Here is a 69,978-nt window from a genome sequence, read left to right on the forward strand (position 1 = left end):
TTATTAACAGCAGGCACATTGCAGTGATGGCGTTGTCCTCCATTGTTGAGGAAACAGTGCCCCCCTGTGGCTCAAACTGGAGACGCCAAGGAATGCAGCTCATCCAATCATTCTCAACGGTGATTTTTGAGATGAGCTTGATAGGAGATAAAGAGCTGATACAACATGGAATGTGCCTAAAACAGACTTCAAGAAAATGCTGCCTCTTATCTCCCCAAAAAATTCATTTTGGCAATGTAGATCCCAAAGAAATACACAAGAGGAAAATGATGAAACACGTATGCAAGCGTGCGTAATCATGTTGCTATGTAGTACAAATATTCCCTGTCTATAAAATTCTTTAAAAATTCCCGTCAAGTGTGAAATTTGAGATGTCAGGATGAAAATTAAATGGGGGGGAAAGAAAAAAAAAAGACATCGCTGCAGATTACTTTTAAAAAATATTTAATTTTTCTTTGCATTGGGAGAAGTACTGAATCAGTGCGTCCTATGGCTTGTGTACACACTTCCTGTAGAGACTAAATCATGAACAAGCCCTTGAGGACCCACCCATGTTTACCAAGAAGGAATGTTTGAGGCAGCTGTTGGAGAACACGCAACCTGCAGTGAGGAATGCTTCTGACTGCCTGGTACGTGGCACAAGTCGTTCTCGACCTCGCAATGCCTTTTATGTCAAACGTAACAACATGGCGTCACCTCTGAGCTGAGCTGCTTCAACTTTTAAAAAGGAAGTTTTTGTAGGGAGAGGAGAACATTTTGGGTGAATTCAAGGTGGCTCTGCCCCTCAGTCATCCATAGTTCTGGAAGACGACTTGAATGCAGCTACTGGAAGCAAAACTCAGTTTGAATGCTCGGTATTGTTTGCGACGGAGGCAGAATCAACACTGTTGCCAATATTCTCCACATATGGACACAGTCTGTTAAGCTAACATCACAAAAAGAATACACAGATTTGTCCCCGATTTTTTTAGTTTCACTTCATCCGCTAGTTTGTTTTTGAGTCATCCGCGCGCACAAAAGAACAAATTTGGCATCATGTGAGATAATATCATTATTCCCATGGAGCTGGTGCATGCGACTGGAATCCAAAGCTGTCAACATTGCGCCGCAGCAGCGGTCCGGGTTTAGGGATTGTTTACAGAACCACTTTTGCTTCTTGCGCGTGGAGAGAAAATAGCTCCTCCTTATATTTGGTATAATCTCTGCACGCTGCTGAGGCGATGCCCAGGTTTCTTGGCGCTCCAGTCGCTGGCTTCAAGCCAGCGCAGGATGAAGCCAACAACAGTGCAGACGGCGTACAGTACACGTGTGGGACTGAGACACACTTATCAGTGATGCATATGCTTGCTATACAGTCTCAGGTCTTATCTTTCGAGTCTATCGAGAGGCTGTAATCCGGTACAATCATTGTCAAGCCCTGCAAGGTTCTCGTCGAGCATTTGGCTGGTGGGCTGAGAGATCATAAGGGAGGCTTTTGGGGTGAAATGATGCGGGGGGGGGCTCTTCTTTCAAATAAAGCCCGAGGGCACCCACGGCGTCCAGCACGCGCACACACACAATCAAAAACATTCTCACGCGCATTATTTATGAAGGAAAATATATTAACATTTGCATTAGAAAACAGTGCGAGGGCCTCAGTGTAGTAAAATAGTTCTTCTGTGGGATACAAATGCGGAGATGGATCGATGTGGGCTGTCATTTCCTTACACCGGTATGCAAAGCTACCTCACTTGCCTTCAACTAAATATTCTTCTGTGAAAAATATTCCCACTGCTTTGTGGGATTAGAGGCACTGAATTCTGACTGCGTTTATGTGAGGCATATGGAAGCCAACTCCGCAGGGTTACGAGATGCCGTTAGGCTGGGTTAAGGGTAGTGTTGTCCCGATACCGGTATCAGGAGAGGCCCCGGTACTGCATTAAAATAGCGGCATCGGCAAGTACTAACAAGTAACATGCCGACAGCATTATTTCCGACGCTTGTGCACGACATTCACTGATGTGTGACGTGCTCACTGCATGCCGAGCCAAGATATCCTATTGGCCCTTGAATGCTCTGAACCAATGGCAGGGCAGCCTTTTCATGTTGGGGAAAAAAAGAACTGGGAATCGGTATCGGGGGCCAAAAAAACGGCATCGGAACAACACTAGTTAAGGGCCAAATGAGGTGCACCGGACCCCTCGGGTACATCAAGCCAACAGTCCAGCTGTCTGGCTCTTGGAAACCTCTCTGATCCACCAGGAGCTACACTCAGCCTGCTTCAGGCTTGCCTACACATGCTCATTGTTATCAAGTTTAAAAGGAGTAAAAATTATGAAATTCTTTCTACCTAAAGCATAAAATCCACCAGCTATTGTAAATCATGTGGAGCCCCCCAGTGCTGGGGCGTATCTTCTTTAAAGCAGTTGCTTGGCAGGATAGCTGAAAGAGTATTTGGTTCCGGAAGGGAGGGCCCGGCCCGGCCAGGCATCCAGACAGCCTTAACAATCCAAACTATCCCCACCTGAGCTTCCCACAGAGGGTCTAACATGAGGAAAAGGAAACAGAAAATAATCTCAACAGTTTCACAGCATGTTGTCACTCTTGTCTAAGAGCAGAATCGCGCCTCAGCTCAGTCCACGGGGCCCTGGAAAATGAGCTTGGAGCAGCCCTGAGCGAGGCCGAGCTGGGTGGCACAGAAGGGGCACGCGGCATGGAAGGCGTGGGTGCCGTGGGGCAGAGGGATTTCCGACCAGTACTTGACAGACTTCTCCGAGCACACGTGTCCGCACGGCACAAAGGCGTGAGTGGGTGCACCCGTGTCCACATAGAAGGCGGCCTCGCAGCCCAGCCAGAGCGGAACGTAGGGGCCGACCACCCGGCACATGGGACACTCCCGCTGGGTGTTGGGCCCCTGCTCCGAGCGATGGCCCCAGTTGTGGTAGCCGTGCACGTGGCCGCACGCCAGGTACACCCAAGGCTGCTTGTCCTCCAGGCAGGAGAGGGCGCGGCTGCGTTGCATGCTGGGAAAGGCCAGGGTGTTGAGACCCACGGGGCACTGGGGCCGCGCCGCGTTGATCTCCTGCCGGAGGGCCTCTAGGTGCTTTTGGGTGGGGGTGTGAAAGAGACCCTCCGCCGTGCGCCACAGCAAAGTTGCACCGCACAAGTCCACCAGCGAGCCGTCCAGGAGGACGTTACTTTCATTCTCCACCTGAAGACGAAAAAGCTATTAGCAACTATATCCTCGTTTTACTGCACTTTCTCACACAGGTGCTCATCAGTTTTGTTTGTTCTTAGGGTCGTTCCGTGTGATGTGTGATTCCCCAAAAGTGCAACTTAACTGATCATTCAATGAAAATCATTTTCTTTGGTTTCCTTAATTAAAACATTTCGTTAATTCTTCAGCATTATTATTTTTTTTTTTAAATGTTATTTTGAAAAGAAGTACAGTAACAGCTAGGGAAGAAAAAAACACTAATCAGAATAAAGAATAAACCTAGAAAAAATTAGAGCTCCTTTGAATCCACTTTAAACAGGCAGTTAACTATTAAATATCAGGAACAAAGCACTAAGAATAATAATATCGTTGCTGTCCTGTGAAAAACACTTGTGTCCATTTTCTTTCTTTCTTTAAAAAATTTTTTTTACATTTATGGAATGAAACTGAAGGCAGACATCCCAAAAACATAAAAACCAATAGTGTTTTTCACAGGACAGCGACAATATATTAAAGCGCTAAAATCACCTTTAAAAAAAACAAAAAGGATAAATAAAAACAGCAATTTTATTTTATTTCATTCATTCATTCATTTTCTGAACCATCTTGAAAACAAAATATAGAATATTTGGCACACAACATACATGTAACATGTTGAGTTTAAATAAATAAATGTTAACATAAACAAATGTTGTTTTAATTATTTTTAGAAAGTTAGTGTCACCATCACTGGTGAGCTATTTTTAAAACAGACCATGTGCTACTGTGTGGTGTTTGGGCAACATGGGTATTTATTATTATTTATTTTTTTAAGAACAGAGCAAAATGGCCCTTTTCCTTTTTTGGAGGAGGAGGCTCCTCCTCCACGTCTCTTCCTGTTCTCAGCTAACCAAGAAGGAGAAAAAAATAGTTAATTGGAGGCAATTAACTTGAAAGAGGTAGCTTTATTAGCAACCCTGCAAGCATGAGACTTGAGCTGACGTGGTTGTTGTGATTTTTGGCATCACATTATTGATCTTGGAAATAGATTATTACATTTTTTTCCACATACCCCTTGTAATGTGCCAAATACTGTATTGGAGCACAGCCATTTATTATTATTTTTTAAACATATGGTATATTGGTGATTTTGTGCGACATTGATTAAATGACAATTGCCAACTACGTGCGTGTGTTTAGCAAGCACTGACCAGTTTGCCTGGAGTCTGTGCGGAGCGCGTCTCTCTCAGGGTGTATACATCCCCACACACAGAAATCTCCCGCCATACGCCGGGCTTGGATTCCTCCGTAAACCCGCCCTTGGGATGCATCACCAGCACACCATTGGTTGTCAGACCATCCATGTGACCATCAGGATTCTTCCACTTTGCAGCTTTTTCCTGGTAGAAACAGAAGCCCAAATCAAGATGTTAACTGACGTATTGGCCATGTATGTACAAAGAACTTGTAAACTGGTAAGCATACACTACAAGAAAAGATGCGGCGCTATTAAAAAAAAAGATAAACAGTAACTAGTAATCACCCCAAGGAAGATATTCTTGGACGAGTCAAACCCGGCTGCGTAGATACGAGCGGTGTAGGGAGGATTCCGCTCACATACGACTCGGCAGGCGAAACGTGAGATGGTGCTCTGTGTGATGGGAGTCTCTTCGCCCTCCTGGCCTCCTGCTATAGTGTCTGTCACCACAAAGTCAATGGGACTCTCAGTGGAACGGCCAATCTATTTGTGAGTGCGGGGGGGGAAACATTGTTCAGAAATGGAACAAATCACTAATCTAATACAATATCTTCATGTCATTTCTTTTGCTGCTTTGTGGTGAGCATAAAAAGGCATAAATACATTTTGTTTGATAGTTTTCCTGCAATAGTACAATTGTATAGCAAGCAGCCTGTTTTCCATGTTTCTCTCCAATAACACACCTGATTCATGACCAGGATCGTGATCAGGCTTCTGCAAAGCTTTCTGATTAGCTGATCATTAGATTCGGCTGTGCTTCAGGAGGGAAACATGGAAAACAGGCTGGATAGGGGCTCTCGAGGACCGAGTTTGAGCACCCCTGATTTAGACTCTCCCTTGCGGCAGAAGCGGGTGGGAATTTTTTAATGAAATATTTTGGCAAAACTGACTATCTAGGGTGAATGAACTGTGTTAAAAATGAGTTTTTTTCCAATTTGCAAAACAATGTGTCGAAATTCATAGTTACTATTATTCCCTTTGCTGTAAACTCAAGATTCATGATCAATTAAATTGCTTTTTTTAATATATACAAAGCAAAAACATAAATTAAAAAAAAAAAAGCAGAGAAACATACTATATACGTTTTCTACAAAAAAAATGGTTAGGTTAATGGGTTAGGGAGGGGTAATGGGAAAAACAATCCCAGAAAAAAAGGAAAATCCAAAATCGGAAAAAAATATTGAGAGAAAAAAAATCAGATTAAGCAAATCTGCGGGTGCTGAACTGTGAATATGCCGGGTCAACTGTAGTTTTAAGGTGTAACATCACCATTCACCACTAGATGGCAGACATGTCCTAGTCTTATACTGCCCTATACAACACGTGTAGGTCTAATGTTTTGTGAATCTGAAATAATATAGTACAGAAGTCAGAACAAACATAGTACCTCAATAATATAAAAATTTTCAGTGAGTTTATACATGCATTGAAAAATGTATTCTGAAAAATGAAATATATTAATCAAGAGCACATATTTTGCATGCATGCACATATTTTGTCTATTCAAAATGGTATTTTTGTCAAACATCTGGTTAGTAAGTGTGTGGCCCTATGTGGCCCCCATTCGCACTCTTGAAAACTTCTGGCACCCTCCAGTATGTAAGTTGCCCACCCCAAACATTCCAGACAAGAGCATTCTACCTGAAACATGTCGGTGTCCTTATCATAGCTGTACTCCACCACCACTGTCTGGTTGCGGGACAACGTGTATGAGATGCTGTGCTGACCTTTGGAGTTGACAGCCTAAAACGGAAATCAAACATAAATGGTAAAAATAAGCAACGTTTAATAATGGTAACGCAAACGCATGCTAAAACCAGGGAGGGGGGATTTTTCATTGTAAAGTACGGGTTAAACCATGCATGCTTGTGTACAAGAAGTTTCCAAAGAACAACTTCTCAAGCAAAAGCTTTTTGCAACCATTGCATTGTCTCAGAAGTATAGTTACAGATTTAAGAGAACAATAGCACCAACAATATATTGTGTCTCAACATCCAGTTAGTGTAGAAGTATATCGAAGAGAAATGTGTGCAAGGGAACCCTCCTATGGCAGTGACCATAAACTGCCCACTGGCCTCAGTTAGCTCCAACTCGCTGACCCACCGGACTGTCTCAATGCAAAAGTTAGATCCGCTCTGCTCCCACAGACGCTTTACCACATGCCTCTTTAATCTGCAAATTCCACTCCCCCAAAACAAACCCACCCTTACCGACCTCCTCCCTTTGTCACGTGCGAAAGAAACGGAGGGAGAAAGTGGGTCAACGGCGTTGCTGCTTTCGGGTTAGGGTCAGCTGTCATCACTTGTGGGTTTCCCTCACAAACAAACGGTGCTCCACCTGTTCAACAGCAAGAATGCGAGCAAAAAGGAAAAACGCTACGGTTGAACCCCCATTTATCGGAGCAGTTATGTTCCAGATTCACCTGCGACAGGTGAAAAGGCGCAATTGAGACCATGTAAAATAAATATATTTTGTCAATGGTCTTACCCTTACCCCTCTCGAATTACTGGAACACATTTAAGCATATTGAAACACCTCTCAACAGTGTGACTGTCACTGTGGGGCGAATGACAAAAAAAAGGCTGACCTTTCAGCGTCAAGGAAGGCTTCCCTCAAATTAAGTTTCGCACGCTCCTCTTTTTCTTCAAGCTATTTTTGACCCGTGTGTGCACAGCTGGGAGCCGAGGGTCAGTCAACTGTTACAACTTCCTCCTCTGTTTGCCCTCCTGATCCTGAACTTGGTAGTTAACAGCATGTGTGGCAGGGCGGCAAAAGAGAATGGAGTAGACAATGCATGTAACCGACAGTTCCTGCAACCAGCAAGTTGGAATCATCATTATGCAAGATCAACACTCGTGACGCTTGAAGCTTACTGGGTATGTAAAAAGATCAACTCCACATTTTCAAAAGGGTACCAGTAGTAGCAGAGGAAAAGTGTGATGATAATCAATGAACCAGAAATTTAACTAACGATAAGAAGAGGTGTGTTGTTTCAAAATGAGCAATATAATCGATTAAACATTGCAAAACTTAACTTATTTCATCAATACCTATAAAACCACTATGTGACAATAGCAATCTGCAAACACTTTGCTATTAGGGGTGTGAATTGCCTAGTATGGTACGGGTGGCTGGGTGGGGGTCGGGGGGATGTCTGGGGGTTTGGGGGCCAAACAGAATCTGCTTCTCCCTCTGGTCGCTGAATCGGTGGAGGCTGGTGTTTGTGGATCTCACTCTGCTTCATCTATCCTTCCTTCAGTCTTTCCTTTGGTCTTTTGAGGTATCTCTAATTTGTTGGAATTTAGATGTTTCTGGAGTTGGTGAAAGATGGTTTGTAACTCTGTGGGTAGTAGCTGGTGTCTGGTCGATGCTGGATTTCACTTTGCGTCATCTTTCTTTTCTTGGATCCTTCCTCTGGTCCCCTGACAACTTCACGACTCTAGCGGGATTCTGAAGTATTCGGTTAAGGTGAAGGGTATGTGACTTAACAGGTTTCAGGTAAATTAATGAGCACAATCTCACACGCACACACACACACAAAATAAAAAATAAATTAAAAAAAGAAAGCGCAATGATGATGGCATGTTGAATCGGTGAGATTACCGAATGAACATACTGAGATCTCTAAAAAAATTAATAAGCCAAACAGACGTTAATGAAAGTGATGCAGCCCTTCAAATCAGTTGAGAAACCAACGTTGAAAGAAATTAGTCAGACTTGATATTCAATACTAATTTCGCCCCCCACCCCCCCAAAAAAGTTTTCCAAAACAGCCATTCCAGCCTTGTGCAAGAGTGAAAGAAATCATTCAAGACATAAGAAATCTCAAGTTACTCTGCCACTACATATATGTGGTTGTACAGTATGTTGTTACAAGCGCAATTTGACAATTGTACAACAGATTATGAGTCCGTTTTATTCATATATATCTTCTATTTAAGACATTTTGTTTGTTGTTATATATTCTATTGTGCTGTAGTATCACTATGTGAGTGGCATTAAAAACAACAACACTATCATTTATTGTGATAGTTTGTAAGAAAAGATATCATCCTAAAACATTTGTTATCAGGACAGGCCCGCATGCATCTAAATTTGATAGACCGCTACAGTTTCACAGAAGACTTGCAGTAAAACATCGACAGGCATCAAGAGTCGAATTCCACATGGTGAGAGTAACATGAGCCCAGGGTCCTTCGGCCAGAGAGCTGAACTACCAGCAAACGTGTGGAGGATTGGCCCTCAGGGGGTGCAAATGAAAGCAACCCCTCTGGCGTTTTAAGCAGTATTGCTCGGAGACCAAAGGGAGGAATGCAGGAAGGAAGGCCGACGTGTTCTACTGGACCAGGCAGTTTGTGGAAGCGTCTTAGGTGCAAAAGAAAAAGTAAACTGCAAGGCCTTACAAAGAAGTGTTGTTCTACCAGAAACATCAATGAGATATGTAAACAATACGGGTATGCTGCACATTCAACGCTGAAGTAATTGAGAAAACAAGGTGCCTGCACTTCGGACTACTTAAGCAGACATGGTTGTCTAAATCAAAACACAGGCAGGTGATTGCGCTTTTCGACTTGTTAAATGTGTACCTTGCTGTCTTGGGGTGTGTTGAGGATGTGCACGGCACTCGGCTTAACGCCATTGGCTTTGGTCCTCTTGTATAGCGCAAATCTGCTTTTCCGTCTACCGCGATCCCCATTGGGCAGGGAGCCATTGTACCTGTCATAGAGAGGGGGTGGGGTAAAGGGAAGGACAGTAAATACATGCCCACACAAATTGAAATAAAAAAAAGTTTTGGGGAGCAGCATCAGGATGTCAGGTGGGAATTACAGGCATAATTCTTATAATCATAACAAGCAAACCAAGAGAATTAGAAACATTCATGTGTTTCAAAAGGAGCTTTGGAAATCTAGCACAACCTATTAGCACACTAAGCATTACCTTGGATGCTGTCGCTTATTACATAATGCGCACTGTGATTTGGGTTGGTGTGCACAGTGCAAAGTGCAGCCGTTTTTCCTTTTTTGTCCCGCCCGCATACCAGCAGCTTTTGGGATGCACGTCAGGTTTGTTGTTTGAGGCATTTCCAGTCATTCTCGTGACCTTGTCTGTCCCCTTCCTGTAGGACTGGACCCCTCCTGTGCCCACGACCACACATCCACCATTTACCAGCTGATTCCTGCTTTTCAACTCTTATCCAACACACAGACCTCCTGTCAGATAATCACACATAACTACAAGGAACTGGACATACATTACAAGCCACATATCTCAACAACCTCAAATAGGTAATGAATTCAGATCATAATTAATAATGGCCCACATGGATGGTCAGGCACTGAAACACAAAGTCCAAGTCAGGCCACAGCACAAAGCGGGCCTGTTGGACAAGGCACCCACTGAGAGCAAGTGTGGCACTGGGTGGTACAATAGATGACTCTCCAAACAACTGAATTATTTAATGCATTTCGCCTGTTAGCATTTCCAGGCTCAAGATACAGTAAGCGGTCTCACATCACAGTTTGCGAGTCAAAAAAAGTTTTTTTTTTGCACCTCATCAAAATACATTGAAATAAAAAAATCTGTCATTCCCAGTTTCACTAAGTTTTTCTGATTATTGAACTGCTGAGGCAGTCCCCAAAAAGCTTCACTGAGCTGGATGCATGAGTGTAATGTGGCACGGCGACAATGTGCTCCTGTCACCGTCACGCTAGTAATGAGAGGTAAAGGCAAGCACCAGCTTGTTCGAAACACGCTTTGGCTGGCTAACTATTGCGCCTAAAGCCCATTGCAGTGTCGCTCCTAAGACAGAAATTACCATCTCCATGGAGGTGAACAAGCTATACTTCAAGTTCTGACAAGCATTGTTCTCACGAAGGGATGAGGAAGAAAGACGGCGAAGCCGTGTTAACTGCTAAGCTAACCTAAGATGGACTTGTCATCGTTTCACACCAAAAGTAAAGTAAGTGTTTGGATGATCAAGTACCGGCACACTTCACAAATGTCAGGCTGGGACCGTGTTAAAGTGGAGCATATCCAACTTTGAAGCAAACTTGCAAGAAAATTTAATTAGTGTCTGGAGAAAATGTTTTAATCTAGAGAGCTAAAAAAACAAACAGGAAACAAGAAATAAATTATGTTACGGCGTGTGTCAGCCAAGATGGCCTATGATCCTAAAAGTATGTATCGGACACCGGTAGTATAAAATATTTATAATATCAATTGTTATTTGATTGTTATTGTTCGATACCACTTTTTTTTCTTTTTTAAAGACTGATGCCAGGAAGAGTACTTATTTTATATTAGCCCTTTCCTTCTGGCTGGGGGTGTACTACTGGAAATGAACCTTTTAGCTATAATTGGGTGCATTTATTTACATTTTATTATTGAAATGTTCACTAATGTACCCATGTCACAGGGCTTGTTTCAGCTGACTACTGGATCACATGTGGCCCGATGACATCACGTACGCACATGGACAAACAAGTCGGTGTTGCAATTCACCAAAATGTGGATGGACGAACAAATGCATTCAGTTTTGTGATGCTTCCACCGTGGAACCAGTGTTGTAGTGTCCAGAGTATACCCACCTCTTTTTCAGTCAGCATCAAGTATACCCACCACTTTTTCAGTTAGCATTGAGTAATCATTGTCACACTCACTCTAACATCGGGCTCAATTTGTACAAATGGCGAGTTCTGAAATTTAGGCCACTTTAATTTGCACATTTATTGATCCCTCCGTTGAAATTAAAATTATGTCGGTATGCCATTATGCTCATTTTGGTTCATCGACTGGACGCACAAATGGCCTGAAACTTTAATCCGTGTGTGGCTTTTATCCGATGGATGGCTTGCACATGCCGCATGCAGGTCTGATAGAAAAGGTCTTCAACTAAAAAAAATACAAAATAAAATCCACTGGCGGAAATGTGCTTCCGACAGTGAGGGGGAAAAAAACACTTTTTTTTCCCCCACTGGCGGATTCTGACGGTGTTAACAAAAACATTTTTTTAATTAATGGCGGGAATGGGCTTCCATACAAGTCAATTTGGGCCAATTCATAAATAAAAAAGTAACATAAGTGGCATAAAATCCTTAATCCTTTACCAGTTATTACAAATTAGGACGAATTATATTCGTGTCACAAATCTCCATTCAATGACATGCGCTCTATTTTGATGTATAGTTAGAATTTTGTTGACATACCTACATCGTCTAACTTGTTACGATCTCAGGTTATAGACAGTGTGATACTGGTTTGGCTGCTGTATGCATGTCTGATATTGCTCGCTGTGGTCCAAGGAATGTTCAGGGAGTTTGTGTGAATGCTCAGACACATGGAAAATTACAGGGAAGTTACACTGAATTTAAATCATGCAAATTCAGTATAATGTATTTTTCAAATGAGTAATTAACTTTACTAGCAACAACAAAAAATCAACTGCAATGAAAAAGATAATTGACTATGCAATCAATGTGATTTGTCTCTCGCTTTCCAAGGTTAGCTAAGTGTTAATTTGAGGTTACGGGTTAATTCGGGATCACAAGATTGTAATTTTAGTAGTCACCTGTTATCCTTTTCTATTCAGAGAGCATAATACTTAGTACTACTATTTCAGTGTAATTTTACAGTTACTATAAGTGAAATATTTCACCATTTTAATACTGACAACGTCACCACCACCTTTCTCACGTTAACCTGTGTTTTAATGTAAAGTTTTCTTTTTTTTAGCCTCTGCCAGGCAGACAAAGGATTTACCTTCCAATACTTAGCAGTGGGGATTAGAGAAGATATTGCTATATTGCCCAGCACCCATGCTGTTACACAAGGCAGGCACATGAAACTCCTATGGGTACGTTTACACAACAACAACTTAGTAAAAGCACAATTGCTGGAAGAAAAGTTCAACGCAAGGATTAGAATGTCGTCAAAATGATCAGTGTTTGCACCGACCATTAAAAACTCCAGGGGGGGGCACTTAAAAATCCTCCTCAATCTAAGCTTTCTAAATGAATACCTTTCATTGTAGTACACGATGAGAGACATGAAGAATAGAGATATTGCATAAAACATGTTTGACTTGATTCTGCTTCAAGGAAATCGTAATTTGCAGTTATAAAAAAAATTGACAAACGAGACCAATTATAGCCTCTTAACAATAAAAGTATTCCTAAAGCAGTTTTTAATAATACAAAAAAAATATTTTAAACAACCACAATTATTACTCAAACTTACAACTAGAATGAGATATGTGGTAGTTAGAACCTAAACTACAGAAATAAATCCCTGGCATAACATTACTCTACAGAAGCCAACCTAGGGGCAAAAAGAGCAAACGAGTAACATCAACCGACTCAAGCTGCATGACCTGAAGAATCCGATAGATACAGTATGATCTTGTACAAGAGATGCAGTATTAAGTCCGAATATGCTCCCAACGTTGTTGACATCTCAACAAGTGTTAGCGTGTGCCAGAGATGTCCCCAAGTTGATTTGTACATTTCCTTGACCGAGTAGCTCTTAAAGGGCGAAACGAACTAAGTTCAATCAATAGGCCCAGTCTCTACGCCACAATGGACAGAGGAAGCTGAGTAGAAGCAAAAGCTAGGCCCTGATCAATCCATCCTTTCATTTCCAGGATGCCCACGCAGCCCCCCGACCCCCCTTCGCACGCCCTCGCCGACCAGCACCGGTTGAGTCCGTGCAGTCAAGCGATGAGGCCGAGCAATCCTAGTCATGGCACTCATGGCAACAAACTGCCAAGGGAATCGCTTCTCTTTGTTCCATGTTGTCAGCTTGCTTGTCTGCCCCTCCTTTTCTTATCAATGAGACGGAAGGAGGTGTCACATGAGGTGATTATACACCCATCAAATGTGTCTGTGTCTCAGTACAGATGAAATAGGATCAACTTCAAACATGCCACATGTTCCTCCAGGGGCAGTACTTTTTGTCTCGCACAAGAAGCAGTCTGACGGAGGGGGAGCGAGGGACAAAACCACTCTGTCACAAATTCATATCAGTCCTTTCAAAAACAGATATACAAGCCCAAAGCACAAAGAATATGACACATTATTGGTCAAACCATTCAGTTTTGGTACAACATTTTCTAGCCCTTAGCACCTTACAAAAATAACTTGCTTATTTAATTTAACCACTGGACAAATAGGCAGGTTATCTTCTTCTTATATATATATATATATATATATATATATATATATATATATATATATATATATATATATATATATATATATATATATATATATATATATATATAAATATATAAAAAGGGCATAAATTGTACTAACTGTTTTGGATCAGAGGCCCATGCCATGTCAGATTTGAGTCCTAACAGATCAAAATAGCTCTAACTTTTTTTTGTGGCATACCATAGGTTTTTCCCTCCCCAACGGGTTGGCCTTATTTGCGAAGGACGAAATATGCCACGGTCAAGAACCGAGACCTGAGCTCTGAGTCGACAGTCTTGAATAGGTTGGGCACAGGATAGTGAGGCAATGTTCGATGTTAAGGTGGCTTTAGGGAGGCATAATAGTCAATTAAATCATGCTAAGTATTCTTTTGACAATGTGTAATTGAGTTTTGATGCAACTGGGGGATAATGGAGTGCACTGTTGATTCAGCCTCAACTAGTTTGCTGTTTAAATATGTATCAGTCATGTGAAATTGAGCTGCATCAATGCAGTCCCCTTCTATTTCTAATGTTTGATCTTTTGAAATGTTACACCTCAAATGACTGCCGCTTGGCCTCCCACTCTACTCTATGCCACTCATCAGGACTTGGTAGAGGACCAAGTGTGAACTATAACCAAACATGAATATCTCCAACGTTCCATGGTGTTATTCAGTGCTGTTGACTTGAGAAGGCTTTGACATTTAACACAAGCCGTTTATTACAGTATTAAAAGCTTTTTAACAGACTTAGTTACTTACTATTTGACCTCATATAATTTGATTGTACAATTACAATGTTGCATAAAATGTTTAAGACGTGGAACAAAAGAACAAGTAACAATATCACAGATAGTGAAGTTCAAACAATGGAGTAGATACCACGGACTTCCGTAAGTCACACACCAACGCTGTTTCCGGTTACCGTTGCGACATATAGGTCGCGTTCCAATACTCGCACTTCCTTTGCGCGTTCCCGTTGATGGGTGCGAGTGTGTACGGTACCCTACACACTCGCACCCATCAACGAGAACGTGCAATGGAGGGGCACTGGCTTTTTATGTTGCAACAGTAACCGAAAACAGCGTTAGTGTGTGACTTATGGAAGTCAGAAGTCCTGCCTCCTCCGTGGCATATACACCATACTATGTGACAAAGGAAAGTGTAAAAAACTGAGCATTATTATGTTTGTTAAAAACAAAATTTCTATACAGCTCATGAGTCATGTATCTGATTTCAATGGTGTGTACACTAGTGACGCACCGAATATTCGGCCAGCGGAAAAACACTGTGAATGTCCAGATTTTATGTGCGCCGCACCTTGTCCCGCCGCACGCATCCGTGCCCGCCTGTGCGAACTGTGGGCACATTTCAATTTATATTGTGCTTTGTTAAAATGCCAGTGCTAAATAAATATGTTATAATAATATAATTGTAATTAATTATAATAAATGCAATGATAGTAAAAATTGGCATAATTTTTTTCGGCCAAGCATTTTTCATTTTCGGCCCAAAAAATTCATTTTGGTGCATCCCTAGTGTACACCAAATGTTTTGGCCACTGAGAGTACAGGGAATCTTCAAGTCACGGCAGAGTTCCGTTAGCGATGTAACCCGAATTTTGACTTAAGTCGGATTTCCCTGTTTAAGTCGATATTTACATCTAAATACTTTGTACAGTAATTTTAAAAAACATATTTGCGCGACCCAGAGGAGCCGGAACCAATATTCATTCATTCATTGCTGACGGACGGCATAGCTAATTCAAACTTAAACACGGAAATATGACGCGCCTGATGGCGAGTCGACTTGCTGATGGACGTCCACTGCTGGAGGAAACAACAACACAACTTTAAATAACTTAAAAATGCCGTGATTCTTGTGGGAAATTAATGAAAAAGAAGGTGCTACGGACGAGGCACGGGCATTGTTAAGTTGAAACGACGTAGGTCGCGTACGACTTAACTCGAGGACTCCCTGTATACAACATGGTTACAACATACATGGAAACAGAGAGGTTGTGTGTCCATTTAAACACATTTCGTTGCTCTGAACTTCTGTGCATGTGCAATGACCATAAATATCTATTCATGATTCATTCAATTTTCCTCACTGAAATGAATTGAAATGCCATTAATCCTTTTGCAGCACCCCCACCACAAGTGTTTTAAAGCAAAATGTATTGTACGAAACAGATTTTTATGTACAAAAGTGCGCGCTGTAATATCGTGCTATATTGCCAAATCGTTGTTGTTTTTTAAACCCCCCTAGTAATTGTTATTATTGTAGTATTTGTGTGATGGACATGTGCCTTTATGGGGTGTGGCCTAGTGGGTGACATCAGGAGTTGGAGTCACTCCTTGCGACTCTTATTATGTATTTGTGTAATAGACTCTTGATCCATCCAATAAACGGCAGAAAGTGCACCAGGAACTGTAGCTCTCCTTGCCCACATGCAAGGGGCATGTTTAGGTTAAGACTTAAACATTTAATAACAAAACTGATATTGTTTGTTGCTATCCATATTATGTGTTGATTGGAAAAAAAAACAATCACATATTAAATCGTTCAGCCCTAGTTTAAAGACTCAGACAGTGAGTAGGGATTGCACACATACCAGTACATCTCTACTCGTAAAAAATAAAATAAAATAACTATCACTCCGATACTAGACATTGATGTCAGTTTACCAGCCTCGCAAACTTTCCATGCAGGACAAGCAGGAGCTATGTCAACCCTGTGGAGATTGTTTGAGGTAAACACCGGTGACAACACATCTGGAAGTTATGCTCTGCAAAATGGATGAACAACTGACTTCAGTTGTCCCATTTATAACTTATGTGTGCTACTCTCGAGAAGCAATCCTGTATTTATTTCTAGTTACTTTCCTCGGAGTGAACACACAGGGGTAACATGGCATCCGTATATTTATTTGTACAATTTACACTCTTTCATAGGCCTGGTTCTTCTTCATCTCATATCTATGTACTCATTTTAGATAGGCCCGGACAGAGGTATCACATAACTGAAATATCTTTTGTGTGCGTGAATGTGCTGAGGAGCAAGCAGTGTGTTAAAAATGGGGAAGAACTATGGTCATTGGGGGAGGGGGGCATCTGCACTTCCGAATTCCTGAAACCCCATGAATCCAACTTCTGAGGTGGGAAGCGTGGCACTCAATCCACAGGGGTAACCAAAGTTTTGCGGGTCGAATAAATCGTGTCTTTATCTTCCCACACGCATGTAGTATTTTATTCCGCTTCAAAACACCAGAGAACCGTAAAACATCACAAAACGTCAACTCGAAAGAAGGCAACCTTAATGTACACACCTGAAATGTGCACGTGTCCCGTCGGAATTGAAACGTGACTATACGAATCTTTGGCGTCTTAAAAGCAAAATACTGTCACAAGAAAGTAGTGTTTTCTTTACTAAAAAATTGCGTTTTAGGAAAAGTCGTTGAGCTAAGTTAGTTAGCTACGGAATGAACACTCTTGTGAAACTTCCTCTGCGTAAAGAGGTCGCTTTGGCGTTCGCGTAGTAAAATTCTAACACAAGAGTTGTGTATTTTGTTTTTGTTTTAGTGAAACAGAACTTACCCCAAAACGACCAACTCGCCGTATTTAACTGGGTCTTTGGAGGGGGCGCAGTGTTCCTCTTGGCTGGACGAAAACATGAGGCTTGTAGCTTCGCTGTGTGGCGTTCGCTGTACACTAAATGAACCAGATATAGCCGGGGTCTACCTTCGAAAAGCTCGAACACGCACTTAGTTCATCTCATATATCCAAAGGCGGGTGTTCAAAAGCCGGCGAACGTCCGCTTTTTATCAAATAAACGCGGCCTCTAACTTCTTTTCGGTGACATGGCAAAGCGTAACTTTAGTTGGCCGTTGAACGCGCTCTGAAGCGGATACAAAAACAGCTAAGAGATGGAGCGGAATGTACCATTCGCTTGTTCTTCACTTTGCACGGGGGAGTTCAAGATCTTACCGACTTCTTTTAAAGAGATTGTTTTGACCAAAGTCGGTCGAAAATTGCTTTTGGTGTTTTGAAATATGATTGATATTATGAAATGAACATGAATAAAGCAATACATACGCGACTTTGCCAATATAAATTACGCAAATATCCTTCCCACACACCCTTGACATGGACGGTGGTTCGCAGTTTATGTTATGTAAACAAAGAGTACAATCTGGGGATTCTTGAACGGATATAATATCCAAATTGTATTCACATATGCGCAGTTAATTGCTTCCCACGAAATATAGGCGTCCCTTAAATATTCCGTATGTTTTTTTGTTTTGTTTTTTATCTAAAAAGTGTTATACCATTGTGTTTTTATATGCTAATGGTAATAACTTCCATATTTAGCAACCTGTTAATCAATTTTTTGTAGTATCTATGATTGTATTGTATAGTTGCAAGGGCGTTTCAAAGCCTACTAGTTGCAGGGACATTGTTGTGAATTAAATAAATAAATAAACAATGCCATGTTATTGAACACCCCACCCACTACCACCACCCGTGACCTCCAGCCTTGAACCTTTTAATATCCCTCATGACTAGTTTTGTCATGTCGCCTGCCTGATGAATGTGCCACTTAAACTTTTGTCTGTTAGTCTCATCTACACTTTATGGGCCCACCTTGTTTTCACAAGGATCTGCATGGCTGGGGGTGCCATTGCTCCTTCAAACCCCCTTCCCCCAATTATTGCTTCCCTTTTGAACTGGTGTTCAGTTTCAAATGTAGGAGTTTCACGGCTACTCTCTTCTGTGTTCAAACTTTAACCACTTTATATTGTGTGTCCAGGTTAGATCCAGTTGTTCATTAGTGGTGCCAAGAAGGGGGCTTCGGCTCCTTGTCCTCGGATGAATGTGCTTTTATACCTTCTACTGCAGGCCTTGAGGCTGACCACAAAGCTGCGGCTACAATGAGTATTTACAGCTCTTTTGTTTCTTTCATCCACTGGGCATTGTCTGTGCGAGAGCACTCTATAGTCTTTTTCTGTCTGCATACTTGGCCTCCCACATAGGCCTACACACAGACATAGCTTGTGTGCATGTGAGTGTATGTGTGGTGATCAAAGCTCTCGCACATACCACACTGATGGAGAGCAGATGCAGGGAGGGGACTCGCTTTGCTGAATCTGCGCTGGCGTGGTGAGAGTCAAAATCTGAGCTCTGTCAGCCAGGAGGAGGAGCCAAATGTTACCAGGCACTCTCGGTGGCTATAGACCTACCATGACCAGCTACATTGCGTAATTGTGTGTGAGCAATGACGACGTTTGGAAGGCCTCACTTGTCGAAGGTCATGAGTCAGTAAGCAACACCGCAAGCAAAATTCTTCCCGTCGGGATGAGTCAAGTAACACAACAGTGAGAATATGGTCTCACTGTCATTCTGTGTCTGCTTAAAGTGTCATTTTGTGACCACATGTAATGAAAATAAGTCATTTGGAGGGCACCATGGGATGTTCAAATGCATTGTCAGTGAAGACCCAGAGGCACAAGTTCCTTCGAGAGTTTTCCATGAAGGCAAAAGACAGATCTGCAATCAGCTGACTGCAGCATGACAGTGTGGGAGAATGTAAGGAATGTGCTGATCCCATGTTGCGTGCGCCCCTGGCCGCCCACCCAGGCTAGTCAACACAACAGTACTGTTGTTGGAACACTTTTTAATTGCTTGATTCTTTTGAAAAAAAACCTAAAAACTGCAGAAGATAAATAGAAACATTCCAAAGACACCCAATGAGGATCAACGCTACTTCTTTAACTGTGCGTCCTGATGTCCTTTTGTAGTCAAAGATTACACACAATTTACCGCACGTACTATACACCATGACTCACTAATTGTACTTTGTAAGCTTCCCTCGCATCCACCCTTTCATGTTAGCGACTGATGTACTCAACATTAAAACACTTTGTTCTAGCATTTGGGCAGCACGGCGCAGCCTACTAATTGGTTGGCATGTCTGTCTCTCAGTCAAGAGGTCCCACGTATGATTCTCATCTCAGGCCGTCCTCTGTGGAGTTTGTTCCCAAAAATTGATTTGCATGTTTTTTTTCTCTCCAGCTGGGATAGGCAACACCTCATCCATGTCCCAAATGAGTGCAAGTGCTACTGAAAATGGATGGATGTGCTTACATTTTCCAGCAAAACTCACTTTATGAAAATTGACCAACAGAAAACCCACATAATGTACAGTCAGGTATCACACTTATATAATACTGAATACTCATAAAGCTAGGTTTTTAAAACCTTAAATGCATTCAGAAATGTGGTGACCCCTTCTGGCAGGGAAGATGATGTGCAATGACAGAAAGGCACCGCGACGCTTAACATATTTATCAAGCATCCCTTTTATTAACATCACCTGTTACAAAAAGAACAAACTCTTCAGTGTTAATGAATTTAGCCAACAATATAGCAAGTGTTGATTACAGATAGGGGACACTCTCGAGTCCTTAACAGTAGAATTAAAACCTGTACACTTTTGACCTCGTCTTCTCTTTCCACGCTTAAAATAGCCTCCTGCATCGCCATACTACTCTCATGCAGTTACTGATATACATCTCAAACTCCCTCCAAATGTATGTATTCTTAAGCGTCTAATGATACACAACCAGTGAAGAGGAAAACAGATCAATGTGCCATAACTCAGTACAATAAAACAATACATATTTTTTAATTTAAGAAAAAAAGACTGAAGAAAAAAACTGTTAAGTTGACGTGTGCGCGACATGTAAATAACTAATGCAGTATTCAAAGACTGATTGATCAATACAGATTGAGTCGACGATGCTCAATGGAACAAGGTTATGATAAAAATGAAGTTGTGATAAAAATGAAGCTGTGATGCTGTTCCTGTAGAGGAATGTGATGGGAGTGGAGTCGTGGTGAAAGTGGAGTGCTTGGTATCAACAGTAAACCTCAGCCTGTTCCCTTGTTTTGACAGCGGATGTGACATGGTCGTGATGTCTCTGTAGTGCGGTCTGGATGGCTGCATGTCCGTCTTTCTTCTGCGTGCTATAGCTTCAACACATCTCTATCAGCCTCCTGGATAAAAGCCCAAATGTACATCTACAAGTCAGCAACCTAAGATTCTTTTTTTCCCCCCCAAGTGTCATGTTAAACAATAAATACAAATCTATAAAGACAATAAAAGGGGTCTTACTGCATCCTTGGTGAGTTGTCGGCTAACCCTTTGTAGCAGCTGCTGCAAATCCCAGACTGTTTGGTTGAGTCCTGCAGTCATCTTTTCATTTCTGTCAAGCTCTTCCTGATGAACACACAATTGCTGGTTTAGAATTGCAATTGCAATTAGCGAAGAAATTGAGAGTGAAATATCTAGTTGACTGCCACAAAGGTCATGCAATTTGGAATTTTCAGGAAATATAGGCTTCTAATTCAGCGGTCAGACAGAATGCGAGCGACCAAAAAAACAAAAACAAAAAAACGACATGAGCACTTGTTCATCAGTATCCACGGAAAGCAGCAACTTACTCTCTGTGAGGACAAACTGCTGTTCTCTATCAGGCCATCAGCGTTGGCTGTCACTTTGGAGAGCTCCCCTTGGATCAGGTCCAAAGATTGCTGGGCCTGCGTTACAAAATAAGAGGATCCCATGAAAAAGCTAGCAGTTTAACATCTGTCACAATGCAAATTTGTCTTGAGATCATTCTTACCTTATAGAGATCACCTGCCACCTGCTGCCTCTCATTCTCTTCCGCCTCCAGTTTGGATAGGGTCACTGTGAGCTGAGTCTTCAACTTTAAGTCAAAAACACAGTCAGCTTATTGTATCAATGTATTAGTTCCCATGTCATAAACCACAACATTTTGTTTCAAATTGGCTATATTGGTGCAAACATCATTACATTTATTAAACTAAAATGAGGTTCTATTTGTTTTCATGACTGGTGTACTACGAGTTCTTTGTACTTCTAAACAGAATCTTGGCGCGACTGACAGCAACCCATGATGATGGCAGAATGATCAACAAAGCCAATGAGAGAAATGAGAATTGGATGACAGTGTGCAGCTTAAAGATCTATGATAAAATTGTGAAAGGTACATGAGTAATCCATTTATTAGGCACCAGACCAGTAAAAGATGAAACACCTTGACTGCTTTGAAAGGGAAGGGTTAGTTTTGTAAGGGGGTAATTGTGAGTCACCATTCATAGCCCCTCTTTTGACACACATGAACATTTACGTCTCTTCAATAGAAAACTCGATGTTGACCAAATGAACCGCATCATGCAGAGAGGGCAAGATAGTGAGGTTATGAATGACGACCGACTGAAACCATCCTGAGTGCGACAGGAGAAGGTTTGTTTAAAAGGATCTCTAGCAAATAACTCTTACCAAATTCAGCTCCTCATTCTGCCTGATGGCTTCTGTATATGAGCCATCAAGTCTGGTCTGCAATTCAGTCAACAGATCTTTGAGCTGAAATTAAGTTTGAGAGGGTGTGTTTACTGGGACCTAAAAACAGTCCAGAGTCACTGGTGTGATGTGATCTGCCTAAAAAGGCATCTACAACAGATTGTGGTACACTGAGGACGCATTGGATCACATTCAGTGTGAAACTGTCAAATGGGTCTCTAGTCTGGTAGGACTTGCAGTTCAAAAATACTTGGACATGAGGAGTTTGCATGTGGTTTCAAGTGACAGCCATGGAAGAATTAAACACACGCAACCCCATCAACAAGAAACCAAACCATCGCTCATCCTTTAGCAACCAAACGAATGCAGTGGCTCACACTACGCAGCTTTTGCTTACCTCTCGGACCTCTGTCACGTTTGTGGCACTCTCACGCTCTGCCCTTTCCAACTCTGACTCCAAGTGCTCCTTTTCTCTTCTCAACTAAAGATCGAAAAAAACAATTTAACAATGGCACCATCAAGAACAAAGTTAACTTCAAAAGGACTCACATTTTCCAACTCCGCTCCATCACTTAGTCTCTCAATCTCCTGCTCCAGTGTTGTGACTTTCTGGCTCATCTAGGGTAAAAGAGAATTATCAACACGGGTCAACAAAATTGTTGGTAACAGAATCATCTTAAAAAGTAACTAATGAAACCTGGACAAATATAACGGTACGCTTAATTGAATGTATTTTAAAATTTGGCGCAGAACTCATTGACGCATTAACGGCAATCAAAAAGATTTTTCTGCAACTGTCAACAGGTATTTCGGCGAGGTCCTCTTGATCAAATTATTCTAGTCTCGGGTTTGAAAGGTGCCTTCTCTAGATGGTCTGTGTTAGATCCTTCCACTCATGTGCTGATGGCTGGAACTCAAGAAGTTCTTCTTTTTTTTTTTTTAATGGATGGCATTCGGAGTTAACATACTTGTCTCTGGTCCATGTTCAGTGCAGTACACAATGTATCACCAAACAATACCTTTTCATTTTACATTTTACTTTAAAATCTCCCTATGGTCTAAAATATTCTCAATCTTTAGCATTTCTCTATGGTCAATTTTTTTTAAAGACATTTAAAAAAATGTATGACCCTGGCTATGTCTGATTTTCATTGGTTAATTTTCCAAAATATATTTAGAGCAGTACAGGCAATTTCGCCCCTTGTGTGCGGGCAATATTTGAAAGATGGCATCTCCAGCTAACAAAGTAAATGCACACCTCTCTCAGCTCGACCTGCGATAGCTCCACCTTCACCTTCCATCTTGACTCTTCCTGCTCCACACTGCTCTGGAGGCGCTGTAGGATGCCCTCCTGTGGACATAGCAAACACAACAGTTTGAAGCCCGCAGCACAGATGTGAGTAAACAAAATATGAATTTACCGTTTCTGCTAAAACTTTCTTGTACGTCTCACAGTCAACCTGTAGAACCCTTTGGGCATCCTCAGCTTCTTTCAGCTTCTTGGACAGGTCCTGGCAGGGGAAAAGAAACAACAATACTGTAACACCTCTGTATGTTATATTATATCACATGAAGACCATTGTGTTGGACATCTACCTCGGGACACCCTGATAAATGGGTAGATTGTGCAGCTGAACTCTCTGTGACGTTTTTCTCAAAACTGCAGAGCCACTTCTGATGATTCTACAACATGAAAGAAGTGTTTGTCACAATAGCAGGAGGATGAGGAGGTGTTGATAAGAATGGTGTCATTGCATACTTGCTCGTTGGGCAGAGGCACGTTGGGCAAAAGTCTATGCAGAAAATTGCGACACTCAGCCTCAGACAATGCCAGTGTTGCCTGGTTTTCCTACAAGGTCAATAAAGGGAGAGGTATGGAAAAGGACAGAAAAGTAGAAATATTTTGAGTATAGCTTTATCTTGTGGCTCACAATCACATTATGAATCCACTCATTGCACGTACACCATTGCAAGAATTCTAACTCAAACGAATGAAATACACGTATTGCTCCTTTGGATATATGCTTTTCTCAGTCAAAATACTTGGGGGCGGGGTCTCTAGTATTGGATTCATTTCTTTTAAGATCACTAAAGTGACATTGTTGAAAGTAAATACGGTAATGCATGGCATTTCCTCAAACAGTTCCAACTTGTGGTACCCCCCATGCTTATCACAGTCACTAGAATTTCCCGCTGTGATGTTTTATCCAGAATTATGCTGTGGTCAGACCGAACGTTACGAGACACGTGGGGCGACGTGGCGTTTTGTGTTTGGTCTAAACTTTGCATTGAAGTCCTGATTCAATGAGAAAGCCCAGTAAATTCCATCACACCTACACTGTCAGATTCAGAGCGCCCTTTTTCCATTACCCCTGAAAGCATACCAAACACACATTTGAACTCAAGAATAGAAAGACCACTCTTAACAATAAACCAGCATCATGCACTAGTGTCAGGCCTTAAGGAAAGTGTGTAACGACATCTTCATCATACACGCAATGACAGTATGGCGCAGCTGCAAAGGATCACCCTAGTTGCAGGTTGTCTGCTGTACACATGTACTGAGGTGGCAGCTGCAGTGTCGGTTTAGCACATGCCCTTCCTTGCTGTGAGGGGGTGGTGGCAAAAATATGCACATTACTCAAACTCTAAATAGAATAGCTGTCGAGTTGCCCACTCTTGTCTTTTTGTAACAGAGCTACAACCATACTTTCTGGACACATTCTTAGGGCGCACTCGCACTAGGGCCATTACTTCCGAACTGTACTCGGGCGCGGATCGATTGCGCTCACACTACCAGACTTTAGCAGCGAGCGTGCTGGGCATGGTACAATGGGCCTAGTGCGAGTGCGCCCCTAGATACACCAGCACGATTCAAATGAGATCCATGTAAGGGTAACAACAAATCTACCTTCACAAAAGATAATTTCGATTGCCAATAAATAATTAAATGTTTATTATTGTATTCGTCTAGTTGGTTGCAGTGGTGTACAATTGCACTTCTTTCTCACCTCTCTCTTATAGTTTCAATCGCAGCAAGTGTATTGAGTAGCACATAAGAAATACAGAAAAAAGCCAACAAACAAAGGTCAAACCTGCATGCATGCATGCACATAGTGACACTACTCAGTATGGTGTGTTTTACTATACAGCGGTTAACTTTTCACACTTGTATGCCATTATACGATATGTGCATAATGTTAAAAAGCAAGATGCATGAACCATCAGCAGTCCTTGTACAGCAGTTTACTGATTTTTATACAACACTATAACCATATAGGCCCCCTTATATGAGCCCCCGTGCCTATTCATCCCAATTCATTTTGTCAAATGAACTTGTAAATATGTGCAATTCAAGACTGTTGCATTTTCATTCTGCTACAGATTGCATTGATGATTGCATGTCTGCACATGTTGAAACAAAAAAAAAAAGCACCTCCCCTATCGTTGTATCATATTAATCTTATTCTGTTATAATTTTGTTGCACAAGTATTAGGACTTACTTACTGTATGAGAATAAAGTGTGTGGAATCCTTATTACATTGGATTGCTAAGTGACACATTTCACTTCCATTCGTGACTTCAATTTCCTTTTGGATCATTTAAACGTATCAAACCTACCATGACAATATAACTGCATGATAAGCACATAATATGTGGACAGGACAAATGGAACAAGAACATGCTACAAATGAGACGAAGGACAAATAGACAAGCAAGCAAGAGGATGACATCACATTCACACCTGCACACTCATCCGCCTGATCTTTGCACCAAGAGGTAGATGTTAGGTTTTATTGATGTTCAAAAGGATTATCCCCAAGCAAAATATGACACTGATGTAAAAGTAATTCATTTAAGATGAGTAGCACAGCTTCGCAACTCGCCATAGAGCCAATTGGCAACTCGAGGCCAAGCATGTCGTGAGAGGAAAAAGGCAAGCTAAATGAGTATGCAGGTTTGTTATGGTTGGTGGAAAACATCTTACTCGATCAATTATGGCAGAAGAAAAATAGTAATTTTGGGGGGATGCATCAGATTGGATCTAGAGAGTGAATTAAACTGAGATCGGATGTCGAACCTTGATAGCTTTGCTGAGTTTTCCTTGAAGCATGGACTCGGTGGCTGACAGAGCTTCCATTGCAATCCAGTTTTTCTCCCGGAGCTCCTGTTTTGGTCAGTTCCAAAGAGATTCTACGTTCAGTTCAGCCTCAGGGAAAAGCCATTCAGTGAGCTTTAAACACACCGTGGATAGTCAAGGGCATACTGGATGCATTTCTGATTTTAATCATTTCTGCTGTGCTCCCACCTAGAGCATTCAACTACATTTGGGTCACAATACTGTGTAGAATTAATTGAGATGGTTTAGAGAGTACTGCATACCTATATATATATATAATAAATAAATAAATAAAGTACTGTTGTTCAGTATAATATATAATGTCTGAACCCCCCAAACCACAAAAAGTCCATAAATGTGTTTTTTGTTTTTACCCAAACAAAAGCAGCAATCCAAAACATCTCTGAATCAGCTCACAAGAGTAGTCCTGGTCAATAGTGCGCATATAAAGAGTAAGATGGAAGCCCTGTTATGCAATCTTCCCTGATGTGTGCAATCGTACTGGTAAAGACAACCAAAGGATTGCAGTTTGAGGGGGGAGAACAGGAAGCAAGCAAAATGACACTACGGGATGGTAGCCAGCAGTGGGCAACTGATGTGTGCAGTGAGCAACTCCACAGTAGGGGTGGGTGCAGGTAAGAGGGACACATCACACAAATCAGTGTTTATAGTTTTCTTGGCAGGAAAACCTACATTGTTCTTCTTTCTGTGAAGCTCCAGAGATTCTTTGAGCTCACACAGCTCACTCTGCAGTTCTGTAACGTGCTTCTCCTTCTCTGACAACCTGTGAGACATAGCAACCGGCCCTGTATGATGAGCATTAAAACACCTAACTGCATTTTTTTTCTCAGTTAAAAAAAAAATATGATTGAGCACGAAACCCAACTCACGCTGTTAGAAGCTCTGGGCTTGGTACTGCACTAACAGTCTGATGTAGAGAAGAGGTGAGTTGAAAGACCAAGCTCGTCTTTTTTGGGTGAATCACAAGGAATTCTCTCTGGACTCACTCACCTGTTGCTGTGCCTTCTCAAACTTTTCTCTCAGCTCAGTCTGTAGGTGCTGAATCTCGTGGTCTTTTGCAACGAGCCTGTGGATGAGATGACAATCGTGTTTATTGAGGTCTGACTGGTACACAAATGTGAATGCCACTGTGTGGGAAGGTTTGCTTACTGTTCTTGGAGTACTTGGAGCTGGGTATACAATCTGTTGAGCTCTTCTGATGGCTCCTTCAGTCTCAGCTGCTCTATCTCTACCTGCAGGGCAGCAAACTGCTGCTCCAGAGCCTGAGAGACAAAAATGGCTTCAGAGAACTATACCTGGGAAAATAGTAGGGCTGTCTGTAATCGTACCACAGCCCCAATTCACTGGCATAATGGATGACAGTGATAAGGATGCCTCTACAGATAACACTTAAGTTTGGTAAATATAGACTTCAGGATCTTTGATTATTAGTCCAAGAAGTCCACACTGACTGAGTGAATGAGTCAGTCTGCAACAAATGCTCGTGCAGGAAACACGGCTAAACAGATGGGGTTCTGGGCATCGTAAATATGGTTTTAAAGTTACAGTTTTGAGGGAAAAACTCTTGTGCTAACCAATTTTGGTGGTTGATTTAGCCGACTTTCCCCCCAAGACCTAGAAAATATAGCAACTGGGACACGAGGAACATTGTGCATTTTGACATATAAAGCAGATAAATTTCACACCTCAACAGTCTGTGCTTTGGCTGAGTAGCTGTGTTGTGCTGCGTGCAGACTGTCCTCCATTGACTTCAGCTTCAAATCCCTCTCTTGGATCCTATAAAGCAAAATTAACACTACAATTTATATTTGTTTCTTTGGTACACCATTGTGGCTCAAATGTGACTTTGGTACATAATCATGGGCTAATGTCATCTGCAATTATGTCCCCCTTTGCCCTCCATCTAATTGGTGGGTCAATGTTTAATATGCCATGTGCATTAAAACATTTTTTATATCCCACGCAGAATCAACTCACTGCATATGAAATATTTCACACAAATCCAAAATCCAACCACATACCACAAACATAATAAGTCTTACTTGCTATGCAGTTCTTGCACAATTGACTCTGATGATACCTGCAATTAAGGGAGATGAGCATAACCTGATCAGATTAAGGTGGGAAAAATGGGGTAACAAGGCAAATAAAAATATCCTAATTTGCATTGGACTATTTATATGAGGGTGGTAAGGTTCACAAAATCTATTGTTTGGCTCATGTCTCAATTTTGTGCTAAAGGTTTTCAGGTAGGTAATTATGTCTTGTCTAGTTAGGTTAAAAGTGAAAGTATGTTCACAGCATTATTATTCATTACTATTACTGTTATTGGAACTAACTAAAACAAACCGAACGGCTTTGACGGTTTAAAAAACAAACAAAAAACATCCCAGATAAAATAATGTATCCTGGAACATTAGCACAGTTTCTCCTCATAAAAACTTTGGTTCTTGTAATATGACTTTTGTCTCGTAGTTTTATGATCCTCCCCCTTCAGTACGGAGCCCGTCTTGCCTCGTGCCCTTGGCTACTAAAGCAGTCACAGATTGAGAACTCACCTGATCAGCCACTTTTCCTTGAAGGGCCACCAATTGTTGTTTTAGCGCATTATTCTCCTCTCTCACAGTCTGAATTAGGGAACGAAATAAGAGAATAATAAAGCTGTCAATGAAAAACTGAACCCCTAATGCTGATGTCAGTCAAACTTTGTGAAGGGAAAAGTGCCACCTGAAGTTCCTCCTCCTTGTTGGCTACTTCGATCAGCCCCTTCTCCAGTAGGCTCTCTACAGTTTTCATGTTCTCCTCTTTCTCATGTACACTGGATGGAGACAGAATGGTGTTTATAAATATTATCAATAATGTATCATTGTGCAACAAACCATGACTAACTTTCCACAAATATATTGTTTTCTCATAGGTAGGCTTTGATTTGTACACACCTCCTCTGGATCTGTTCGAAAGCCAGCAGGGAGGCAGTCTGCATGGGTGGAATGTCAAGATAGATGGGGTTGTGTCAAACACAGGAACATTCACAAAAACAATTTAGATACATACCTGATCAGCAATCTGTGCCCGAAAATTATGAGTCTCTGCCTTGAGTGACATGTTGTCATTGTGCAAGGCCTGTGAAATATCAATGAAACAGTATTAAATTGATTGACTAATTACAAATAAGAGTACAAGTTTCTGCAGGTGGTGCTAGACCTGCATGTTAGTTTCTCGACTGGCTCCGCTGCTCCGTTCAGCATTCAAAGAATCCTCCAGGCTCTTTCTCTGCAACTCCTTGTCAGCCAGTCTGGATAAAATTGGTACATATGTGAATACATGAGGAAAAGCACTGAATAAAACCACTACAACTGCAAAACAAAGAGAAAAATGGTCTCACAGTTTCTGTAGCTCCTCAAGGTGGGAGACATGGCTGACCTAAATAGGGAAAGACAGAAATCTCATTAGCCTAATTACACTCTCAGCTATGGAAGTGGGTATCTAATGATGAGCGCAAGTACTAGTGGGCCTATACCTGTGTTGAGATCTGGGCATGTAGGTTCTCATTTTGTGCTTGCAGGGTTTCCTTTTGGGCTTGAAGACCTTTGTTTTCATTCATGAGCTCCTGTTAAAGACACTGGTATGAAAAGGCATCAAGTGGTTGTGCACTGCATCATGTAATCAGCAGAAGTAGTGTTGTTCCGATACCGGTATCGGCAGAGGCCCCAAAACTGTATTAAAACAGTGATATCGGTGAGTACTAACAAGTAACATGCCAATACCATTATTTACGATGCTAATATAGGACTTTGGATGCAGCATCTTGCGCCTTGCTCATGTCAAGCCAAGATATCCTGTTGGCCCTTGAATGCTTTGAACCAATGGGAGGACAGCTTTTTCATGTTGAGAAAAAAAAACAACCTAGGTATCAGTATGGTATCGGCATTGGCCGATACCGCAAAACTGGGTATCGGAATCGGGGGCCAAAAAATGGTATCGGAACAACACTAGAGGGAAGAGAAGCACCTTTAGCACAACTGCCAATTCCCAATGAAGAGAATCAATCTCATTCCCCAGATTAGATTTTTTTTCTTCAAAGCTTGATTATGGGTGCCCTACCTGAGCACGAACCTGCATAGAATCATCAGAGATACTGTGCTGGGACACCTCCAGCAGCTCCATCACTCTTTGCTCCAGTCTCTCCTTAGAGACCATGGCTTCAGTCAGGCTGCTATGGAGGGTCTGAAACTCTTTATTCTTAGTGTTCATCTCATTCTCCGCTGTCAGCAGCTGATTGTGGAGTTCTACACCCCATCCCCACACACACAAACCATATTGGTTATTCCTTGTGCCTAAGCAATTCTGGAGTATGGATTATGTGAGTGAGATGACTTAGCACCTTGCTTAGAGGCCTGAAGTTGTTCTCGCTCGGCATTGACACTATGAAGGAAGTTTTGCAGTTCCTCCCAGCGCCGCTTAGCGTCTTGCAGTTGGGCCTGGGGATTTTAAAAACAACAACAAAACATCACAAAAAAAAAAAAGGAAAGGAAAAAGAAAAAAAAAGCTCCATTATTTAAAAACAATGACAGATCCGACTAAATATACATTACACATTATTATACTCATTTAACATGATACAGCTTGATGTCTCAATACGCCTTCACATTAACATTCCATTATTTATATTCATACATTACATTATACACAATACATTCCAAACTCTTGCTCTGACTTTTAGCTTCTTAGCCAAGACATACCCACGGTGAACGAAGCACAATCTTTGATTGCAGTTAATAAAAACACGGGAAAGACTAATCTACATGTCAAACAGGATGTTAGTGTTATTACATGGACAAAAGCCTCCAAAGGCAACACACCCTCCCTAAATATGTTCTGGTTCCCACACCCCACCCCTGGACTTCCACTACAACCTCCTCCCATTCTTTTGGCAATAATGCCACACCCATGAAAGACACACAAAGCTTGGTGGTATGCTGAGGAGCTTTGTGCTTTTAAGAGATGGACCAGGGTAAATATAAACAAGGTGCCTCTGGCTCAGCGTACCTCCAGCTGAGACACGTTCTGCTTGTAGCTGACCTCCAGCGACTTCCTCTGGTGCTCCTCCTGTTGCAGCTTGCCATTGTTGTCCGCTAACTCTATCATCAGCGCCGCATAATCGGAACGCAGTTTGTTCATCTCGGCCGTATTCCTGTTGAGCAACAGAAACAAGGGCACATGCACAAATGATTTTTATGGGAAAAAAACTGCTGTAGTATGGCAAGATGTAAAAAAATCTTATAGTGATGTTATGGTTGAAGAGCTGAATCACTGTGGTGCAGCACTCACTTGCTCTCCATCTGGTTGGTGGCTGTGCTGACTGCATCCCGCAGGATGCCATTCTCCTGCTGTAGTCGAGTGATCTGACTCTCCAGTTGTTCTCTGACCTGCTGGAACTGCACACAGTGACACAAAGAAAAGTAGGTCATGATCAGACATCAAGGTTCCAATGGCTTCAAAATGCATTGGTTTCCTACATAAGCATTGATGAAACCATTCGTGGGGAGTAATGGAATGCTTGTACGTTATGTAATCAGGACACAAAACAATTCCGTTACAGAAAATAAAAGTACTGCGATTACAGGTACATTTTGTAATTTCACAGGATTAAAATTTCACATGAGGACAGGCCAGGTTGTCTGAGCCCTCAGCACAACAATTGGATATATTGTCATCGTATGTATAACTCCATTGATGCTAGTCGCATGGTCGTCGCTGCAATATTCTGAAATGTGTGTACAGAGGAAAGGGTTTTGAGAGGTGACTAATGGACCATACTCATTTTATTTGATTTATTTTCATATTTTATCATAGCCTTAAACCAATCAATTCGCCCACCCATCTATAGCAAAGTGGACAAATGGTTACCACGCCTGCTAACAGTTCTGAGAATTTGAAGAGTGCTCCAGCTTCCTCTCTTGTTACAAAACGATACATATCAAATGTTCGGAACACAGAAAAAAATATATAGAAATATATATTGTAGTGGCATTTGTCTTCATTGGCATATTTGGTGTTGGAGTAATGGAAAAGTAATTAAAAAGTAATCAAGTTGCATTGCTTTATTGGAAAACTTTTTTAAAGTAATCCTCTCAACACTGGATGTTAACACACAACTGCCATGATAGTATGATAACCTGGAAGGAATAATGGTTTAATAAATCCCTCACACACACACCTTGATCTGCATGGTCTGGAGCTCTTGGTAGCTTCCTTGTGCTTTGACCTGCATGCCTGCCAGTTCTTTCTCCATTGCTGAACACTGCTCTCGCAGCATGGCTTCCACTCTGCCCGTCTTCTGCTTCGAAACCTGGAGCTCCTGAAGCACAGCCGCAAGACAGGGAGAAGTTAAAAACTGTTACATCAAGTAAAGACAGTTTAAATCAGTTTGGGTATTCACCTTTGTGTGTGCTACTGATCTTCTTAAATGTACTCGGTATTACATAAACAATCATGGGCCACCAAAAGTTTTGTTTTAGCAATGTTATGATCATATATCATGAGAAGGCTAAAGTTTTATCATAGACCTCTACAAAGGCTAAACTAGTAAAAACTTAAAACAATCCAGAGAAGCTTTGTATTTTAGTTTGTTAGTCCATCAATGTGTTAGTTAGCAGACTATTTCAATAGGGAACAGACAATTATGTGGTTTGGATGGTTCTATTGATGTCATGGTGACTGGTAATAGAGAAAAAATATATACTATCCTCACTTTGCACCCCATTTCAAATTCAGTTTGAAACAAAATGTGTTCATATAATCAATAATCACCAGCGGTGTGTAGTAACATGCTACTATTACTTGCCAGAGTAGTTTTGAGACAGCATACTTTTTTCTTTTACTTGAGTATCCATTACACTGAGCTGTTTACTACTTTTATTTTTTATCAATTTATTTTATTGCTTGCGCAGCTATGCTACCCCATTGCTGGCTAAAAATGTTGGTTCGGTTTTGGTACCTGTACTTGATGCAACAGTATGCCAATACCACAGTTGCTTTTCATAACTATTTGACATCTCTCACTGAGTTGATATAAATTATCTATGATGTGATGTAAGAGATGGAGGATGGGGATATCAACCTGGTTGAGTTGTTTGACTTTATCCTTAGCAATGGATGCCTCCTCTTGAAGCGTGGTTAGGAGACGCACTTGTTCCTGAGCAGCTGGATCAGATTTAGCAACAGACTGGTTGGGGAAGACGGCATGAAAAGAACAACTTTTTAGATTTCCTCTCATTTTCATACTGCAAATCCAACACTTGTTTATTCTCTCACTTTGCGCCAGGCATCTACCGCGCTTGGGTTCTTCTGTCGGAGGACAGCAATCAAGTTGATAGCCTCAGCTTCAGAGAGGGTGATTGAGGACAGCCCTGAGAGCAGCTCCTTGAGCTTCACCTCCTTGTTCTCTGCAAACGCATCAGATAGAACTACAGGATAAATTCAAGTATTTATACAAATGAGCTTGGGAAGTTCGTTTTGCCTGCTCTGACCTTTGTCAGTCTCATTCTTCTGTTTCTTTCCTTTCGCAGGTACATCATTATTGTGGGCCGCCTGGTGGTTGGTAGAAGCTGCTGAGTCAGTCAGAACATGGGGCTGCTCAACTGAATTGGCAGAGGAAAAAAGACATTGACAACGTTTAGAACTCAGTCTGAGTGCGTACCCACAAGACACAATTTAGCGCATGAAAAGTGTCTCATCAATACCAGGTTCAGTCTTCTGTTTCTTGAAGCCCTTCTTTCCACTGGGAGCACTTGGAGCTGCATTGGAGAGAACTTTGGTTTCAGCCACTTGAGGAGTTTCGGCCACATGAGGAGCTTGCTTCTTAACTGGCGCCTGCTCTACTTTAATGAGTGCTGGCTGCTGGTCATTCACTGCAAATAGATATAATTGACTTGAAGACATTTAGACTAGAATGCTTATTAAATCACTGCATGATTACCTATGATTGAAAATCCAGGTCAATCAATCTAAAGCCTTTTTCATCAACCAGTATGGTTTGGCAGGACTTTTAATTAATAGGCTAATTGGGGATGGGGGCACAATTATTTGTTTAACTTATTGCGGGTATGTTATACTGGCACATTGTTTCTGTAGCTGATGCACCTTTGGCCCATCCCAGTTCCAAGACACTACCACTAATTTCAAAAGCATTAGAACAGTATTTAACCTGGCGATAGCCAGATTGATCATTCTGATTCACTCAAGGGAATTCTCCACAAGATCAAACTGGGATTGCTCCACTGTGATTTGCTCAGGAAAGAAGGGAACCAGTGTGAATTATGACAAGAAATTTTAATTAAAGTTTTAGTTAGTCTTTTGACTAAAATTAAAGTTTTAGTCGACGAAAATAAAGAGCCATTTTAATCTAAGAAAAAATAACAATTTTAGTCGAATTAATTGACAGTTTAGTAGATATTTTCCTTCAGCAGACATTTCAACACGCAAGACATTTATTGTTTCAATGAAACATGTTGAACAGATAATAATATAACTTAGTTTTCCCCCAAATAAAAAAAAAAGTGCATAATTGCTTAAGATTAATCTTACAGTTGCATAATGAATGTAAACATGTTTGAACATTAAATAAAGTGCAGTGAAAACTGAACAGTGGTTCTTTTCTCCAACCTGCGTTTCATTCCTTCTGATTGGAATTTTCGTCACTGTGTTGTTTTAATTTTTGTTTTAGTCACTGACAAAATTGTCAGTCAATTTTAGTATTGTTTTCGTCTCAATGAATGGCTTCTATTTTAGTTTTCGTTAAATTTTCGTGACGAAATTTTTATGTCGACGAAATTATCACTGGGTGGGACATTATTTACAATACTTTGAACTGATTGGATGATGTGGCAACTTGTGTCTGCCTACAAACCGCCTTTTGTTTTTGACCAATCACGACAAGATGTGAATGTTGTCATCTTCGTAATAAAAAAAAGAGCACAGACATTTTTACCAGCTGCAAATGCACGAAGCGCCTCGAGCTGTTCTTCAAAAAGGAAACAGAGTAATTCTGTGAGAACAGATAATTGCAGCATCCATGCATTTGTCCACCGGGGTCGCCATGTTAGGTTTGTTTGTTTGTTTCCCACAGCCTCTGCGCTTGTTGTTTTTGTCACAGTTGCAAGTAAACACAATGTTGCTTTGTGATTGGTCAAAACCATCAGTGGTTCGCATTGGTGAAAATCAGTGGGCTTGGTTACAAGATGGATTCTCGGGAATTTGTGAACACACAAATACCGCGAGAATTCAGCTTGCAAAGCAAGGTAAACAATATGTTGTTGTAAATGGCTCTCGTGGCAACCAACCTGGCTCCAACTTTTGCTTCTTCTTCTCCTTCTTCTTGGAAGCCTGTGGGGCAGGTTGACACGCAGCAGCTGCTTGGGTAACTTGAACCTGGATCTCAAGCTGTGGAGAAGGTGGTCTGGGCTGTTTGCTGGAAACCAGTGGTGGTTTAGCTTTGTGTCCCATCACCTTGGAGCGGTTTACTTCTGGCTCCACTGGAAAAGAAGATGTTGCTGTAGCAGCTGCTGCAGTCGCAGCGGCCTTTGCAGCTTTTTTCTCTTTCTTCTTTCTCTCCCTCAAGCCAGCAGAAGCCTCTGTTGATGCTGGAACTGGCACAAATGTAGAATGTGCTGGTGGAACAGGATGTGCTGCAGCCACTGGTTCTGGCTCTACCAACAACTCCGGGGTGGAGCTTTGGCCACCATCAGCTGCTTCAAAGTCCCCTTGGTCCTCTTCAGACTCCCCTCCGCCACCTCCTACACCTGCCACGCTCGCACTCTCCTTCTTCTTACTCTTCTTCTTTTCGTTCTTCTTGCGGGCATCTGGCTTGGATGGCGGTAACTTGAGGTCACGTTTCTGCCGAGCCAGCACCTCATCGTAGGAGGTTTCCTTTGTGAAGAGCATGAAGAAGAGGAAGAGGAGGGCAACGACTAGCAATGGGACAAGGATGAGCAGGTACTGAGAGTCGTAGATATCCAGCGCCATTCTACATAAAAGGGGGAAAATGGCATAGGAAAATCAGAATGAGCGCCATAAAAGTCAGACTGCTAATCAAAGTGAAACTTCAAGGATTCACGTTTGTGTTTGCTTGTGTGTACGTCCTTGCTCACGAAGGATGATAATATAATATAGTGGTTCTTCCTTGGTGTGCACCACCACTCAAACGAACACACAAATGATTAACGTATATCAAAGGAATTTGTAGTCACAATTCTTTGCTTGTAAATAGTGACCCAAAAGACAGTACATTGGTGGGTCAATCGCTGATAAAACAAAGAATTTAGTTTGAAGTAAGGCATTGTTATTTCAACTTCACGTTTGTGTCTGGGGGAGTGATGTCACATATGAGCATGTCACGTATTCAGCTGGAAATAGGCACTGTTTTTAAGGTTGTTCAAAAATACTACGTTAAACACATGGACTGCAGCACAGTATTCATTCAAGCTCAACTTCAAAGTACCACCGCTAGAACTGGTTTTATTTCATTTTTAAATCTAAAATATTTGTTGCGTGAAATCCAAAAAAATGACTAATTTGTTGAAAATAAAAACACGTTATCAAATTTTTCCCACACCATGTTAATACATGGCGGGCCACCCAAGTAAATTGGCCACCATCCAAGAAGTTTTCAAAAAAATGTATTAAAAATAGATTTAAAAAGAAAAAAAACGTGTCACAACAGGTTATATACCACATGTAACGTTAGTTCGCCGTCACTCATTTGAGGATCGTAAGGTTAAAGGAGATGTAACAAGACAGACCAACCTTGTTGTTTTTTTTGCCCCAATAGAATAAATTGGAGGCATCTGATTGAGGTGTGGCACTAACTGGTACACGTTGATCTTACAACAAACCTGTTACTTGGCAATTATTTAGTACAAGCACCCAAGCACCCGCAAGAGCAGAAGCAATCATAAGAGGAAATAAAGAACCTTGACGTTTATGAAAACCTGTTTGTTTAAGACAAGTAAAAAAACTGTCTGGGATACAAGGCATTTAATGGGTTATTTTTAGTGGTGAGGAATGAGTCATTTTTCAGTGCCTATTTAGTTTAGAGTGTATAACACCGTGAAAAGAAATATAAATAAATTCAACCTAAAAAAAAAACTCCAAATGAAAATCAAAATCTAGTCATATGGTAAGGGAACATCTACTTTCTGTCCCACTCTTCAGAGGAGTAATAATGAGTCTTGATCCTGCATTGAAAACCAGCCTGGAGGACAAAGCCTTCTCAGGCTGTTGGCTCTCTGGAATCTCACTACTTTGTTGAAAAAGCCTCTTAACTTGCACAATGTGCTGTACATACAAGGAAAAATGGTCCATACTAAAAAGTATCTTCATATGGCCCCACTTCAACAACATATACAAGACAACATTTCCAATCGAGTCAAATGGCCATAGTACTATGTGGATTGGGACATGATATTTGGGGGAAATATCTCTATCTTACATTACTTTAAAATAATACCTTAGATCAGCAACAATCAGATTTCACACGCTCTGTGACACTGGCAGGTTATTGACGACACTTAAAATTTAAGATGGAACAAGTAGTCTTGCGTACCTGACAGGTTCATGACGAAAAGAATAGCTAGTGGAGACATTTCCCCGTTTATTTTCACAAATTATAACCATTCCCACCTGTCTTGATAAAATGTCTAACTATTGAGTGTACTAAGAGCATACATTAACATCTAATTGTTACACTAGTTGATAATGCTGCGTTTAGAGACGGTTGTATACAACTGAGCCACTGCACTCCTACCCCATTGTTCTACAAGGCCAATGGGCTTCCATTGCCATGACGCCTGTTACAGCTAGTGTGTTGTGATGAGGTGAGCACCCACTTGTTTTCTTACAGCCTCAAAACTGAAGACGCAGAACCTCAGACATAGACACACAGAAGACAATTTCACTCTTTGAAGCAGCACTTCATCACCAAGACGCAGAACTAGAATCAGTTTAATGTCACACTTGATGAATGAGCAGTCAATGCAGAGTTATTATACTGTTCTTGTCAACTTTAAGTAACCTGGTTTGTGTGCTAAATAAAAACGCTAGTTAATAGTACAGTCAACAGTTTGACCCCGGATCTGACCATCTATTTTTCCCACTGATTTCTATAGAAGAAATGTTCTGATAGTTGAACAAATTTGGTGGTTGAATTCAACGTAAAGGTTACCTAGAAAAATACAGCAATAATTTCTACTAGATGTGACAAATCACCGCGCGAGTGCAGTACAATAATCAACATTTCTAAGAATGATGTTAGAGCAGACAAGTGAGAAATGGTTTATGTTGCAGTAACAATAGCAAGGAAGCAACACTAGAGCATTATCAGGAATCTGCTATGTACCAAAGTGCAACATATGATGACAGGTTATGGTGGGCAAATATTAACAGACTAGCATAACATTGGACCTACAAGGGCAGGGGTGCCCAAGTCCAGTCCTCAAGAGCCCCTATAGCCTATTTACCATGTTTCCCTCCTCCAACACACCAGAATAAAATAATCAGGATCATTGTCAGGCTTCTGCAGAGCTTGCTCATGAGCTGATCATTTGATTGGGGCGCGGACTTGGGCACCCGTTATAGGGCAAGAGTCAGCTTTTGAATCGTGACACTAATTTTGAACCGTTAACGTCTAGGAATTTTGGCCTGCCCAAAAATTTGGTGGATATTTTTAACTGAAACTTGTCAGTGAAGCGTAGAAGGGTATTATTCTCTGAGTAGAAGAACAAGATCATTGAGAAATAATGAAGTTATACTGGTTTACTCTAAATTGAAAGGTGTTTTTGTTTTTACCAGATTTTCAAAAGACAAAATCACACAAAACCTTTCTTCCCCACACTAAATTTCTCTGGAATGCTTCATCTAATTTTCAAAATTATTTCTGCATTATCAGGGTGAAACGGCCTTTCCACACACACATGTTGCATTTCGATAGATTGTTTTCTTTTGTAAATCCTGTTTACAAAAGCATTTCTAATTATTTGTCCTAATTTTTTTTTTGCTGCCAACAGGTAGTTGTTGGCCCCAAGAACAACAGGAGTAGCCCATGGGTCAGCTGTTAAAATAGCTCACCAGCAATGGGACACGGTGACTAGTCCTAAAGACTTTATACTGGCACAGTCAGGTGTAAAATTATGCTGCTGTTCTATAAGTCACTGAATGTCTTAATCCCTGAATACAATAAATAAATACTCATGGAATACAAACCCAGTAGTGTTCTGAGGTCAGCAGACTTGGGTCTATTAGTGGCGCCTTGTGTTCAAAATAAAAATAGTGAATCAGCATTTAGCTGTTATGCTGCAGTTAGGCCCAAATGTAAATGCTTCTAAATCCATATTAGAAACTACCCTCCCCCCATACCTATCATTATTTTATCCCCAAAATCAAATCCTAGCAATGTATGCACTTTTAGTAAATTACTTAATGTCTTTACTTTGTTCTTAAATGTCTTCAAATTAGTTTACCTTTAGATGTTGTATTTTGCTTTTAAATGTTTTTAGTGATGTGAAGCACATAATGCACTACATAAATAACGATGCCATGCCTTTATTAACAGCTGTTAACGGTTTATTGTTAATAAATGTTGTCAAGTGGCGTGTTGTATGGTCCTTATTTGTGATTAGCTTGAGAGAGTTGGGGTGGGAGCCTTCAAATAAAATTGCCTGGGGCCCCAATTTGGCCGGGGGTGGGGGTTCTGAGTCTGGATTCTAGTTATTTATACACGCTCACTTGCAACATCTCGTCATGTATTTATTATAAGAATGACGTCATAACATAGGACATGGCTAATGGTGGCCAATGATGGTGGCCATGTGTGCGATTCGACCTTAAGTGATAAGACAAGTGAATCGCAGCTGTTCCACCACACTAGGGCCAGTTATAGACACCAAGTGATGCAATCTCGCAAGCTAACTTCTGCCAAGCAGGTCCAGGCAGGTACGCCGCGGCCAAGTGAGCCGTGAAGGGCAAAGAAGCAGCACTCACGTCAACAAAGACTCGGAGACGTCCACATTCATACTCTGGAAAGCTCATACGCAAGGACCGTGGTGTTAAAGCTCAGCTCGCCATGGCGGTGGAGGCTAACGTGCTAGCCACAAGACTAGCCGGCTTAGTCATTATTGACACGAACTGAATGAAGTCTTGGGTCGTCAAAGTGACCCGTAAGGCGTTGACAGAAACGAAAGAGAATTTTACATAGGCCGGGCTGGAGGCGTGGACATCGGGCTCGCCTTCACCGGTGACCCAGCCTCCTCCTACTCTCCTGAAATTTCTGACCCGGCGTGCTGCTCCCTCCTGCCGCTTCAGTGCAGAGGGCCGTTCCCAGGCCTAAGTAAGTAGTTTTGCCGCAGCCAAGCGCTTACACCCGGCTCGCCGGCAAAGAAATACATACACGAATGTAAACGATTTCGTCAAAATGTACCTGTTGTTTGAACGGACGGTTGACTTGGTATGAAACTGCGTTGTTCTTGATGTTCGACTCAAGCAGCCTCCTCCTCACTTCCCAGAGCAGCCTGGCTTCCGATGCGCTCACCACACGACTGTCTTCCGTTCACTGGGCAGGGCAAACGCTTCTGTGGGCGCTTGTTTTTCATTCCGAAACACACCGGACTGCTCCACGGCCCATTGTCAACAAACAAGACCGATCCGCCAAGACGCCTCGTTGTTTCAATCGTGCGAACATCAAAGGTAAAAGGAGGGCTTATGTTCTGTCGCCAGAGCCACAGCTTCCTTATGACGTCTACGTCAAAGTGAGAGTCCATTAAAATGAGAGAGAAATAAACAATCTCCGTAACTACGTCAGGTTATAAGGGATACAGCCCTCGTCTTTTTTGTTGAGATTTATTTTTATAAACCATTGCAGTATACCCTTTACGGGTGAGCTATTACTTTGATTTGGTTTTGCTTATAACATTTAATGTATTTATGTAATGCCAAACGTGAACCAATGAACAAAAGTAATGTCATATTCTAAGTTCCCAGGACGGCCTATTTATGAAGAATAATTATTTTTAATATTGCACTTTGAGTACAATGTACACAAATTTAACGAGGTGATTAAAAAAATACAATAACGTGTATATAAAATGACAAACTGCAACAAAATACTGTGTCTATATAAATATGCAATACATATAAATACAAAATAGAGACATAAACAATAATAGGGCTTACTTACACTCTTATTTTCTTTCATCTTCTCTTTCTGGGTAACAATATCTCAGAATTTGAAATTTAGCATTCTCTTAATGTTGAGAATGGTCTGCATATTAGCAGTATGTTTTACTTTCTCTCTGCATTGGATTTGTATTAAGTATTTGTGGCAAATAAGTCAAAAGAATGCATCCTTGTTTAATAAACCTAAGATGCCAGCCTTTTACTTTCTCACTTGATGTACATCTGCGACAGTCATTTGGTTCCTCTTTTAGGCGTCAGCGGATGCTGGCAGCCCTGTAGCCTCCAGCTCTGCCTCATACTGCTTCTTTAGGCCCTTCAGATACATGCGTAGGCTGTCCGGGTCAAGTCTGGAGTTTCTGGCAGTCTGCAGCAGGCGGGTGGCCAAGCTGTATAAAGTGCGCTGCCTCTCTGTTTCGGGATCACTCTTATGCTTGGCCTTGGGATGAATGTCCAAAACGCATTTTAGTTCCTCGGAAACATTTGAAGGGAATTTGTACTAGTAGCACTGTTTATTAAACACCAGGGGGCATATTGCATGCTTTACTTTGTGCACACACTGTTGGACGTACTTTATTGTGTACTGTGAACAAGACAATTGAATGAAGCCTACCGAAAGCTGCTTGCTGACTTTGGTGGCAATTGTCTTTGCTTCCTGGATTATACTCGAAGGAAGTGAGGTAATTTCTGCCGCTCTAAGGCCTGAAAGAGCAATAATACGATTTGATGACACCCTTCTGGAAAATATTTCATCACAGTGATTTAACAGTCTGCTTACCGTAATGTTTTTCTTCAGAGAATCCTTGACTCAGTAAGTGTGTGTACACTATAGTCTCAGTGCCAGTTTCACGAGTACGTGTGTGCTGAACCTGCATGTGCTGGTTTTCCACACTGGGATACAGAGATTCTAGTTGGCACAGCTCAAGGTAGTGTGTGGCAAACAGGGTGAAGGCCTACGGACATGACAAACATTACAAATCTCACAGATTGTAAGCAAGTAAATGTATATAATATAAACTGTCGTAGGTTCATTTAGCTGCTAATTGAACAACGAAATGTCAGTTTACCTTGAGGCTGAGGAGAAACTCACAAACTGAGTGACATATTCCAATGCCTTCTTCAGCACTGGTGCCCCGTCCCAGCTCATCAATGATGATGAGAGACCGCTCGCTGACATTGTGGATTATGTATGACACCTTAAGGGGAGAGGAAATTGAATGATCAAGCAGTGATTTATTTCTCAGAAAATAAAGTACAGTACCTCCTTCATTTCCAACATGAATGTGGAAGAGTTAGTTTCAAAATCATCATCAACACCAATTCTGGTGAAAATCTGATCTGCTACGCGGAAAGAAGCATACTCAGCAGGTACGAAAGAACCTGTAAAAAAAAACCAAATAAGTTAAATGACTCAAATCACAGCAGTGTGCTGCTTCAAAGGTCGGTAATACTGACCTATTTGAGCCATGATCTGACACAGTGCCACCTGTTTGAGATATGTGGATTTCCCGCTCATGTTGGGCCCTGTGATGATGACAAAGTTGCTGCCCTCGGAGACGTAGCAGTTGTTCGACACAAGCTGCTGTCCGGGCATTCGCTCCAGGATGGGATGACGTCCCTGTTTGATGGCTAATGTGTCTGTGAACTCTGGTCGCACTTGCAACAACAACAACAACAAAATCTATGATTTACAATTGTACAACATTGCTCTAAATAGATAACATGGATTCTACTTACTATTACATTCTGTACAACATTGATGCACAATTACGGTATTATAGCTATGAATGTTTATGTGCAATATTGATGTCATTCATTTGGAAGCAGCGTAACAAAATCAGTTGCAAAATCAGTCTATTTGCAATATAAAGCTCCTGCTTATGAATATACTCAAGTGATCACTTTACAGCAGCACAACATATTTTTATGATTTAGACAATCACAGTCATGGGCAGTTTTTGTTAGACCTAATTCTCATATTGTGGGGGCTTGATATCAGATCTATACTTTAAATAGCTACAAGGGGACATTTTAGACCAGTTGGCTTCTCTCTTGGGGAGCCGTTTGAATCCCAATCTTTATAGTCAAACATATACTTGTTTATATTGATGTGTGTGTAATACTGTTGCATTCATGTATCTCTTATATACAGTGGAATTTGAATGCCCCAAAAGTTTTGCAATTTGGAGTTCAAATCAAAATTTTCAGGAGAAATATGCCCCAGGTTGGTTAACTGATTTGTACGCATATACAAAAAATACCAACAACATCACCTCTTTGGAAAAAAATTCTAATGCAAACAACATGATTCTGGTACAGATTAATGTTTACATCACTTACATAGAGTATAAAACTTTTTAAACATAGTTGAGCATTGAGAGACAGCTCCCCCCAGTGGGGGTGATCTGACTTGGTAACTACAGCGTGCATGTTTATGGACAAACTAATCTGAGCAAAAGTTGGCAGGGAAAGAAGCGGGCTGTCAGTCAGCACGTGACTGTGGACAGACACTCTTAGACAGCTGAGGGTCTCCACCTTTGGAAATGACTGGGTTACCCTCGGCTCGCACAAAAAAAGGCCAGAGTTCAGAAGAAGTGCCTGCTCATTGGCATTTCCCAGGCGCTACGTTGAGTGCTGACTGTTATGCGACTGGAAATCAGAAGTAATCGAATGTGTTGACAAGTTTGACAAGACGTGAGCAGCACATTACACTCACCATAATCAGAGAGGGTGCATGCATTTGCCAGGGATAGCAGCATATCCAGCATCGATACAGCATCGGACAGTTTGTAGAGGCAATGGATGTGCTCACGGATAGTGCTGAGCAGTTGACATACCACCCTTGGAAGGAAACAAGTTCAAGTGGTAAGAGATTACCGGTACTCTAATAAAAGCACTTGTGTGGTGATTCTTCAGAGCATGAAGGTGAAGGCCACATACTGTAGGTTAGATACCAGGGGTACAGTTGTGCTGGCATAATTAGTAAAATATTGGGTTATTGGGCTACTGTGGATATGTGCCATGTGATGATCGGCACGAATAAGATGTTGATCATCCCGCTCTCGAATGACATGATGAGTCACCATATTAGACATGACTCAGACATACAGCATCAGCTGCTTGAAAGAGGACCAAGTCTTTCACTAAGATGAGAACATAAAAAGGGAGTTGCTTCTTGTGAACTGTTGCGGCTGTTGATTCTGTGACAAACAATAAGGAGAAACTTCTGGTTTATGATCATTTCCAGGCAAATCGTTTGTTGTTTATAAGATACATTTTTGAATTGCAATGTAGTTATTTATAAAACTTGAAACCTTTATTATGAATTTATTTATTTTATCCAACATTATTGATCAAATTTCCAAATTGTGTGTCCATTGTGCGTTTTGCTGTTCTTAATATACTTGGCTTGAGCCTTTACATGTGCAGTACTCTTTTAGCAGCTTGATTTGATGAACTGACAGGTTCGGTGTTGTGTTATTGTATGTGCAGGTTTACACACACAAATAAAGGTGATGATTACACTGTATGTCTAAATTAAAGTTAATAAACTGTAGGTGGATTTAATATACCAGGAGTTATCAAACAATGCATGTGTTAAGTCATTAAACCAATAATTGTTGATACTTTTACTGGAATATTTGGCTCTCACAGTAAAATAATTAATTAATTAATTAATTAATTAATTAAAAATTGTATTAAAGGGCAAATTAAGATGTATTTTTTTCCCATTACTTTAATTCCAATCAAATTAAATCAGTGTCGTATTGTGAACAACTGATTAAAGAGTAAGGAAGACAAATTCATTTAAAAAGGACATAAAGAGAACAAGACCCTCAATTTGAAATTATGTAAACAACTATGCACAAAATATAAACGTGCTTGTTCTGGGCTCTACTCACACATAGGACATGTGGACGATCTCCCGCAGGGCCTCATTACAGCGGTCGTTCAACTTCACCAGATCTGCAGTGGTAAAGCCATAGTTGTCCTTGTGTTTGACAACCTGAGGGGACAGATGCCGAATGCCAGCAATTATGCTCGTACAATAAATCATAATTATGTTGCCTCAAATTAATAAGGTTGTTAAATGCAGCAAATTGCAGCGATTAAACAACTGTGAAAGCATAAAAATGGGCACTGTCACCAGGACAAATTAAACTTACACATGTTGCCGATGGCATAATAATGCCAGTGAGTTTTTATATATTTTTACTTCAGTAAAGATACAAACAGAGTTTGTATTGTCATTCTCGCTGATGATACCTTGATGAACTCTGAAGGAAGTTTCCCCTCAGGCAACAACATGCCTCCCAGCTTCATCTGGATGAAGAAACCTCGAGCGGTGCTGAAGCTTGTGCGCATGGGAAAGCCATATTTCTCCGCCATCTGGTTTATTAGTCCTGAGAAACACAAGTGCTATGCTATGAACACTTCCTAAAACACCCACGGAAGATAATGTTGATAGCTAAAAACATCCATATCCAAATGTTTTGTTGAATCTAAAGAAACAAATTGTAGCATAAAAAAGATTTTCTATGATAAATTAAAATTGTGGGCAGCACATGGGGCTAAAGGTGAACACATCTGCATCACAAGTTCTCAGGTTCGCGGTTCAAATCTCGTCTCTGGCTTTTATGTGTGGCGTTTGTTCTTCATGCGCTTCTTCCCACAGTAAATTAAAAATATTTGGTTCATTTAAGATTCAAAACAGTCCATAGGTGTGAAAGAGAGTGTGTATTGTATGCGTGCCTAGCCACAGAGTGATGACCAGTCAAGGGTGCCTGCCTCTCATCCAAGTCAGCTGGGATAGATTCAACCTCATCCACAACCCGAATGAGGACAAGTGGTATTCAGAATGGATGGATGAAATGTAAATTGTTTTCCTATGTGCAATCTGATCCCATCTGGATCAGATTTGTTTGGCACTCTTTTTACTCAGCGTACAACAGCATATCTTACTGAAATTGTGAAAAACTGAGCTGCACAATTTTTGTCTCAACCTGTCCAAATTCAGAGTTTAAGTTGTTGTTGTTTTTTAAATATATCTTTTAATGTTAAAAAAATAACATGACAGTGGCAAAAGACTGTAAGAACTTGTGTCAGTTTCCCATTTCTAACATTCTGAAATTGATTTAAACACATGTTCTTACTGAAAATGTTGTGGTCCATTATAAAGGATCTAGCATTTTAATCATCATTAGACATACTTGTATTGTGAAGGCATATGCAGAATTTTGACATGAAATAAAGGTTGCTGATGGTATGTGTTCCTGTTTGTTTTGACTCGTCGCCTAAGAAATGCATTTTTTTATATTGTATAAATAATCAGATTTCAAATGAGCATCCTCTGAAAAGTCAGAATATATATCTCATTTAAAAAAAAGGCAAATTAGGTTGACACATCAAAATCTCTAGACAAGAAGTTGTGAACAAATACACTGACGTCTCCACCTGAAATGTCATCCACTATCTCGGTATAAGCTCGTCGGGCAATGTCCAGGAACTCGTTAATGTTGGGTCGCACGGCATAGCACTTCTGTGAGCGCATGTTAAGGTTCCCCTTCAGGTATGTAGAGTTATCATTTATCACGGTGAGGATCTGCTTCAAGATCATGTCAAATCTGAAGGTGTACACAAACGACTGTATAAGTAAAAGTGCAAACAAATCATGTCAGCTGCCACAAGACTTACACACCTGTTGTCCTCTAATGAAGTGCTGCATGCTTTAAGAAGAGCCGTGTTGCAGTTCTTTAACACCACCTGTTAAAAAAAAAAAATCTTTAAAAAAATTATTTAAAACCTAACTTAGGAGCTTGTGTATATCAGTAGACACCAACCCTCAACTGTGGCACCAAATCCAAAGTGTGTTTCAGCTGAATGGCGTGTGTAATCTTCGCTTCTGCAATCTGAACCTACAATAATAGTATAATACAACTGATTACTGCTATACATGGGCCTGTCTGTATTCACTGAAGTTTATACATTAAATAAGAAAGAACAAAGAACCAAATTTGGAAACGAACACCATCAAAGACACAATTAAAGACAATGAAATTAAGGAGCATATTATTTAAAATATTAGTAAATTGACTTTATGTTTTTAAAACACATAATGCACATTACACATAATGAACTTGGTATAGTAAAAGGTTTTTAGTCATACAGTTAGAACTTCACATATTGTACCATAGTGATTAGAACCAGTCTGTGCCAGCCAGGGCTAATATCTCGTGCAGGCAATTTTCACCCCCTTTAACACTGAGGGTCATGGCAAGTCCAATAAAGACTTTGAAGGTCTGTGAATTTGGGGCTTTAAATTGGCACATTTATTGACTTCCTTCCCACAAGCTGTTTAATTAAAGAATTGTGGCAAACAAAACCACTGCCTAATTTAAACATACCCATGGTCTTTATGGTCTGCTTCATGCTGTTGGTTAATAACTGTATTTCAGCACACCAATAGATGATAAATTACATAAAATTAGTATGAGTGCATAATAAGTAATAAAAGTACTTCACATACTGTCTCTTGTTTTGGGACCTGGACTAGAACAGAGAGCAGCTGGTCAATATCCAGGAAATGGCCTATAGCTGGAGGGGGTGAAACGTTCAAATATTCAAATAATTTTTGTCAATTTGTATCATACTCGAGTCAAGTTTGATAAAAATAATTTCTTTGGTACCATTCTTCAATCCAAAGAAGAGCTCCTCATTCTGCAGCATTTCTTGTATCGCGTCCAAGCGTACGTTAATGGTATCCACATCTATCAGAGGCTCCAGAATATTGGAGCGTAACCTTCTGGCGCCACCGGGAGTTTTTGTGTAGTTAAGGACGCCTAAAAGGGTATGTTCACTCCTGTGTGTGCACAGTAAATATACAATACACATGTGATGGGACAAGCACTACTATCTAAAATGATGTTCGGTCATCTCTTGTTCTTACTCTACCTGTGGTCTCTGTTGTTGACCACAAGCTCCATGTTACTGGCAGACGCCGAGTCGATCATAGCCGTCTGTTCGCTTCCCTTAAAGCTCACTTTCAAAGACTTGGCAGCATAAACAGAGTTCTGAATGAACTCCAAGTATTTCAGCAAAGCAGCTGCAGCCGCCAGGCAATAATATCTGCACAAATTGGGACAGTTGCTAATAAAATGGTTGTCACAGTTTATCTCTATTTTCTTTTCTCTTTTTTTTTTTGCACATAATTGCACTCAATGGCGTACTTAGCATGAACTTCCATCAGGACAGTGCTGAATTCTGGAGCACAGAGCTGCTGGATGTACTCAAGTCCTTTTTTCTCATTAAAATATTTCCTTTGAATTGCAGTGAAAGCAACACCCTGACACACAAAAACATATTTGCACCAAATAGTACAATATTGACAGTTTTTATGCTACATATGTTCTTGCATTGGCACCTGGAAGTTCTCTGTGATGAGATTGAAGAGCTTTGTCCCTTTTCCCTTATCACAAGCAGTGTCCGGCATCAGTATTTCCATCGGAAACAATATATGGACCTTGGTTATGACCTTAAGAAATGTATGTACAAGTTGGCATTGTTCCACTACAAATATAAGCAATTACAGCTTTTGTGAGTGCTTAGATTACCTTGGCATATGTTCCAGTGTCTGCAAACTGAGAGAGTACGAGCTCTGGACATTTCAAGTTAAGACTGGCCATTCCAATCTCTCCCCTGGCCAAACCGCGCCCTTCAACCAGGGCTACAATCACAGATGAACCAGAACCTGTTGTAGAAGAGGAGCAACTTGTAGCTGTAATAAAAGAGAAATTTAAGTGAAAAAATGTAACACCTCCAACTCAAACTACCGCTTTGGGCCACAATACCAGTGTGATTAGTCAGCGGTGTCCGCGCAGGGTGTGTGGCCCTTGCAGAACCCGGGATCTTCCTGAGGCTTGGTGTTCCTCCATGGTAGGTGCTGTCCGAGTCACAGGCAAGGTGGGGTGGATTGGTCGTTCCTAACTGATGGCTGTGGGGGAACTGACCTTTTCAGCAAAAGGAGCGTATAGATTTTAATGAATCGTAAACATTACTCAGCCACAGATTATACAACACAAAAAAATCTTCTTTGTTTTGTATGGCCCTTTTCCTATTAGTGTCGCAGGTGAGTTGGAGCCTGCCCCAGCTGATTTTGCATGAGAGGCATGGGACTGGATGCCAGCAAAATGTAAGGCACAGACAGGTACAGTATACAGTTCTAAGAGTGAAATCAGTTATTTATCTTCTTTATTACCCCATAAAATTAATTACTACATAGATGGGAAGGTTGATGAGGGCCAGTTGAACGGCCACCAAGATCACAAGACCTCACCGCAATTAATTTAGATTTATTGGGTTTTGTGAAAGATATTATTTGGGAAAACCACGGACTGTTGATGACTGAATTCATAAAAGAAGTTTGTGTTTCAGTGTCGAAACAATTCTTTGACAACTAATGGATGGTCAAATTTAACACAGCAACCATCCAGTCAGGATTCCATAAAATAAAAGTCACAGTCCCACATATCCACAACAATGCCCATCACACTCACAATCAAGCACTAAAAGGTAAAAAGCAACGCTTAATTCACTAGATAATTTCCTTTTCTTTGCTGTCTAATTTTATCCAATGCACTGAATCGCTAGCTAACAGCCTATCAAAGTGACTAAATGTCCTAAATGTCACCGACAGCTGACGCCACCTTGTCTCATTCATTCAAATCATATCTAAAAAGCCTGACACAAAGACCTCTTAATTCTTCACAATTCTAAACATTACTTTTACTAAGGTGTATTCTTGCTTGTATTGAATTAAGTGTCCATTTTATTTTACTTATTATTTAAAACAAATTATTAGTTAACATTCAGATTAATTATGCATTTATTCTATACGTATGCAGTTAATGTAAGTAACATGTGTCAGGTGTAAGAATAATGCATCCATGTGAAAATGGCCGATAAAATCACATATCAAAAATTTCCCTGGGTGTGGGGGAGGCCAGGAGGGTGTCCAGAGAGTGACAAGGGGTGGTTATGGCCAATCACGACCACCATCTCGCGCCACCCCTGGGCCTGCTCCAATACAAAACCACACAGTACATTAATGTGGTCTTTTATAGGCTCAAATTTTAGTGAGTGTGACTATATTATATTCCTTCAGAGTTACCTGTGGCTGTGCGAGGAAGCGATGGACCAGTGCTGGAGTGCGTACTCCCTTCTTGCAAACTTTCAGAGGACGAAGCAGGGTTGGCTGACACCGGATTATTAGAAGTTGTTCCATTTACAAGACTTCTTTCAGCAGTAGATACCTCAGAGCTATGTCCACTTTCTAAAGTGTCACTAGTTGCAATCTCTTCTGTGCTGCTCCAAAACATTACAAAACGTTCTAAAATTCACCGTATAGAAGCCTGCTTCCCAAATCAGTCTTCAATCTTCAGTATTAAATTAAGTAAAAAGCTAATAAAGACAGACAGTAGAAGCTGCTGTTAGCTTACAAGCTAACAGACGCCATTAAAAAAAAATCTGGCACGAGCGCCCCCCTCCCCCCACACGTTATGTTCAAAATATTATCGATGACATGTTCTAAGTTTTTATGGGCAGATTTAGTACCAACCACCTACCTACTTACACACAAAAGCATACCGTACTTTAATAGTTAGAAGGCAAAGAATATTATTTTATTTTTTTCGAAATGACAACAACAGGTCCACTTCCGTTTCCGCTCCGATTTATCCAACATGGCGACGCAGGGAGAGCGCAACAACTATTTTGTGAGAGAAATTGAGAAAAACGACGGTTCTACCCTGACAGTCAGCCAATGTTACATGGGGGACGTGGGCTGTGTGGTGTGGGATGCGGCCATCGTTCTTGCAAAATATTTAGAAACAAAACAATTTTACGATCCACCCTCAGGAGTAAACTTATGGGCTGGCCAAAGAGTGGTGGAGTTAGGAGCTGGGACTGGGGTCGTTGGTTTGATGGCAGCAACTATGGGGTGAGTTCAAATACATGGGGGTCCTTGACGGTCTCGACATAACGAAGGAGGTGTGGCAAATACGTTGTCAAGCAGTACCAGAGGCACGTTCAGTTACAGCCGTACTTTTACTGTTTTTGTTGAGATCGACGAGTTTGCATGTTCTACCTGTGTACCCTGTGATTTACTGATAACCACCCCAAAGCTGGGATAGGCTCCTACACAACCATGGCCATAATGAGGACAGGATTTTTTGAAAATTGATAAATTGTTGACTTACATTGATGGCTTAGATGTGTTTTCATACAAATATTTACCGTTTATGTACACATATATTATGTTGCCCTATGAAAGGCAGCAATGAATGTTATCAACTGAACACCTGAAGCGTGTACACATGAAGTTTCTGTTTTAGCTCACACAGTTAATGTCCGTTAATTGCTGGTTAATTGTGTTGATTTCCACAGTGCTTACGTTTGCGTGACAGACTTGGAGGAGCTACAAACCCTTCTGAGAACGAACATTCAAGACAATCAGACTCTCATCAGTAGTGGATCCATAACTGCCAAGGTACTGAAATGGTTTGTACTATTTTCAATATTTATTTAACATGCTTGATTGATGATGATGATGATGATGATGATGGGTACTCACATTTATAGTCTGAGGTGTCCTTTTTTTCAGGGGTGAAGATGTATCTGGTTTCCTTCCCCCTCCAAACTATGTCCTTATGGCAGATTGCATTTATTATGAGCAGGTATTGTTGCAGACTTAGTCTAAATGGACGTTTTGCATGTTTTCAACATGTCCGCTACCGGCATTGAGTTCTCCTCAAATACTTTCATTTATTTCCGCACAGTCGATTATCCCGCTGGTGGAGACCTTGAAGTTGCTCAGTGGACCAGAGACCTGCATCATTTGTTGCTACGAGGAACGCACTGAAGGCATCAACCCAAAAGTAGAGAAGCAGTTTTTTGAGGTAAGGATCATATCTTCTTGTTGTAAATATCAATGCATAAATATATAACAAATGTAGTGTATTGGCCATGTTGCTCAATGGGTCATGTTCTTTATTTTATCCTTTAGTTGCTGCAACAAAGCTTTGACTGTGAAGAAATCCCTTCACGCAAACACGATAGAGAGTTTAGTAGTCCAGACATCCACATCCTGCATGTTAGGAAAAAGGTTTGAGCTTTTAAGATGAAAATTTGAGTAAGTAGATGATGTTTCTTTGGCGGAATACACACTTGAGTGGTTGCCAGCCAAGCTCAGGACACACACAGACAAACAACCGTTAACACTAGGGCTGGATCATAATTTAAAAAAATACTAATCAATATTTTGATATATGCTAATGATGGCAAAATGTTATCTCTTAGCGTTTTTAGGGTGTGGATCATAACCCCCGCGATGGATGTGTTTTTACTGTAACTTGAAAGACAACCATAAAATAAATTAGCTATAATTAAAATGATAGCAACAAATATCTGCTGTTCCTGCTGTGTGTGCCGTGACCTCTTAGGGGCAGTGTGGCGTACGCATGGAGATAGACACATACATTAAGATGAACAACTTCGCTCATCTTTATTTATGTAGCGCTTTCACTGCATAGCTGCAGCTGAAACAAACTGCTTTATACATGAAACATTAACAATAATACAATCATAACAAAATACTTTTAATTTCTACATAGCCTTTGTTGTTTGAAGCAGTTATAGATGAAAGAGGAGGGATTTAGTCTCCAAATAGACTAGAAGAAAAAAATTCACAATTGAACTTTTCACAGCCAAGGAAGAATATTATGCCTGTGAATATATATATATATATATATATATTAAATGTCACTGTATGTGTTACTATAGCGTTTTGTGTGAATATTTATTTGAAGGAATATAAGTCCAACTCCAACATTTTCTGTATGCCTTGTAATTGAAATATATAATGTGTGTACCATTTTTTGCTGTTTAGTTTCACAGTAAACTCCAACTGAGGTGTCATTAAGCACGCTCAGGGAAGGCAGAATAACATTTGCCACATGCTTGCTGCACAAGCTCCACGGTGCATTCAGCGTGCTTTCACAAAGCAGGAACTTGCAAACACATACTGTACTGATTGACACATTAATCATTATATATATATTTTTATAATATTTTTATTATTGTGAGAAGCCAAAACCAAAATCACGATTAAATTTAAATTACTTTCCCGGCCGTGGTTCACACTCACATTTGAACAAGTCTTCAATTAATGTAACAATTATGTTTTTGTAATGTGAGAGGTAGACGTGCTAACCGATATATCACTTTGTTGCCCTCAATAGCAAATAATGCACACAAAAAGGAACCGTTTTCTGTTACTGTGTCTATGTAATTACTTTACCTGTAAATGTCTATGAATCCATATGTGAATGCCATGAGTTTACAGTGGAGCTAAAGCATTGCCCAGTTGTAACATTAGGGGGCAATAGTTGCCATAAAAAAAAAAAAAAGAAGTGGTTGAGTTTGAAGCTGAAATAAAGCTGCAATTTCATTATGAATCAGAGGTTGGTGGTTTTATTTTCCCTTAATGTCATTTTAATCAGTCACATGACGTCAGGCTACAGTCACAGATTAAAATGTGTCCTCCATACTGTCTATTTATCTAAGCTTCAAGTCTGTGCTGTGAATGCCAACTCTTGTGCCACTCATTCATCTGCGATTTTTTTGCTCCATGCGAGGGGAATTCCAGCCCAAGTCCCAGATGAGGCACAAGATTATGGCTCTTTTTACAAGCATAAACCATGAACTACATCCCACAGGCACGCGGGGGCCTCTTTGCAGCCTTTCATGCTCTTCACTGTTTACGATCCTGAGCTCTGTTGCAACAGCCAAGACAGTCCAATGGCCAAATAAAGTGATTAATGCTGACATTGGCCCACCACTGCACAGTCTCTTGAACTACTTGAGTTTTTGATGTAAGAAATATTTCAGTGTGAACATCCTCCTTGCATGAAGTACGCTCACCAGGAATATTCTGTCCTTGGGTATGTTTCAGTTTTCCATCAAGCCATTTAAAAAAATATTTTTCACCCAATTTAAAGTTTTGACTTAGATTACCGTGCATGTTTTTGTTATGTGGGAAAAGTCATAACTAAGATTCGAACCCTGAACCTCAGAACTTTAAGTGCTAATCACTAGGGGGCGGCCATTTTGCCAATCACTGCTTTCTTTGTTTATGTGACATTCACAAGCTGAGCAGGGTTGAGTTCACCAAGGTGGTTAAAAGGTTTCTCAGGGACATGGGGGTCAATGAGATCCGCCCAGAGTTCCAAAGGTTCTGGATGTTGCGGGGCGGTCCTGATTGACACACGTCTACAACATTTTGTGGACATCAGGGACAGTGCCACTGGATTGGCAGACCAGATCAGTGTGATCGACCATCTGACCCCACACTAATGTTTTGAGATGATTTCGTTTTCCCGTGGCTCTGACTGTGATGTGCTCAGCTAATTAATTTAACTCACAGGTATGGTAATAAATCCCAGAGCATTATGTTGGACCCAAGGGGGGGGGGGGGGGGGGGGGGGGAGATCATTTGCAGATTAAAGAGGAGCGCCGCTATTAAGTGCAGCATTCTTGCTGCATACTATACTGACACTCTATCAGTGAAATTATTATTATAAACCAAAACCTCCCTGGCGTCCTTGCCTCCATAAATTTTCCCAAAATAATTCCAACAGTGTTGTGATAGTCTCTGCTAATTAGGTGAGCACTGCAGGGGAATACGGTAAATGAGGGCGGCTTACCATGAAACATGTCTTGTCTGCTATCCTCGCACTATAGCTGTAAACATTGTTGAACATGTGTTGTACGTGTAGCTTGGAGGCAGAATGGCAGCGATTTCTGCCCACACATGGTGCTACTAGTGGACAATTTGACAATTTAATAGAATAAAACGTCAGTTAACAGCCCAGCTCAATTCGTTTATAAATAACTAAATAAGCACGGGGTGTGCACACTAATTTAACCTAGAACTGACTTTTGTTTGATGCAGATTTTTTTTTTATCAGTTTATGCTGGTTGTGTAGATTTCAGGTTTAGCTCCAAATACCATCTATGCAAATGACACACCCTCCTCTGCTTATTTTACATAGAAAAAGAAAAAAATAGATAGGTGAGGGAGTGTGTGAGACAATGCTCAGCAGCACCACTTTGCTGCATCACGGTCAAGTGACACAGAGGAGCCTTTGTGTCATCCTTATCATCATCATCATCATCATCATCATCATCATCGTGCCGCCTGTGGACAAGAGACCTTGCCTTCCCCAAATGAAGACTCAAATTCTCTCATTATTTAAGCATGGCCTCAAACTAGCAATCTAACTGGGACAGAAAAGGCTGTGTTCTATGGCAAGTGCTTTGTTACAGCTGCAGCTGTAGTAAAAGCGCTTCAGTATATGAATAATGTTGAGTCAATGTGTGGTGCTGCTCCAGCATGGATCATCCATCTCTCACTTGCCAAAGATGACTCAACTCAAATAAATGCTCTCATGAATGCCTCACAGCCATGGTCAGAGCTCCACTGGAACTCATTTGATTAGTGCGCTCTCAGATTACATAATGAAATGCATCATTTCTAATGGCTTCTAGTGGTGGATGGCGCTAGCAAGCCTGACAGACCACACATAATAGTAGCACACACACACTCACGCGCTGTGCACCCAAAGGAGGGCGGGGTTGCTGCAAAGACAGCTGTGCTGCAGTTGAGTGGGTACACACCAGCACAACACTATACCACAGGCATGCACTTTTGCGCTCTTGTTTTAAGACTTTCATCCATCATTTCGCAAAAGAATTAGGGAAACACTGCTTATTCAACCAATTGGTATCTGTGCTAGGCTTCTTATTTCCCTCTCATGTCAGAAAATATTGGGTACTATTTACTTTACAAGACATTTTGGATAACTATATACGTCAACATTTCTGGTTATTGGGGAAAGCCCTTTTCTCACTTCTCTAACTGGTCAGTAGGTTACTTAAAGCAGAAGTCAAGTCAGAAGTTGTACTTGCAATAAGTTATATGCTCCACCGCTAGTGGAAAAAATGGTATTGTGGTGAAAATTAATACAAATCATGCAAAAAAAACAACAACAACAGCTGTTTTCATCCATTTCACTGGGCGGCCATTTTGCCTTGCTGTCAACTAAGGGCTCAAATCTCAGATATGTTATTATTACTACTACTATTATTATTATTATTATTATTATATATTGGAATGACTGAATCATTGAACCTTTTTTGCTGGCTGACATGCCAGCTAACCGAGCAAGAGTCCCCTCACGTCTTGCACGGAAGCATGATAAATCCAAGAGGCAAACTCCTCTGTAATTACATACCAACTTGTCAAACATACAGAATGTAGTTAGTGTTGGCCAGCTTTAAGGTCTTTCTTATTTTATCATTCCGTGTGAGTGATGGGATGGGTCCACCCAACGCTACTTTGAAATCTAAATCTGAGTGATGAGGCGGTTTAGGAGGTTACATAAAGCCAAAAAGAGATTCTCCGAGCTGATGCCTCTTGCACTTTGTCCTGTGTGTGTGTAACCTCTCGATCAAATAACACTGAACAAACAAACAAAAGATTCACTTCTTTTCAGGGATAAAATGCTCTTTCAGTCGACTGAATTGACTGTACTGTGGTGTGGCTTCTCTGTTAAAGCAAGACTGATAATGTTCGTCTGTGACGCCCTTTACTTCATGTGCGTTACAGCTGAATAAACACCGTTCAGGGACCAAGCAGTTAAACTACAGTATGTGGACACATTTCAGGTTTTCACATGAATAGAATCTGTGATACTTAAGAATGGAATGCGACTGCTGTTTAAAGCAAAGAAAAGACTCCAATTTTAGACTTGTGACAACCGTATGATTAGTGTCTTCAAATCATGTAATTAATGCTTGTATAAGCACTTCTATCTATCCATTACCATCCAAATTGGTTATGACAAACAGGAGTACAACAAGCTATGATCATTTTCTGGTCTGCTGATTTGTAATATAAGCTTGCAAGTAATGTTTAGGTGTAAGTATTGAAAGGAATGTGTTTCGGTCCATCGCCCACAAAGTGCACCATTTCACACTAAAAGTAAAATAAAGCTACGTTCAAATTGCACATTCAGCGAATACAGTGAAAAGCTGGACTATATATTTTAACAGTGACATTGAACAATGAACCCAAGTTGTTTTCTGGAGCTGCCAGAAGTTACTTGCAGCTCTCATGGGGGGAAAAAAAAGGTAAAATACTCAGGATTGCTAACCAAACCAAAGAGCCACTTTTACTGTCCTTGAGGATAATGCCTGAATAAGCATTGCCTTTGTAGACTGTAGGAGGGTGGGCGTTCCCCCCTGACATTTTGACATGCTCTGGACCACTATAATAATATGCTTTGCCTCTGTGCTTGAACATAACAAATCCTACAGTTATACATCAAGCCAGAAAGAACTGCAGGGGAGACCAGGACCGCTTTAACACTTAATACTCCAATCAGGAACAAGTTAGGAATCATCTAAATCACTAGTCTGCATATGCTCAGTATAGTAAGAGGAGTGGGAATTTACTTCATAAATGCAGAATTGTGCTCAGGAGAAGCGAGGGGTTTACTTTTAGCATTGAGGAACTCACTGGAAACTTGCGGTCTACTTTCGCATTTTGGTGGCACTGAAAGCAACAGCAGCAGATGTCCCATCAGATCGTCGTCATAGTAACTGAACCAATAAACATGCCTTCTGGTCAACCCAAAACAAAAACGGGATTGGAAAGTAGTTAAATTGGTTGAATGAAATATCAGTTAAGAAAAAGATTACATTCAGAACAACATGCTGCATTCTGTCCTGCCTGTTTCACTGGCAAAAAAAAAGTGTGAGACTCATTTCACGAATGCTAACCTTTTCTCTGAGGAAGTGGAAGGCATTCCTGGCGCCCAGGGAGTTGAAACAAAATGCCAGGAGGACTCAGAATTTGCTTACAGTCGTCTGTCCTCACCCGGGGGCCCCTGGTGGTGTTGCCAATAAAGCAGCAAGAATCATACAGTTGTAATGAAGTGGTGCGACCCAAAGTGGCCATTACAGCCCAATTAAAGTGCCATCGGCTGCTAATGGATGCCTGGACCAGGCGCTCACAAGATTCACTCTGAAGCATGAGGGGCTGTTTACACAACACACTTTTCATTCAAAGATGGATTTAAAAAAACTAATAAATATATGTGGTTTTGGCTTTGGGTCATTTTGGAGCCAGAAAAAAACCCCATCTGAAAACAAATTTTAGAGACAGTTTATACAAAACTGTTCGCGATCCTCAAGGGGATACACTGTTAGGATAATAGATGGATGGATGTTGCTTTTTTAAAACTGAAAATATATATATTTTTTTTAATTCAGAAGCAACAGGAAGAACAATTAAATGCTCTTCCACTAGGTGGCGGAAGGTGCAATTAACCTGTGTAGCTCCACCTGTGCATGGCTATTGCCATTCATTCAACAAAATAATAGTTTGTGTTCAACCGAATAGGCCAAATTTCATACTAAGGAAGTACATTTTTGTGTACCATGAAATTTTTGTAATGTAAAATACAGTAGGCTATATATTTATGACCCCCAGCACTAGCTTCCACAGTGTCTGATAGTCAAAACTACAAATATTCTCCTCAGAGAAATGGAGGTTATGCGTGTGAGGACACGTGAGTCGAAGCACTTTTTTCAACATTTGAAATGTAAAAAAATATGGAGTAGATCATTATGATTCAATGTGACTCCTGTTGTCTGCACATTAAACTGAATCTTTAAAACAATGTTGACTAAAATAAACCATACCGAGCATCTTTGATTTGGTGTGTTAATATGATACATACACGGATGACGTGAGGAGGAAGTGATTATTCAGCAGCAGCAGCAAAGGCGGCAATAATTTAATGAGGTCAGCAGTGACGAGGGATATGAAACCCCCAAATAATGTTAACTTCTTCTTATTCGTATTATGCAGTGTTAACACTGACTGCAAATCACTATCTAGCCTCAAGATAATATTCCCTCCTTATTGCTTTGACAATTTAATTCCATGAAAGCATTATTTGTATTCAGTTTTTTGGGAACCTGTGGCTGGTCAACCCTATTTAACATACAAAGTCTACACAAACCTGTACAAATGCCATTTTGTTGTTGTTGTTTTTTATAAAATGACATCACAATAAGTTATTTCAAAACTTTTCCCACCATTGATGTCCTATAACGTGTGTACTGTATCTAAAAACAAACAGGGGAAGTACAAATAAAGTGAGATGATGCTGCAGAAGTGCACACAGTTGCACACCCTTATAATTGGGGATGTGGCTACACTCAGATTGCCATTTAACATGAGTGTGAATGTGATTTGTTCAGTCAGCACACAACTGCCACCATTTAAATTGGCATGTGCTGCAAGATGTTACTACAAAAATTGTTAGGAAAAGCTTAACAATGAATTGTATTTGGTGAGTGCTGACCCCCATTTAACACACGTCTCAATGCGATTGGTTAATTCTGAGTGCAGCCACATCCACAATTATAAGAGGATGTGCTCACTTGTGTGACCACATTATCTTGGCTATTTTCAATGATGCCCTCTTAAAAGTTTAATTTAAAAACCTTGAGTCACTTAATGGTTTTTTAAAAAATTCTCACTTTTAGGAATAAAAAAAACTTGACACCTGAAGAGTGGCGTGTTAACTTTGTATCCACTGTGCAATTGTGAGACTATGGGGTAACGTCAAATGTGGAGAAAAAAACCGTGCACTACCTAAATCAGCAATATAATATATAAACTTAAATGGTTGAACTTTGAACCATAGTTGTGCAAAAACACACACGCTAAAATAAAACCACTTTGCTTCAGTGAACTGATTTGTATCCCACGACCAACTCTCAGCATACAATGTACAGTGACGCCCGCTCTCACGCAAACGATCATGAGGTTATGCTGTTGCTCCAGAGAGACCTACAGTTTAACTTCCTGTTTTGAACATTCTCCCATTGAGGAGCAAAGGCATGGCGGGCAGAAACATTTAATTTGTGGTTTCTATAAAGTCTCCCAGGGAAGGGCAGGGAAGTTAGTAACTGCAGCCTGGGTAAAAGCCGTTTAGTTTGTTCGAATATCAACAAAACATGCACCGAGTAAATCTCTCTTGGTATGAATTAACATTACAAACAAAGACATAGATTTCAAATCACTTTTTTAATAAGACATTACAATGACAAGGTCTGTACATGGATCCCCCCGCCCCACCCTGATCAAAACAGGAGCTGCAGCGCACTTTTGACCGCATGACAGAAGGTCCCTAGTGGAGGTTTGCTGCTGCACTTCATGCTACAGATACAGGCTATCATATCATGTCCCAATATTGAGACTAATCAATATCAGATCGAGAAAACTCAAGAGCTGAAGAACATTCCTTTGGAGAGATGACTTGACCCACTTTGTGTGCGTTTACTCCCCCCAAAACTAAAAAACAAAATGCATCCCAACAAGCATGTTAAGGGTTACTGGAGGCCCATTTGTTGAATAGTCAGCACATTAAGGTATCAAGACATGACACATCAGGTTACTATATAGCCCATATAGGGGAATTGAGTGAGAGGGCTAATGAAATGTGAAGTATTTCTTCTCAAGTCAAGACAGATGGCAATGGCGAAAACTCTCTTTTGCAGCAATCATAACCTTTCTAACAAGTACTATTCACCATAGTACTGGGAAATAGTCCATCAAACATTTTAAGATCTCATTTGACAAAAAACAAGCAAAAATTAAAGAACCCCAGCCTAAGAATGCAAAGAAACTAGCGTCATTAGAAAAAATATATAAAACGGGAAAAACAGGCAAAGGTGGTGAACTGTTTGTGGCTTCCACAATAGAACCAATTAATTAAATATTCAATAAGCAAGCCCTAAAACATGATAAATGTCTGCTACACAGGACAAGCATTTTTTTTTAAACCAGCAACCCAATCTGCAGATAAATTAGTCATGGGGTCATTGCAAGTATTAAAAAATAAATGAGGCTAATCAATTTGTACTTAACCATACTCATTGGAGAGGTTCTTTGCAACTTTATTATAGTTTTGACCTAAAACAGTCAGCAATCAATCATTAAGATTTGTAATTAGAGGTTAGCCAAGTCAGGCCTTCATAGAGTCCATCTCCTGTGGTCGCACACGAGGGTTGAACATACCAATTCCTATCTCGGATGCGCGTCAATCCGAGCTTCTCTTGGATTTCGTGCGGCTTCATGGCGTCGGGAAGGTCTTGCTTATTGGCGAATATCAAGATGATAGCATCCCTCATTTCCCTGTCATTGATGATGCGATGGAGTTCCTGCCGCGCCTCGTCGATGCGATCCCTGTCTGCGCAATCCACCACGAAAATGAGCCCCTGGGTGCCTGTGTAGTAGTGTCGCCACAGGGGGCGGATTTTATCCTGGCCGCCAACATCCCACACGTTGAACTTGACGTTTTTGTAGGTGACAGTCTCCACATTGAAGCCCACTGTGGGGATCGTGGTGACGGACTGTCCCAGTTTCAGTTTGTAAAGGATTGTTGTCTTTCCGGCGGCGTCAAGTCCAAGCATTAATATTCTCATCTCCTTGTTCCCAAAAATCTTTGAGAGCATCTTCCCCATTTTTAACTCTTATGCATAAATACCTTGCTGGTAATGAGTAAATCAGGCAGGAGCGCTCTGCTTATTTTAGAGGAGCTTCAGTTCAATTACAGGCTTATTGGTGAAAGCATGCCCCCCAATAACAACGTTAGAAACACAATCTCATGGTGAGTCTAACTACAAGAACTTGCTATGCTCAGAAGCGAATGGACGTGCACATTCAAAGTAGCACAGTGTTCGAGTGGGGCCTGTTCACACCATGCCTCGTTACTCTACAAACTTGTCAGCAGCTGTCGCGCGATGGGCATTCTTGTGCACGAATCAGCCAAAAGGAGGGCCTCCAAAACAGGCTATGGTGTGCAAAAAGGGGGATATTGTATCACTAAACGCCGTGGCGAAGTCCCTCGGTCGACGTGCGACGCGCCTCTTGACCGGCTGCGCCCCGGCTTCCTGTCAGCACTACCGGGTAAGAAAAAGCAGCTTTCTGCGGCTAAAGAAAATCCAGCCCAAAGCTTTGCGCCAGTCAACTTCACCTTCCCGGTTGCGGAGGTCCTCGACAAGCAGGTCCACTGTGACTCAGCAACACATACACTCGACCAGGAAAGTCCACGTCTCGCCCCCCTGTAAAGAGATTAAATAGGAGTGTCAGGCAACCGAAATTAGCCCATGTCCGCTAATGACGGCTAGCAAGCTAACCAGCCTAGCCGGCTAGCTAGCTAACAGTTAGCGGCAACAAACTCGCCGGATCTTGTTACCAAATAAGCGGCACAATAGAGCAATACAAACAACGACAGACTTTATGTAGGCGTATTAACTAGAATGCAAACAATTTACCTCCGTTCTGCCTCCCACTTTCGATTTATTCTCCTAGCAGCAGCCTTTCTCCTTTAAGCCGAGCTGGTCGCGGCGCCCATACACCGGAAAGGTGTGGAACTGCCTTCGCTGCCACTTCCTGCCGTTCACGTCTTCATTCACTTGTGAATGGAGCTCTCTGGCTGCTGGTGCGTTCAGAACGACAAACTGACTAAAAAAAAAACAACTCCAAAGGTTACTGCTCGACTTGTGCACGTCAAAGACATCAAAGCAAACACGCAAACAATTAAACAATATTTCAAACTCGCTCCAGAGATATCAAAGGTTGTTACAGTTCGTTTTTTTCTCGGTTTAGTGGGAGGTTCTTAACACAGTATTCTGGGAAACTAAAACGTTACAGAAAACTTAAACGTTAGGTTCGTTTAATTACAATCTAGTCACTTCAACAAAAAGAGGAATATTACCACCTTGTGGTGCACAGACGTAGCTGCACAAGTTCTGAACATTCCATTGGTCTCCCGTTGAGCAATAATTCCCCTGGGTCACTGTGACGAGGCCTATGTAATTGTCAATAGATAGATATATAGACGGATGGATAAATAGACAGATGGATAGATAGATAGACGAATAGATAGATAGATAGATAGATAGATAGATAGATAGATAGATAGATAGACGAATAGATAGATAGATAGATAGATAGATAGATAGATAGATAGATAGATAGATAGATAGATAGATAGATAGATAGATAGATAGATAGATAGATAGATAGATACATACATACATACATACATACATACATACATACATAGATACATAGATACATAGATTTTTTAAAATCAATTTGCAAAAACAAACAAAAAAACCAACAACCACCCCCCAAAAATTAATTACTTAGTAATAAATAAAGTACTTCATGTAATCATTATAAAGGAGGTCATTTAATTATTTGTTCATATGGTTTTGATCTTACTATTTTATTTCACCACATAATCAAATGGTCATATAACGCAGTCACCACCGAGCCTGGCAACTTGTGGCAAGCCACACCCACTTTCTTGAAAGAAAGAAAATGGGTCTGGTAAGGCCGCCATTGACTGCAGGTCAGCCTGGGTCAAAACGAACCATGAAATCTTATGAGAATCGATTTTATGGCACACTCCTATTGTATATAGAGGAATCTTATTGTTACAAGATTGTTGATTGTACTGTACAGAGATAAATTATGCAGAATAACACAGTCCAATTGATATTGACACTAGAAGGTTTAGGGATTATTTGATTTATAGATAGATAGATAGATAGATAGATAGATAGATAGATAGATAGATAGATAGATAGATAGATAGATAGATAGATAGATAGATAGATAGATAGATAGATAGATAGAGAGAGAGAGAGAGAGATAGATAGATAGATAGATAGATAGATAGATAGATAGATAGATAGATTTTTTTTAATCAATTTGCAAAAACAAAACAAAAAAACCCACCCACCCCCACATTGACATTATTGGGAGTTGTGTGTAGAATATTTTTTGGGGAAATTAATTAATTTTCTTATGAGATGAGGTTGTAATATAACAAAATGAGGGGGGTGGGGGGAGCGCTGTAAATACTTTCCGGATGCACTGTAAGTTTGTTGTTGCCTATTTAGCTTAGCAGCTAGCACATGTACTCCTGAGCAAAAACGCTAACATAAGCACAGTTGCAAACCTACTCTTTATATTAATATTTTTCAACAAGTGCTGGCTTGTGCCAAACACAGCAATATAAATGAGAAATAAAATCACTCGTAAAAAGTAGGCCTATATACTGTTGATGGCTGATCTGGAGAAATTTAATTATATGATGGTTTATTACCTATTTCTCTTGAAAACATGACAAAAATGATCAAATAAATGGTCTGTTTTTCATTACAAATATTTACAATTCAAGAACTGCAGCTAAATTGTAAATACCTTTCCTGTAACTCAAGTTTGTGATATTGACAATGCCAAATCTCTACTACCGAATACCCCCCCCCCCCCCTAACGTTTTTAAACCTTTTTTTTTTAAGCTTTGTGTTTTTTGTGTGTATTTTTTTCTGTTTTTGTGAATTTTTTTCTCGATTTTTGTATAAAAAAATATTCCGAAAAACTGGTGATTGTGGTGGTGGGGGTTGTGGGAATTATTCAGATAAACAAAGTAATATATTCACAAAAACGGGGAACACTTGTTGTTCATTTATTAATATGTAAAAAGGGCTTTATGGCTTGCCATAGGCTGGCCAATGGCTACGGGTCACTACGGGTGTAGGGACGACACGCCCACATTAGTGATGTCACAGGAACAAATCCCCCCCACAAAGTAAACACCCCAGATAAAAACTAACACATCGGTGGGGAGGAAGCAGATCAACAAGCAAAAGGTACGTTTACGCCACTACTAACATCGCCGTTACACCTGTCGGCATTAAAATAGAGGGTTTTTTTTCGAGTGTACACGACTGTCATTCTTCAGCAGGGGTCCATTGTGACGTTCAAAGACCACCGTAGGTTACCACACTCAAAACAAGCAGCGGCAGCAGTGGCTTCTTCACTCGTCATGGCGAATACCCCTCCGAATACCTTGACGCCACTTGCCCGGGCTCTGTCCCACCATAAACTGGACTCTGCCGAATCCAACGAGGTGGTCTCGCCTCGAAATACTCAGGTTCATCCGTGCCGAAGGAGACATCTAACGAGCTGCGGGTCGTTCGATGGAAATGAATTGGCCAGCTCGCCGAGTGCAGCCGAAGCGCGCGTCTTGGTTATCAACACGGGAGGGACCATCGGGATGGTGCTTCTGGACAACGGTAGCTATGGTTCACGGCTTGTAATTACGTGATTATACATTGCTACTCTGCTTACGCGTGTGCAGCCAAGGTCAAGCTGCTAGCACTTTTGGTAGCCTCTTAGGTGCCTCTTGTTGTCATGTCATGCACAACACGAGGCTGCGTCACCACATGCAGGTAAATCACTAAACGAGTCGAGCAATAACGGAACAGGAGATTTTGATATAGGCTACAGGATTCCATCTTTTGTCAATTGTATTGAGAACAGAGTTTGAGAGTGAACAGACAGAAAGAGGACATAACAAAAATGAAAAAAGAACAATACAAGTCTCCTTTAGTAGAGAAGTATCATTTCACATATTCCATCCATCACTAATTTCCTCTGCTCACACAAGAAAACGATGACTGATTATTGGCTGATTTGGATCCCATTATTTAAAGTATAAACTACTCAAAGAAGAGTAAATTGTATAATACAAATGAAAGGGATTTGTTTTTAAGGACAAAACGAACAGTGTAACTGTTGACGTAATACTCCACCAGCACAGCCAGGTTCAAATGAACTAATGTTGACAGTTTATCTGGTGCATGTCTTGCCAAATAACACACTAGGGCCTCTGGCGAAGACAAGTTTTCTCCCAAGGTCATCCAACAATTTTCTGATTACATTCACATGACTTAAGTAGTGCTCTTCGGATAAGTACATTTTAAATGGATTAATTTTTCAGGAATCTAATGAAAATTCATTTGACAAAAAGGAAGCAGACTTTGCCGTATTATCAGTTTAATTCAACAGATCTACAGACGACTACCTCTCTTAAACCCATATTATGCAAACCTGAACTGTGAACAATCGTAATCGCATTTTATTGATTTATAGCAGATAGGCAGTAGTTTTACATGCAATTAACCCTTGACTATAATCTTAGTTTGAGAGAGTTGCTAAACTGCATTTCAACGATGACTACTGTTTGACATTATTTACAGGTACACTAAAGGATGTATATTTCAGCTTTATCTTATTTGATCCAGGGTGTGTAGCTTCAATGAATGCATTGTATGTCCCAGTTACTATGAATTCTGTATGGATTATCTTCCATTTTGGGTGGAAATGGAAGATAATCCATTTTGGGTGTAGAATTTTAAACCCACATGATTTGTGGTGTTCTCAAGCCTCATTACTCTCACGTGCTCATCAGCTGTCTCTCATCTTGCAAGGATCACGTTTTAAATGTGTTCTGGTTGTAATCTCACATGAGCCACTAGAGTGCAGTATGACACTTGTACTGTAAATAGGAGCGAGATCCAGAAAAGCCCCAGGCTTCTATTGTGAAATAACATACAGTAATCAGTTGTGTTTATACTTCTCCCCCACAGTTCTTGCACCGAAAGCCAACTCTTTTGTGGAGATTTTGCGCAAGCTGCCCATCCTCCACGATGAGATATATGCACAGCAGACCTACATGTATGACTACTATGACTCCAAGCGCACCTTAGTCCTGCCGTAAGTGGACCCAAAATTCCTTACAAGAAGAAATAATGCAGTTTTCATTGTAACTAAACCACTGGAGTAGCTTTAAATCCCGTGACAACCACCATTGCTGTGTTTCATGCTTCCTTGACCTTATGTGGCACTTTGTCCTAGTGGTGGCTAACTCAAATAATTTTGTGGACTCGGGTCACACTGAGCCAATCAGGTGATTCAATTCACATGAGGTTCTTGAGCCACTAGTTTTCATAAAACACAATAACAATCAAACATGAGCAAACAGCATATAAGTAAAGTTGACAAGCGTGAAATAAAAATGAAAACAAAAAAATTGCAAGAAATTTAACAGCAATGAAAACAAAAGATATATGTAGGCATTTTTGTCTGTTGTCTAGCAATGCATTTTTTTGTTTTGCTTTCTTTAAAATATGCAACATTAGCAGTTATATATTCATTGTGGACAAATAATTATCGTCATAGCATGTGCATAAAATATTTGAACAATTTTAAAAAATAGTATTAATCAAGAACTTATACTTGTTCCTGATTCAGTACGACGGTTCGAATAATTATCCGAGATAATTCACGAACGTGGACGACTTGGTTAGCACAGCAGTAGTGATACTCAACCGATACCGAGTACTGATACCACTGGCACCTTTGAAGCATAAAATTTCCCCTAAAAAAACAATGACCGATCATTTTAAAGAAATACCTGTATATGCCAATATAACATTTTCCTTAAAATAACATGAAATTAATCTCAATTTTCTTTTCTTCTAATTTCTAATATACCAGTATCAGCTGCTGTCGTGTGTACCGATACCTTGAAATAAGGCCAGGTATCGGCCTGGTACAATACCTGGTATTGGTACTACATTCCAAAAACATGCTTCTTTGCTTAAATAAAGACCCTAAATTGCCCATAAGTGTGAATGGTCGTTTCTATAACTGCAATTACTAGCATTCAGTTCCTGCCTCTTGCCTGAAGTAAACTGGGATTGGCTTCAGCACACTTATTAACACTAAAGAGTATATAAGTAAGTGGTATAAAAAAAAAAGAATGGATGAATTCATAAACCGACCAATGCTAATTTGTTCCCATTGCAGACTCTCACAGTAAAAAACAAATTATGTGCAGCGTTTTGTATTATATACTCTTGGGCAAATCTATTTTTGTCTTGACCTAGATTAAAGTGGTGTTTTGATTACTAATGATCTGGGTGTCATGCGTGTTCAGGTTGACAAACATGCTGTGATGTTTACTTGTTCACTTACAAAATATAAAGAGTCCAGGAAGCTATGAAATATGGTGGGATAGAAAATTGTGTAGATTTTTATGGCCCATTACACTTTTTTGTCAACATTTACACAGGTTTTCTACCTGGAGCTGTCTACAAACATTGCTTTGTCACGCGTTTGTTTGTTGCTTTCACATAGACGTGGATTTAATGTGATAAACGAATGACTTTTGTTACCCTGACAGGATGCTGACTACACATTCTGGCCAACTATTCCACAGGTGCTGTATATGTGGTAGCCTTGTGTTTGCCTGCACTGCCCTTGCGAAAGGTTGGGCGGCTGAGCTCTCTGTAAAATGTTACATGACATGCTTGCCTGACAAGATGTGCATGGCAACAAAATGGCCGATAAAAAAGGAAAATGGGCTGGTGTGGACCACCTACAAAGAGTTTGTGTTCTAACTGCATAAATAAATACTAATACTTACAGACACCTGCTTTAGTTATATGAATCCCCATTTGATCATATTTCTTGCAGTCTAAGTACAAGGATGCACACATGGGCAGTAATATATAAAATTTTCCCAAAATAGATTTTATTTAAATTATTTTATACTGTCTTCCCTTTGTTTGTGTGTGCCTTTTATTGGGAAGTCTAATGTGAGATGTTGTTGGTATTGTAAGCCCCTGCGAACTCTTACCTGTGGGTAACGGAATTCATGTATTGATTCTTGGAAATGCTTCCTTTGTTCAGGTCATTTTTGGGCCCGGTGCAACTGATACCTGTACACATGAGCCACATTTTAATAGTCCCAATGACGGTGTCAACAAAACAAGCTGCACAATGTGTTTTTGGTATAGTAATCACTATTGAGTATTCTGATGCTATGGGGGTTGCACCTTAGGGTACGCTGCAGCAGGTACAGTAGATGCATGATGTCATAAATGGCATTCTCCTCATGGCAAAGATTATCAGCGGCATATGTTCCAGGGTTGTGTGCATTTGAGGCTAATTAGAGGACCCCTGGTTTGGTGGACTGGGACTTGCCTTTTCATCTCCCTGCTGTTCCACTCAGTTTGTCTTCATAAAAGGCCGGCCAATGCTAATCTGCGGTGTGTGTGCCTGCCCTGTTTCTTTAAAAGGGAGATTATAAGGAAAATGAGCCTATCATGCAGTGTTTAAATCCAGTGTCTGAGGTGTGGCCCACCCGCTGCTTGAGTTAAATCCACTTTAAAAGGCGGCATTAATATGTATACTGTACTGTAACATCCACCCCTCATCCCCAACAATGCAACTCAAATGACTCCTCAAATAAGCCTCAAGACATAGCCAATCATCCACCTTATGTTGTACTCGTCTCACAGGGTGTTAAGCTTTCGCTGGAAAAGAAAAATGGCTAATTTCCCTCACGATGTGATCCTCCTTTTTACACTCCTTAATTCAAGTTTTGGTTCCCCACTGCTTGCGCTCTGCTAAATAGTTTCTCCTGCTTCATAAAGCCACCGTTTTATAGAAAGAAAGAAAAAAGGTAACAAGTGCTTAATCCAACGTGTGCGACAAAGAATAATCATTTTCACAGTGAAGCCAATTAACTTTTGTTTATTAT

General features: G+C 40.7%; 6 protein-coding genes across 14 annotated transcripts in view; 2 read left to right on the forward strand and 4 right to left on the reverse strand.

The window, feature by feature from the left end:
• Nucleotides 1-427: 427 nt before the first annotated feature.
• Nucleotides 428-17,523, reverse strand: peli2 (pellino E3 ubiquitin protein ligase family member 2). Its single transcript, XM_086095208.1, has 6 exons — nucleotides 17,222-17,523; nucleotides 9,020-9,149; nucleotides 6,075-6,176; nucleotides 4,719-4,916; nucleotides 4,387-4,575; nucleotides 428-3,190 (listed from the first exon to the last, which is right to left on the reverse strand). Exons 1-6 carry the CDS (start codon nucleotides 17,296-17,298, stop codon nucleotides 2,612-2,614), a joined length of 1,275 nt encoding a protein of 424 aa, XP_085951334.1. The 5' UTR covers nucleotides 17,299-17,523; the 3' UTR covers nucleotides 428-2,611.
• Nucleotides 17,524-19,965: 2,442 nt separating this feature from the next.
• ktn1 (kinectin 1) lies at nucleotides 19,966-40,869 on the reverse strand. Of its 5 annotated transcripts, none has more exons than XM_086094216.1 (36): nucleotides 40,626-40,869; nucleotides 35,497-36,179; nucleotides 33,898-34,065; nucleotides 33,685-33,795; nucleotides 33,470-33,600; nucleotides 33,276-33,380; nucleotides 32,373-32,513; nucleotides 31,484-31,590; nucleotides 31,202-31,346; nucleotides 30,537-30,633; nucleotides 30,269-30,441; nucleotides 29,673-29,762; nucleotides 29,538-29,575; nucleotides 29,357-29,447; nucleotides 29,207-29,275; nucleotides 29,092-29,129; nucleotides 28,880-28,970; nucleotides 28,711-28,779; nucleotides 28,195-28,232; nucleotides 27,838-27,928; nucleotides 27,302-27,414; nucleotides 27,143-27,218; nucleotides 27,022-27,059; nucleotides 26,825-26,915; nucleotides 26,093-26,179; nucleotides 23,770-23,859; nucleotides 23,607-23,693; nucleotides 23,432-23,521; nucleotides 23,269-23,361; nucleotides 22,560-22,628; nucleotides 22,408-22,491; nucleotides 21,990-22,073; nucleotides 21,310-21,393; nucleotides 21,128-21,223; nucleotides 20,798-20,903; nucleotides 19,966-20,691 (listed from the first exon to the last, which is right to left on the reverse strand). In XM_086094216.1, exons 2-36 carry the CDS (start codon nucleotides 36,176-36,178, stop codon nucleotides 20,651-20,653), a joined length of 3,804 nt encoding a protein of 1,267 aa, XP_085950342.1. In that variant the 5' UTR covers nucleotide 36,179; nucleotides 40,626-40,869; the 3' UTR covers nucleotides 19,966-20,650. The 5 variants fall into 5 exon arrangements, with proteins under 5 accessions (XP_085950342.1, XP_085950340.1, XP_085950341.1 ...); XM_086094214.1 differs by having other exon boundaries at nucleotides 30,257-30,441; nucleotides 40,626-40,868; XM_086094215.1 differs by having other exon boundaries at nucleotides 19,966-20,680; nucleotides 20,799-20,903; nucleotides 30,257-30,441; nucleotides 40,626-40,867.
• Nucleotides 40,870-41,097: 228 nt separating this feature from the next.
• Nucleotides 41,098-51,079, reverse strand: msh4 (mutS homolog 4). Of its 3 annotated transcripts, none has more exons than XM_086094220.1 (20): nucleotides 50,544-51,079; nucleotides 49,225-49,383; nucleotides 48,988-49,151; nucleotides 48,798-48,908; nucleotides 48,604-48,719; nucleotides 48,329-48,502; nucleotides 48,064-48,236; nucleotides 47,904-47,971; nucleotides 47,218-47,292; nucleotides 47,076-47,140; nucleotides 46,832-47,001; nucleotides 45,644-45,780; nucleotides 45,280-45,383; nucleotides 44,094-44,218; nucleotides 42,833-43,033; nucleotides 42,639-42,757; nucleotides 42,445-42,573; nucleotides 42,156-42,330; nucleotides 41,991-42,079; nucleotides 41,098-41,816 (listed from the first exon to the last, which is right to left on the reverse strand). In XM_086094220.1, exons 1-20 carry the CDS (start codon nucleotides 50,749-50,751, stop codon nucleotides 41,628-41,630), a joined length of 2,751 nt encoding a protein of 916 aa, XP_085950346.1. In that variant the 5' UTR covers nucleotides 50,752-51,079; the 3' UTR covers nucleotides 41,098-41,627. The 3 variants fall into 3 exon arrangements, with proteins under 3 accessions (XP_085950346.1, XP_085950345.1, XP_085950347.1); XM_086094219.1 differs by having other exon boundaries at nucleotides 48,329-48,523; XM_086094221.1 differs by lacking the exons at nucleotides 47,904-47,971; nucleotides 48,064-48,236; nucleotides 48,329-48,502; nucleotides 48,604-48,719.
• Nucleotides 51,080-51,085: 6 nt separating this feature from the next.
• Nucleotides 51,086-53,826, forward strand: vcpkmt (valosin containing protein lysine (K) methyltransferase). The gene is made up of 5 exons (XM_086094222.1): nucleotides 51,086-51,371; nucleotides 51,818-51,931; nucleotides 52,035-52,107; nucleotides 52,210-52,329; nucleotides 52,437-53,826. The coding sequence occupies exons 1-5, from the start codon at nucleotides 51,115-51,117 to the stop codon at nucleotides 52,539-52,541; spliced, it is 669 nt and encodes a 222-aa protein (XP_085950348.1). The 5' UTR covers nucleotides 51,086-51,114; the 3' UTR covers nucleotides 52,542-53,826.
• Nucleotides 53,827-60,574: 6,748 nt separating this feature from the next.
• arf6b (ADP-ribosylation factor 6b) lies at nucleotides 60,575-63,176 on the reverse strand. The gene is made up of 2 exons (XM_086094853.1): nucleotides 62,846-63,176; nucleotides 60,575-62,632 (listed from the first exon to the last, which is right to left on the reverse strand). Exon 2 carries the CDS (start codon nucleotides 62,030-62,032, stop codon nucleotides 61,505-61,507), a length of 528 nt encoding a protein of 175 aa, XP_085950979.1. The 5' UTR covers nucleotides 62,033-62,632; nucleotides 62,846-63,176; the 3' UTR covers nucleotides 60,575-61,504.
• Nucleotides 63,177-65,133: 1,957 nt separating this feature from the next.
• aspg (asparaginase homolog (S. cerevisiae)) overlaps nucleotides 65,134-69,978 on the forward strand; it is a 14,386-nt gene continuing 9,541 nt past the window's right edge. Inside the window, exons 1-3 of one of the 3 annotated variants that reach the window (XM_086095184.1) lie at nucleotides 65,134-65,236; nucleotides 65,332-65,662; nucleotides 67,019-67,145. In XM_086095184.1, coding sequence (XP_085951310.1) covers nucleotides 65,413-65,662; nucleotides 67,019-67,145 — 377 coding nt within the window. In that variant the 5' untranslated portion in view covers nucleotides 65,134-65,236; nucleotides 65,332-65,412. The other 2 variants (XM_086095185.1, XM_086095186.1) reach the window with 2 other exon arrangements.

Source organism: Leptonotus elevatus, chromosome 14 (genome assembly GCF_054856555.1).
Source record: "Leptonotus elevatus isolate MCC_2025b chromosome 14, RoL_Lele_1.0, whole genome shotgun sequence".
Classification (NCBI taxonomy): domain Eukaryota; kingdom Metazoa; phylum Chordata; class Actinopteri; order Syngnathiformes; family Syngnathidae; genus Leptonotus; species Leptonotus elevatus.

What these genes read in the sequence shown, in the direction of transcription:
- peli2 (XM_086095208.1), bottom strand. Translation starts at nt 17,298, where the DNA reads ATGTTTTCGTCCAGCCAAGAGGAACACTGCGCCCCCTCCAAAGACCCA. An exon ending in GGCGAGTTGGTCGTTTTGGG is followed by an intron (nt 9,150 to 17,221) that starts GTAAGTTCTGTT and finishes TCTCTATGACAG; the next exon opens with GTACAATGGCTCCCTGCCCA. An exon ending in CACAGACTCCAGGCAAACTG is followed by an intron (nt 3,191 to 4,386) that starts GTCAGTGCTTGC and finishes TTTCGTCTTCAG; the next exon opens with GTGGAGAATGAAAGTAACGT.
- ktn1 (XM_086094214.1), bottom strand. Translation starts at nt 36,178, where the DNA reads ATGGCGCTGGATATCTACGACTCTCAGTACCTGCTCATCCTTGTCCCA. An exon ending in CTTGAGGAGCTACAGAAACT is followed by an intron (nt 29,448 to 29,537) that starts GTGAGACCATTT and finishes AATTTTATCCAG; the next exon opens with ACTGGCTGACAAGGAGTTGC. An exon ending in ACAACTCACCAAGGATGCAG is followed by an intron (nt 20,692 to 20,797) that starts TAAGACCCCTTT and finishes TGTACATTTGGG; the next exon opens with CTTTTATCCAGGAGGCTGAT.
- msh4 (XM_086094219.1), bottom strand. Translation starts at nt 50,751, where the DNA reads ATGTTTTGGAGCAGCACAGAAGAGATTGCAACTAGTGACACTTTAGAA. An exon ending in GCTTCCTCGCACAGCCACAG is followed by an intron (nt 49,384 to 50,543) that starts GTAACTCTGAAG and finishes TTTGCTGAAAAG; the next exon opens with GTCAGTTCCCCCACAGCCAT. An exon ending in TCATCACAGAGAACTTCCAG is followed by an intron (nt 48,720 to 48,797) that starts GTGCCAATGCAA and finishes TTTGTGTGTCAG; the next exon opens with GGTGTTGCTTTCACTGCAAT.
- vcpkmt (XM_086094222.1), top strand. Translation starts at nt 51,115, where the DNA reads ATGGCGACGCAGGGAGAGCGCAACAACTATTTTGTGAGAGAAATTGAG. An exon ending in TTGATGGCAGCAACTATGGG is followed by an intron (nt 51,372 to 51,817) that starts GTGAGTTCAAAT and finishes TGATTTCCACAG; the next exon opens with TGCTTACGTTTGCGTGACAG. An exon ending in ACTGCCAAGGTACTGAAATG is followed by an intron (nt 51,932 to 52,034) that starts GTTTGTACTATT and finishes CCTTTTTTTCAG; the next exon opens with GGGTGAAGATGTATCTGGTT.
- arf6b (XM_086094853.1), bottom strand. Translation starts at nt 62,032, where the DNA reads ATGGGGAAGATGCTCTCAAAGATTTTTGGGAACAAGGAGATGAGAATA.